The sequence below is a fragment of the Suncus etruscus genome, chromosome 3 (assembly GCF_024139225.1).
Source record: "Suncus etruscus isolate mSunEtr1 chromosome 3, mSunEtr1.pri.cur, whole genome shotgun sequence".
NCBI lineage: Eukaryota > Metazoa > Chordata > Mammalia > Eulipotyphla > Soricidae > Suncus > Suncus etruscus.
Window position 1 is genome coordinate 163,627,897 of NC_064850.1, and position 72,089 is coordinate 163,699,985.

At 41.6% G+C, this 72,089-nt stretch overlaps 1 protein-coding gene, 1 non-coding gene and 1 pseudogene across 2 annotated transcripts; 1 reads left to right on the forward strand and 2 right to left on the reverse strand.

The window, feature by feature from the left end:
* Nucleotides 1–19,442: 19,442 nt before the first annotated feature.
* INO80C (INO80 complex subunit C) lies at nt 19,443–55,563 on the reverse strand. The gene is made up of 6 exons (XM_049769719.1): nt 55,373–55,563; nt 44,484–44,594; nt 43,288–43,399; nt 40,584–40,651; nt 19,938–20,071; nt 19,443–19,754 (listed from the first exon to the last, which is right to left on the reverse strand). The coding sequence occupies exons 1-5, from the start codon at nt 55,526–55,528 to the stop codon at nt 19,940–19,942; spliced, it is 579 nt and encodes a 192-aa protein (XP_049625676.1). The 5' UTR covers nt 55,529–55,563; the 3' UTR covers nt 19,443–19,754; nt 19,938–19,939.
* Nucleotides 53,071–53,173, forward strand: LOC126004800 (U6 spliceosomal RNA). The gene has a single exon (XR_007494050.1). It is a non-coding gene; the product is annotated as a U6 spliceosomal RNA (small nuclear RNA).
* Nucleotides 55,564–68,287: 12,724 nt separating the features above from the next.
* Nucleotides 68,288–68,406, reverse strand: LOC126005416 (uncharacterized; annotated as a pseudogene).
* Nucleotides 68,407–72,089: the final 3,683 nt, after the last annotated feature.

The following is a 72,089-nucleotide window of genomic DNA, read 5'->3' on the forward strand; positions in this document are numbered from 1 at the left end:
TTTTATTGTTGTTGTTGGCTTTTACTGAAATATTTATGAGCACATAAGATATAAAAGGCTCATTGCTGGGTATGATAATGCCAGTGAAAGGTAAATTATATGTGTCTACCCAATCTTCAATCAATAAACTTTGGACTAGAAGTGGGTCACAGTTCTCCAGAGACAGTACCAATCAGATGTATGTTTGTATGTTTATGTGTGTGTATATAGTTATACTTAGAAACATCAATATATGTGTATGCATATGTATGAGAAGGCTTATGAAATTTATTTTAAGGAACTGTAATCCATGCTGGGTTGCAGGGTTAGATAATCTGAAATGTGCAGGGCAGTTTGGTAGACTAACATCCAACGATAAGTTGGTATTGAATCTTGAGGTTGCTGGAGACAGAATCTTCTGCTCTTCAAAGAACTGTCTGTTTCTTTTAAGTTCAGCAACTGATTGAATGAGGACCACTCAAGCTCTGGAGGCTAATTAGACTTACTCAAAACCCATTGGTTAAATGTTACTTTCACCTAAAAGAGTACCCTCACAGAAATATCTAAATTGGGAATAGCTAACTAAATACCTGGCCTATCCAACTTGGCATATAAAATTAAGTTTTAAAGCATACCTCATTTTATTGCATTTCACTTTATTACATTTTGCCGATATTTTACAAAATAAAAGTTTGTGACTCCTTTGCAAGTCTATCACATAATTTTTCTTTTTTGTTTGTTTGTTGTTGTTTTTATTTTTGTTTTAGGCCATATCTTGTGATATTTAGGGCTTACTGCTGACTCTGTGCTCAGGGATTACTCTTGGTAAGGACCACGGGCTACTGGAGATCATGCCTAGGTTGACCACATGCAAGGCAGGCACCTTACCCACTGCACCATCTCTCTGGTCCTTATCACATAATTTTTTTCAAATAGTTCATGCTTACTTGTGCCTCTCTCACTTTTTGGTTATTATTACAATATATTATTTATTTATTTATTTATTTATTTATTTATAATATAAAATCTTTATTTAAGCACCATGATTACAAACATGATTGTAGTTGGGTTTCAGTCAGAAACAGAACATCCCCCTTCACCAGTGCAACATTCCTATCACCAATGTCCCCTCCCTCCTTCCCAACCCCTGCCTGTATTCGAGACAGGCATTCAACATGGAATCTATTATGCTGAATGAAATAAGTCAGGAAGAGAGAGACACAGAATAGTCTCACTCATCTATGGGTTTTAAGAAAAATTAAGGACATAATTGTAATAATGCCCAGAGATAATAAATATGAGGGCCGGAAGGACCGGCTCACAATATGAAACTCATCACAAAGAGTGGTGAGTGCAGTTAGGGAAATAAATACACTAACAACTATCATGACCATCTTAATGAGTGAGAGAGTAGAATATTACAATATTTTAAACTTTTTCATCAGTATTATATTGATTTTGGTGATCTATGTTCATTGATCTTTGGTGTTACTATTGTATTTATTTGAGAATATCGCAAATTATTTTGGTTGGTGGTTTAACTAATCAATGTGGATAATCTGACTTCTCCACTGACAAGCTATTTTCCATATCTCTTCTCTTTATGATTCATTATTCCCTAAACACAACAATAATGAAATATGAACAATTAATAACCTTGCAATGGTCTGTGAATGTTCCAATGAAAGGTCAAATATCTCATTTAACATCAAAAGCAAAAAATAACCATGGTAAGTGAGAAGGGCAGAGTGAAAACTGAGATAGGTTGAAGTCAGGCCTCTTGTGACCAACACTAAACCAAGTAATCAATCAAAAAAACTGTTTTTGAAGGAAATTTAAAGCTACTCTACTGAGGATATAAATGATAAGAAAGTGAAACAATTATCGCTTCAGTGGAGAAAGTTTCAGTGGTTTGGATAAAAAACCAAATCAGTCACAAGATTCTCTTAAGCCTAAACCTAATTCAGAACAGGATTAGGCCCTGATTCTCTTTCCTTCAGTGAAGGTAGAGGAAGTTATGGAAAAAAAATGTTTGAAGCCACTAGAGCTTGGGTTGTGACATAAAGGAAAGAATCTGTTTTCATTGCCTAACAAGAAAAGGTGAAGTAGAAAGTGTTGATGGGGATCCAGTAACAACATCTCCAAAAATATCTAGATAAAATCATCACTAGGACTTTATAGCTTGAGAAAAGCCAATATCTGGGTTCAAAGATGCAAAGGACAAGCTGACTCTGATTAGGCCCCAATGCAGTCAGTGACTATAGCTGAAATCAGTGCTTATTTACTGTTCCTTAAATCCAAAGGCTCTAAGAATCATGGTAAATCTATTCTGTGTTCTAAAAATGGAACAACAAAACTAGGATGACAGCCCATCTGTGTGCAGCATGGTTCACTGACTATTTTAAGGCCACTGATATTTACTGCTCAGAGAAAAGATCTCTTTCATTATAACTCTGCTTAACAACAACACACCTGATCACCAAGAGCTCTGACGGAAAATGGGTAAGTAGATTATGTTGTTTTCATGCCTGAGAACACAACATCTATCCTGTTGCTTCTGGATCTGTTCAACACTCAAATCTTATTTAAGAACTAAGTTCATAAGGCTATAACTACCTTAGACAATGACTCCTCTAATGGGTCTGGAAAGGCTTAATCCAGCTTCCCACGTTTGTCATTCATGAGAGATGATTAAAATTACAGTGTCAACAAAAGATTGGAAGTTGATTTGGTCTTGATGAAAATGATTTTGAGACCTTCAGGTCTTCAATGGATGCAATAGAAAATAACTGCAGATGTGGCAGAAATAACAATAAAACTCAAAATAGAAGTGTAGCCTTAAAATGTGACTAGTTTGTACAATCTCATGATAAAACTTGAACAGAGGAGGAGTTTCTTGTTATAGATGAGTAAAGTAAATGACTTTTTGAGATAGAATCTACTTGGGTGAAGATGCTGTGAAGGTTGCTGAAATGACAACTAAGGCTAAATATGGCATAACTTAGTAGACAAAGCAGCCTTTCAGTATTTTGAGAGAATTAACTCTAACTTGGAAAGAATTTATACTCTGAGCAAAATGCTGTGTGCTACAGAGAAATTTTTGACAGGAAGAGCCACAATGCAGTAAACATCTTATCTTATTTTAAGACGTGGCCACCCAGCCTTCAGCAACTTCTGCAGAGCAACCAACCACTAATAGACAATTAGGTAAGACCAGCAAAAAAGATAACCACTTGCTGAAGACTCAGATGTGGTATAGCATTTTCAGCAATACAGCAATTTTAAATCAAGATAGTATACTATTTTAAGAGAGTTATTTTACATACTTAAACTAAGTCTCTCTGGGGACTCTTTTGTCATTCTTTTAGTTTTTTTTTGTTTTTGTTTTTGTTTTGTTTTTTTTTGCTTTGTTTTTGGGCCACACCCATTGACACTCAGGGGTTACTCCTAGCTATGAGCTCAGAAATTGCTCATGGCTTCGGGGGACCATATGGTATGCCGGGGAATCAAACTGTGGTCTGTCTTATGCTAGCACTTGCAAGGCAGACGCCTTACCTCTAGCACCACTGCTCCGGTCCCTCTTTTGTCATTTTTTATTTCTAAAAATTAGATTGTTTCTGGGTCATGCTCAGTGGTGTTCAGGGCTTTGTGTTCAGGCTCATATTTTATGCCAGGATCCAAACAAGATCAATCACAGGCAAGGCAGGAGCCTTAATCCCTACATTATCTCTTTGTGCACACACCCATATTTTTTAACATGGCAATACGATTTTGTGATTTTATTATTAACTTAGCAACATAATAAATCCACTTTATGACTAAATCTTACTTTTGCAGTTTTTTTCCTCTTGACTTAAATTAAAACATAACTAAGAAAATTAACGAAATAGAACGTTCCTTTTTCAATAAAAGATGAATCTTGGGCCGGAGAAATAGCATGGTGGTAAGGCATTTGCCTTGCATGTGGAAGGACAGTGGTTTGAATCCCATATGGTTGTCCCGTGCCTGCCAGGGGTGATTTCTGAGCATAGAGCTGGGAGTAACCCGAGCACTGCCAGGTGTGACCCGCCCCCCCCCCCAAAAAAAAAGATGAATCTCACAGTTGGCCTAGGACAGTGGTCGGCAACCTGTGGCTCAAGAGCCTCATCCGGCTCTTTACACTTTTAATTTGGCTCTTCTGTGTGCTGGGCAGCCCCTCCAGGAGTCAGGACTCTGCTCCTAGCCTCTGTCAGTGCATGCCCCATGTGCAGCCCCCATGGCCGGCTCCAAGAGTGTAAGATGATACCCAGCATCATCCCCAAACAAAGGTGTTCCCCCAAAGTCATCCTTTCTTAAACCTCTTCCTTTGATATGTAAAAGCCCACTGAAATGTACTTTTGTCTCTCTCTCTTGACCTGAAGCCTCCTGGTAATGGGAATTGGTTTTAATAAAGAAAGAGATGTTCTAGCTTTTTGGGCTCCAGGCAGAGAGTACAAGGTAAAAGGCCATGGACTCCAGGATCATCCTTTCCTGGCTAGTTTGATTTATTATTTCTTTCCTGCTACCCTGCTTCTTCAGACCAGGTTGGGTGGGGTTTAGAAATACAGTGCCTGGAGTGATCTTAAAACACATATTTTATTTTGCACAAGAGTGGGCATCTTCCATGAAGGGATTCTCAACCCAGAGTTTTCTTTTCTGTGGATTCTCATGTTCAGAGTACTCATGATTAAAGCTGTGAGCTAATGCCCTTAAATGCTGTTTTTCATATTGATTATGACTTTCTGCATAATATAAGTGCCAATCAGAACTTTTTTGCAAGAGTGGAAACATTTCAATATCTCCTCAGACACAGCTATCCCAAAATCAGATTCTTTTTTGAACACATCCATCTTATGTCTCACTGTAAAAACTACTTGTGAAAATTCCCTGAAGAGAAATATTAAGTTCATAGAGAAAATGAACAATGTCTGCCAAATACACAAGCTTAGCTACCCATTCCTTGTCCAACTGGGGCTGTACAAAGTCATAGTTCTGCTCTCACAAGAACTGCACTACTTCTTCCCTCTTGCCAACAGGGCGAGAGAGCACCCTTCCCCTGAACAGCCACTACACTTCCTCATGGAGAAGATGCTAGTAGTGGGCATCCATACTCTCACCCATGGTGGTAAATAGCCTGAATTTGATCACAATTGTGAATTTCACAAATTATCTTTACTGTGTCATCTGTCACAGAGTTTAATTCAGCAGGGAGTTTTTTGAATTCAGTCTATCATACAATGAGTGGATACAATGTACGGGTGTGCAACTTCTGTTTATTGTGACTACACAAAAACACTGAGCCATGCACAGTACATCATCTATACATATATCAACACATCAGATTATTATTCTGACTGAAATGAGTCAGAAGGAGAGGTGTAGACACAGATTAATCATTTGTGGCATATAAGAATAATAAATGGCAATATGGTAATAATATCTAGAGAAAATAGGGATGAGGGACAGGAGGACTAGTCCATGATAGGAAGCTTGCCACAAAAAGTGGTTAGGGGGCCGGGAAGGTGGCGCTAGAGGTAAGGTGTCTGCCTTACAAGCGCTAGCCAAGGAATGGACCGCGGTTCGATCCCCCGGCGTCCCATATGGTCCCCCCAAGCCAGGGGCGATTTCTGAGCACATAGCCAGGAATAACCCCTGAGCGTCAAACGGGTGTGGCCCAAAAACCAAAAAAAAAAAAAAAGTGGTGAGATCAGTTAGAATACAGAAAGGTACATTAAGATATTGATAGCTGGAACTTATCACTCTGGATAAGAACTGGATGCTTAAAATGAATAAGTGACATGCATGGTACCCTTTAATCAACAATATTGCAAATCACGGTGTCATAAAGGAAATTTTGCAAACCTCAGTGTCATAAAGGAAAAGAGAGCTAGGGAGTAAAAAGCAAAATGCCTGCCCCTGACATAGGCAGAGGAGGGTGAAGGGGAGGAAACAAGGGACATTGCTGGTGGGGAAAGTGCACTGGTGAAGGGTGGTGTACATTCTATTATTGAAACTCAAGTATGAATAATTTTGTAACAAATATGTTTAAATAAAAAATTATTTTTAAAATGTTTCCGGCGACACTCCTGCCAGAAGATGTGTTGACCCACATACTCTGTGTGTGGTTTCATTATTTTATATTTCAGATTTCGCCACCCATGCAACCCACTCTCACTAAAGTGTATTCACCGAAATCTCACTAATGGATGTAGGACAGAAGCCACCTACAGCAATACCCCTCTTGTTTATTTCTTAAGCCATCAGTCAAGGCAAAAAAATACTCAAAGGGAACTCTGAGGACTCCAAGAGAAATCTTTGTTGTGCCTGTCTGTCTTTGCTGAATACATGAAGCTCTCCTTAGAGGCCAAGGGAGCGCACCCTCAAATAGCTGCAGTCTGAAGCTGCCCAGCGAGTGAGTGAGTAAAGTCTGGCTGTGGGGGTCACCAAGCAGAAAGCTGAGCCCTCTGCCTGCAGATGCTCCACCCTGCTGTGCTTTGATGACTCTGAGGACTCCAAGGGAAATCTTTGCTGTGCCTACTACTTTCCTGAATACCTGAAGCTCTCCTCAGAGGCCTAGGGAGCGCACCCCCAAAAAACTGTCACCTAGTGTCCACAGAAGAGCCCGGCTCTCCACTTCACTTCACGGCCACGCACTCTTTCTAACCAATGAACCCAACCAAAACACGCAGAAAGAAAGCACACTACGAGCGTGACAATGGGAAAACCTTACATGCAAACACCATGCACCGAGAATGAAGACGATAGCTCGGATGACCTAAAAAATCCCAACCATCTGATTGGATTCCAACTCAGATAAGGAATTTAGAATAGAAATACGGAAGATGTTTGTAGAACTCAAAGAAAGCATAGATTGATCTGAACAGAACACAAAGACAGAAATCAGAAAACTCCAAACTAAAATAACAGATCTGAAAATCACGATAGCTCAACTGAAAAACTCAGTGGATGGCCTCACCAGCAGGGTAATAGGAGCTGAGGACAGAATCGGTGTGCTGGAAGATGTGATGCAGAAAAACACATCACAGCAGAAGAAATTGAAAAAGAACCTTAAGACAAACGATTAGGCAATGGAAAAATACTCAAGGAATGTGAACAGATGAAAATAGAAATCTTTGATAAACTCAACAGAAACAACAAAAGAATCATTGGAATCCCAGAGGCCCAGGTAGAAGATCTCCAGGAAGAATCAACTGTCAAAGACATCATCAAAGCGATACTCCCAGAGTTAAAGACCACCTGCAATCCAATCCTGCATACACGAAGAGTACCAGATAAAAGAGACCGGAAGAACAACACCCCAAGACACATCCTTGTTAAAATGACAAATCCCACAGATAGAGATAAAATACTGAAAGCAGCAAGATCAAAAAGGAAAATTACATTCAAAGGAGCACCCCTAAGAGTTACATCAGACATGTCACAAGAAACTCTCAAGGCCAGAAGACAGTGGTGGGATTTTGTGACAAGACTGAATAAAATGAATGCTGCACCGAGAATACTGCACCCTGCCTGACTCACGTTCAGGTTTGAAGGAAGGATAGATAACTTCATGGATAAACAACAGCTCAGAAACTTCATAGATGAAAAATCAGCCTTAAAGGAAAAACTGAAAGGTCTCCTTTAAGACAAAAGAGACCAACAAACACAGCAAACTTATCTACAAAAATGACATTAAATCCTATGACAATCATCTCCCTCAATGTCAATGGACTAAATTCACCAATTAAAAGACACAGAGTGGCAAAATAGGTCAAAAAGATGAATCCAACCTTCTGCTGCCTACAAGAAACACATCTGAATAGTTAGAACAAACATAGACTCAAAATCAAAGGCTGGAGGAAAATCATCCAAGCAAACAACACCCTCAAAAAAGCTGGGGTGGCCATATTAATATCTGATGACACCAACTTTATACTCAGAAAAGTGGTAAGGGACAAAGATGGACACTATGTACTAATCAAGGGATATGTGCAACAGGAAGGAATCTGACTATTAAACATATATATGCATATATGCATAAACATATATATGCACCCAGTGAGAGACCAGCAAATTATCTAATATAATTACTGACAAATCTGAAAGAAGACATCAATAATAACACAATAATTGTGGGAGACCTCAACACGGCCATGTCAACCGTTCATAGGTCAACCAGACTGAAACCCAACAAAAACATACTAGCCCTGAAAAGAGTAATGGAAGAAAGAGGACTAGTGATATATATAGGACACTCCATCCCAAAAAACTTGGATACACATTCTTCTCCAATGTATATGGGTCATTCTCCAGGATAGACTACATGCTGACACATAAAACATACCTCCGTAAAATCAAGAGTATATAAATCTTGAGGCTACCTTTGCTGACCATAAGGCTCTGAAATTAGATGTGAACTACAAAGCCACACAGAAGAAAAACTTTAACAATTGGAAATTAAACACCCTGCTACTGAACAACCAGTGGGTCCAAGATAAAATCAAAGAGGAAATCAAAACTTTCCTGAAAACAAATGATAATGAAGACACAAACTACCAGAATCTATGGGACACAGCAAAAGCGGTCCTGAGAGGAAAATTTATAGCTCTACAAGCACACATCAGGAAGGAAGAAGGGGCATACCTGAATAACTTAATGATGCAGCTCATAAAATTAGAAAATGACCAACAAAAGGAACCAAAAATAGGGAGACAGAAGGAAATAACAAAGCTGAAAGCAGAAATCAATGAAGTGGAAACCAAAAAACAATCTGAAAAAAACAATCTGAAAGCAGAAGTTGGTTCTTTGAAAAAAAATAAACAAGATTGATAGACAATTGGCAAAACTCACAAAGAAAGAGAGAGAGAGAAATCTGATAACCCAAATTAGAAATGAAAAGGGGGAGATCACGACAGATACTGCAGAGATCCAAAGGTTAATCAGAGACTACTTTGAGAAACTTTATGCTACTAAACATGAGAACCTAGAAGAAATGGAAAAATTCTTGGACACTTTTAACCTTCCACAGTTAAGTAAATGCCCCCATTACTATTGGGGAAATTGAAACTGTAATCAAACAGCTGCCCAAAAAGAAAAGCCCAGGCTCAGATGGATTTACTAATGAATTCTTTCAAACCTTTCAAGAGGAGCTATTACCAATCCTAGCCAGGCTCTTCCATTTAATTGAAAAAACAGGAACACTCCCAAACTGCTTTTATGAAGCCAACATCACCTTGATACCAAAACCAGACAGAGATGCTGCCAAAAAAAGAAAATTACAGACCAATATCCCCGATGAATGTAGATGCAATGATATTCAACAAAGTCCTGGCAAATAGGATTCAATGCATCATCAAGAAGATCATACACTACAACCAAGTAGGTTTCATCCCAGACATGCAAGGATGGTTTAACATTCGTAAATCTATCAGCATCATACACAACATGAACAATAAGAAAAATAAAAATCACATGATCATACAAATAGATGCAGAGAAAGTATTTGATAAGGTCCAACACCCATTCTTGATCAAAACTCTCAGCAAGATGGGAATGGAAGCAACCTTTCTCAATCTAGTTGAATCCATCTACCACAAGCCAATGGCAAATATTATCCTCAATTGAGAGAAACTATAAGCCTTTCCTCTAAATTCTGGTACAAGACAAGGCTGTCCGCTCTCATCATCCCTCTTCAACATAGTACTGGAAGTGCTTGCTATAGTGATCAGGCAAGAAAAAGATATCAAGGAAATTCAGATAAAAAAGGAAGAAGTCAAGCTCTCACTGTTTGCAGATAACATGATACTTTACTTAGAAAACCCTAAAGACTACCAAAAAGCTTCTAGAAACAATAGACTCATATAGCAAGGTGGCAGAGTACAAACTGAACACACAGAAATCAATGGCCTTTTTATATACCAATAATGATAGGGAAGAGATGGACATCAAGAAGGCAATCCAATTCACATTAATGCCACACAAACTGAAATATCTTGAAGTCAACTTGACCAAAGATGTGAAGAACCTATACAAAAAAAAACTATAAAGCCATGCTCCAAGAAATAAGAGAGGACACACGGAAATGGAAACACATACCATGCTCGTGGATTGGCAGTATTAACATCATTAAAATGACAATATTCCCCAAAGCATTATACAGATTTAATGCAATCCCCTTAAAAATACCCATGACATTCTTCAAAGAAGTGCATCTGGAACAATAAACACTCTCAAGTAGCTAAAGCACTCCTAGGGAAAAGTAAAATGGGAGGCATTACTTTCCCCAACTTTAAATTGTACAACAAAGCAATAGTTATCAAAACAGCATGGTATTGGAATACAGACAGACCCTCAGGTCAATGGAATAGGCTTGAGTTCTCAGACAATGTTCCCCAGACATACAATCACCTAATTTTTGACAAAGGAGCAGAAATCCTATATGGAGCAGGGAAAACCTCTTCAACAAGTGGTGCTAGCAGAACTGATTAGCCACCTGCAAAAAAAGTGAACACAGACACCCAGTTAACATCATGTATGGAGGTAAAATCCAAATGGATTAAAGATCTTGACATCAGACCTGATACCGTAAGGTATATAGAACAACACGTCGGTAAAACACTCTAGGGCATTGAGACTAAAGGCATCTTTAAGGAGAAAACTGCACTTTCCACACAAGTAGAAGCAGAGATCAACAGATGGGAATACATTAAGCTGAGAAGCTTCTGCCCCTCAAAAGAAATAGTGCCCAGGATACAAGAGCCACCCACCGTGTGGGAGAAACTATTTACCCAATACCCATCAGATAAGGGGCTAATATCCAAAATATACAGGGCACTGACAGAACTTTACAAGAAAAAAATCATCTAATCCCATCTAAAAAATGGGTAGAAGAAATGAGCAGATACTTTGATAAAAAAAGAAATACAAATGGCCAAAAGGCATGAAAAAATGCTCCTCATCACTAATCATCAGGGAGATGCTAATCAAAACAGTGATGAGATACCATCTCACACCACAGATACTGGCACACATCACAAAAAATGAGAACAATCAGTGCTGGTGGGGATGGGGAGAGAAATGAACTCTTATCCACTGCTGGTGGGAATGCCATCTAGTCCAAACTCTGTGGGAAGTGATATGGAGATTTCTCCAAAATCTGGAAATTGAGCTCCCATTCGACCCAGCTATTCTACTTCTAGGGATATACCCTAAGAACACAAGAATACAATAGAAAAACCCCTTCCTCACATGTATATTTATTGCAGCACTATTCACAATAGCCAGGCTATGGAAACAACCAAGATGCCCTTCAACAGCCGAATGGTCAAAGAACCTGTGGTACAAATACACAATGGAATATTATGCAGCCGTCAGGAGAGATGAAGTCATGAAATTTTCCTATACATGGATGTACATGGAATCTATCATGCTCAGTGAAATAATCAGAGGGAGAGAGAGAGAGAGACGCAGAATAGTTTCACTCATCTATGGGTTTTTAGAAAAATAAAAGTCATTTTTGCAACAATCCTCAGAGACAATGAGAGGAGGGCTGGAACTTCCAGCTCACTTCATGAAGCTCACCATAAAGAGTGGTGAGTGCAGTTATAGAAATAACTACACTGAGAACTACCATAATCATGTAAATGAATGAGGGAACTGGAAAGCCTGTCCAGAGTACAGGTGGGGGTGGGGTCGGATGGAGGGAGAATTGGGACATTGGTGGTGGTAATGTTGCACAGGTGAAGGGGGGGTGTTCTTTACGTGACTGAAACCTAATCACAATCATATTTGTAATCAAGATGTTTAAATAAAAAATATTTAAAAAATACTCAAAAAATGTTTCAGGCACTCTATCATAATTCCTTTATGATATGATATCATATGCCTTAACAAGTGTCATTTTTTGTTTTTGTGTGTATTTTAGTTTTAGTTTCTTGCATCACACACTAAAGTGTCAATCGATTTTTTTTCCTTTTAGTGAAATCACTACTTTTCTCTGGAACACTGTTTTTGCTTTTAAAGACTGTAAAAAGGTTTTTCTCTTTTACCTGTTTCATCTCCATATTGAAGGTTTCAAATTTTCAGCACATTTTGGTTATCAAGAGAAAACATTTTGAAATGTTTTGCTTCCTTATTATCAGAAATGAAAGCATTTTTCCTAGAGAAGCGTGTTCACTATCCAGAATTAACAAACGATCAGTGGATTCAAAAACTGTATTTTATGTGGATGTTACTTCACATCTAAATCAGTTTAATCATAAACTACAGGGGAAAGGAAACACAATTTTTTTTGATGTTAGAAGTTATTTTGTTTGAAAACAAATGATCTGTTTTTGCTCAAGATTTTGACAGAGAAACTTTGATTCACTTTCCAAGCCTGTTGAAACATCGCCAAGAAAATAATTCTGATATTGACATTATCTATTTTAAAACAGCAGTTTTACATATAGAGGAAGCTTTTCTCAAGAGGTTTCATGATTTCCGAAATAGCAAAGCGACATTGGCCTTTGTTAAAAAAATCTGGATGCCACTGTAATGGAATTAACTTTTTCTCCCTTTAATATCGACATTGGCAACTTTGAAATGCAATTGCTGGATTTAAAAAGCAAAGAACTGTGGAGCTCGAAATTTGAATGTCTTTTTGCTAATTTAGAAAGTTTGGAGAAACACAAATGTGAACTTAGTTCACAGCAGAAGTGGTCTGCTTTGAAAGGCCTGGAGAAGGAAGATATGTTGATTTTTAACACCTGGAATAGTATTCCTGACTCATATAATCAACTGAAATAGAAAGTGTTTGCTGTTCTTTTCTTGTTTGGGTCTACATATTTATGCAAACAATCATTTTCAAGCATGAATCTTATGAAGAGTAAATTGAGAAACTGTCTCATCCATGAGAACCTGGAATCGTACCTAAAATGAAAAACAAAATACAAACCTGACTTACTCAAACTATCCAAGGAAATGCAAGGCCAATGTTCATATTAGTGTTTGTGACTTTGTCAGTCATTGTCAGGATGTAATTTTCTCTACATTGTAAGGCAAATTTTATGGAATTTAACGTTATCGATAAATAATATCGTTCTAAAGTTTTTGTTTCATTAGTTGTGTTATTTGTATCCGCCCGACCTACATGGATACTTGCATGCAGAATATTCTCAATAAAAACAGTGTACCATCCTATGTATTTTCGATTTTAAAAATGTGGCTCTGGGGGCCGGAGAGATAGCATGGGGGTAAGGCATTTGCCTCTCATGCAGAAGGTCGGTAGTTCAAATTCCGGCATCCCATATGGTCCCCTGAGCCTGCCAGGAGCGATTTCTGAGCATAGAGCCAGGAGTAACTCCTAAGCGCTGCAGGGTGTGACCCAAAAACCAAAAAAAAAAAAAAAAAAATGTGGCTCTCAAAATAAATTTCAATCGTGGTTTTGCCGAGATTTGGCTCAGTTGAAAAAGAAAGAAAAAGAAAAAAAAGGTTGCCTACCACAGGCCTAGGAAATCAGTTTTCTGAGGAGAGGGCTACGTTCAGCCTCCATTTTTCTGGGAAGAGAAACAAGCCTAACAATACCCAGAATCCGACCTCAAATCCCTGCCTCCCTACCCCTCCAACCCACTCCTGCACCAGCCAGTCCTGCCTTCTTGCTTCTCTAGCTCTGTTCAGTGGTACCAAGGCAGAGGGACAGCTATTGGCACTCTGCCTCCATAAACAAACAAAGGCATCAAATTTCAGAGAAAGAGGAAACAGAATGGACACAAATAATAAGGCAATTGTTTCTTTACCAAACCTTCCAAACAGGCAGCAAAAATATCAGAGGAATTAAACAAATATATACTTTGGAGACCCCTCATTTTCAAGGCCTGATATTACCATCGAGGGCACTGTTTCTTTGAAAACACCAGGAATTCTCATCTTTATCTCTAGTGAGCAGCTTCCGCCCCAGCTTGTTATTAGGGGAGATATCAGTCACCAAGGCCTTGGTTGGATCCCTGAAAAAAGGCCTTGTAATAATCCACATTACAAAAGCTCAAGCCTTAGCCTCCTGTGTTCTCACTGGAAAGCTCCCACTCAGGGTCAGAAGGCTGAGGGGAGGTGACTCATCTTCCTGACCCTGCGCAGGAGGGCCCATGTTTGGTGAGCAGCAGGCTGGTGAGCAGTTGGCATCCTGTCAACCAGGAAAGAACAACCTCTTTTGCAGGAAAAGCTTTGTCTATAGCTGACAGCACCTGTGAGCAGAGGCCCCTGAGTCATGGAAGAAAACCAGACTGGATTCAGGGTTTGTGTTTGCAGAGATGCCCCATTTGCTCACCCAGTCCTGTCACCCATACACTTAAACAAGCTGTCCCTTCCTTGCTATTTATTGCTTTAAGTCTGTTACTATAAAAAAAAAAATCAACAATGGCAGCAGAGGGGATGAATATCAAGAATGGCATGAGGCAAACAGGAATTTGAAGATCACTGGTGGCTTCTTGTTACCACTCCCCACTCTTTTTTATTTTTTTTTTGTATCCTCAAGTTCACTCATCAGAACCCTCAGCTGTCCATCCCAGGATTCCCAAACCTCCCCCTCACCCCTTTTCTTCTGGGATTTTAAGATCACTTGTTTACTTTTCTCGTTACTTATTCCTTTCCTTGGTCCATTAAAAAAAAAAAAAAGAATTGAGCAAGCTAATAAAAATACACAGAATAAAAGATGGATGTGACCAAGATAAGCAACAAAGAGGACAAGGAAAATACTGGATGGGGCCAGCAATGAAATGAGTCCATGTAAATGCAGGTCCTGTGATGTTGTTCAGTTACCCCAGTGGGCTGCAAATTTGGATCTAAGAGTCCAAAGAGCTAAAGAAAAGTGGGAAAAAATGAGGCAGAAGGCACACACGGGCAAGCCAGGAAGGAGTTTATCTTGCTAGTGCAGAAGCCAAAGGGAGGTGGGGATCACAGTGCTTGTTTCCGAGCATGTGAAACTACTGGGCTGTACCAAAAGCTCTTCTGACATCTTCTCCTTTGGTCCTGACAAGTATGATGGGTGGACAATATTGTGGTGCTCAAAAGAAAACAAAGACTTTGAGAGCTAGTTGGTAACTTCTCCCTTAGACTGAGATTCAAAATTGGTAGGACGGCTTATGGTCGCACACATGCCTTGCATATATATGAGGCCCGTGGTCAAGCCCGGGCACTGTTTCCCGCCTACCCCTGCCACCCTTTGGTCCAAGATCCCAGCATTGCCTGTGTAGCCCTGGTCACCCTAAAATGCTCAGGCCTGAGCATCAAAACAGAAATGAGATTCAAAGCTCTTAGACTCCACATCAAACCAACACTCCTCCAGCAGATGGGTGGAGTGTAATGGAATAGCAGTGAAGCAGATTGAATAGCAGTGTCACCTCACCTCTTTCGATACAATTCCCCAAATAAATCCCAAAACATAAACTCAATAGCAATTCAGTGAAGTCAATACTTTGAACCAAGACTACTGACCCACAAGCTTAGTTCTCTCGTGACCTTTCTGTGTAGATACATAAATAGTGTGGCTTCTAATAAGTATATCAACAATTAGGTTTCTGACCAGTCACCAGTCATTCTAATGCATCCTCAATCCACTCTAAGGTGATTTATTTATACCCTAGGACAAATCCAAAGTGATGTCTCCTATACCTACCCACCTCTACACACAAACTACTATCATTAAATTCCAGGACCATGAAACACACAGTGAGAAACTTTACTAAAAACACCTGAATGACATCTTTGTCTGCTTTTTCTTATTTTCTTCCAACTCACTCTTTGTGAAATATATTAGCAATTGGGCATTGCCTCTATTCATGAACTTATACCATTCAGGCAAAATTTCTCAAATTTTCAGCATCCACAGCTACCTTCAGCTAATGCATTTCACTAATTTTAGGTAAATTTTTTACCATAATTTGCAATAATTAAAAACAGTATTCTCTGAAATAAATTACCACAGAGAAATCCAAACACACATGAAACTAGAAATGTATGTACCTCTTTATGTACCTCCACTCAACTTCAACAATTATGGAGTTACAGCCAATCTTGTTTCATCACTAATGGCCTACCTCTCTTCAATATTATCCTAATGCAGGCTCTAGATGAATCCACTCCTAAACATTTCAGAATGTATCTCTCAAAAGTTCAAACCCAAATCTTTAACATTTCAAGACTAGAATGACAACTAAAAGAGTGCATGATAGTTCCTAAATATCAAATTTCTAATTGTTTAAAAATTTTTTCTTTCAATAATTTCTTTATTTAAGCACAATGGTCACAAATATGTTCGTAATTGGAGTTGTCAGAAAATGCACACCCCCTTCACCAGTGCAACTTTCTGACCACCAATGTCCCCCATTTCCCTCCTCCCCACTTCCCCTGCCTGTCTTCGAGACAGGCATTCTATTTCTTTCACTCACTACCACTGTCATGATAGTTGTTAGTGTAGTTATTTCTCTAATTGCACTCATCACTCTTTGTGGCAAGCTTCATATCCTGGGCTGGTCCTTCCAGCCCTAATCTCTATTGTCTCTAGGTATTATTATAATACTTTTTAATATTTTTTAATAGAAAGGCCACAGGTGCATGTGATAATTCAACAAATTCAATAAAGGAAACTTGGTTAATAAAAAATAATAAAAAACATTTCCTTTTTGGTGGAGTTAGGATTTATGTAAAACCCCATCATAAAAGACAGAACATTATTTTAAACAACAATGATAATTGTATGGTGAGGTATATCTAACCAGTGCTGTCTATTTTAACATGCGTAATACCTCTAATAATTTTTGTACTCCACCTATTTCTTTCCTTACCCTTCATTTATTTTGGTTTTAGTTAACACCAGCAATTCTCAGCAGTTAATTCTGGCTCACACTCAGAAATTACTTCTGAGTGTTTGAGGGATGATAAGGGATGCCAAGCATTGAACCAGGATCAGACATGTGCAAAGCAAGCGCCTTACCCACTGTTCTATCGTTACAGCCCTCCCTCATCCTTTAAACTAAACTTTACTAAATAATAATAATAATTAATAATAATTTTTTTAGTTTTGGTTTTTGGACCACACTTGGTGATGACACTCAGGGATTACTCTTGGTTATGCACTCAAAAATTGTTCCTGGCTTGGGGGACCATATGGGACACCGGGGGATAGAACGGTGGTCAGTCCTAGGTCAGCCACGTGCAAGGCAAACACCCTACTGATGCACCACTGCTCAGGCCCTAAACTTTACTAAATTCTAACATATAATTATTGGTCTCTGGAAACATCATCAAGTGTTTGATGCCTCTTTCCAGTGGCCACAGACTCAGAAATAAGATTCCTTATTGAAAACACTTTTGGCCCAGTTATAAAATACATTTGAAAATTGGATGAATAAATGCTTTAACTGGAGAGATGGGGCAATCCTCATCCACATGAACTGCCCCCAGCACTTTTCCACCACTACAAAGAATTCTAATCTATGCCCACTAAGATATTACACTCATATTTTTAAAGTGAAGACAAGTATCAGATATTAGGAAAAACTTAACTCAGCATAGATTGGACATCTGTTTGTCTTATAAAAACAATCTGATTACTCAATTTTTTCATCTGAAAGGCTGAGTTTATCCTTTGGATCCTACAGGCTGATGCAAAAATTACAAGGATTTGAAAGTGAATCACCAGTGGACATTCATGATAAATAAAGTTCTCATCCAAAGTTGAGGATGGGCTGAGAAGCACTGGGCCAGGCATGCATAGAAAGGGAAATTTCAGAACAAAATTACCCATGTCCTAAAACTGATAGAACTCATTATTTGAACTGCTCACAGCTTGAAATTTAGTTTGGCTCAGCTTAGACCCCTGATGTTTGTGATGAGAAAAGTGACCTGACCTTCAGAATTCAAAGGTCCCTGGGGGTAAAGAGGCTGGCTTGGGGAGTCCAATAGAAAGCCAGGAAAGAAGGAAATGAGGTGTCCAGAACACGCACTTCCCCTGACTGGGGAAGGCAGTGCTGATCACACCTTTGTAGGTCACAAGAGATCTTGCTCAAATGCAGGTGCCTGAGCCCACTCCCAGCATTAGGTCTAGAGTGTGACATAGGAGCCTGCATTTTCACAGCCTCAGGTGACACAGTCAGGATTCATGGCACTCCCTCCCCTTTAGCAAACCCAAGCCATAGGAATAGAGATCAGGGAGACATATACTGGGACTCAACGCGATCCAGGGGCTGAAGAGTCTAACTAGGGCATGGCCTGTAACTGTCATCAGACATTTCTGTGTATACATCACTGAGGGGGGGGCCCTTCACAGAAAAGAAGTGACCTGCCCCAAGTTCTGTGTAAGAGAAGATAGAAGGAGAGCAGAAAGGACCCTTGATCACTCCATCTCCACTGAAATGAAATGGGTGTTGACAGCTGGCTCAAGTGCAGGAATGAGAATGGCAGTCTGCGAAGTTTCCGGTCCTATTGCAAACTTCCAGGTTACAGTAGGTTTCAAAGTGAGGCCCCTGGAGCACCATCAGTATCACTTGCTAGAAAAACAATTTCTTGGGCACCAGCTCAGATTTACCAGGCAGGACTCTCAAAAGGCTTCCCTATGTCCCAAAAATGTCTCAGGTGGTTCTGACCTGTCTCATGTTGGGGAAGCTTACCCAGAATAGTTCCCCACCTCATAGTTGACAACTTATTTCCAGTTTGTGGATAAAGAAGATATCCCTCAATTCCCTCTTATGCTCACCTAGTTATTAGGATATGCTGAGTGACACAGACAAAAGGCTGTGAGCTTTTGGGCAGTTGCTATCTATTTGGCAGGCTTGCTTTTATTCTTTCTAAGCCTGGAGAAGGGTACAAGGGGAGGTCTGTCCCCTAGAAATGAAGGGTACCTGGATATCTAATATCCCAAAGCAGTGGCAGCTAATCCAGGGTTTGGCATCCTGTCCTCCCAAAGGAAGTAAGAGAACTGGGGCACAGAGAGGCTCAGGACATAAGTCTGTTCTTTTGGTGGGAGGCAGAGGAAAGCAACTTTTCTGGAAGTGGCTTTTATCAATATGGCATCCACTGTACCCAGACAAAGCTTTTCTAGGAAAGAGTCTTGATGCCTGTACCCCACCCTTGTGGAAACTGGGGGTGGCGCTGGCATAAATCCACCTGCTGTAACAGAACTCTTGAGCGGCTCGCTTCACTGTCAGATGTGTGTATTTCTCTCTCTTGGGGAGGAGGATGCAGGGAAGACAGACTGATTTATAGCCTAAGACAGGGCAAGGGCCAGCCCAATGTGACAATATGAATTACTTTGCTCTTTCTTCTTCAGTCCCAGCTTTGAACCTCCTCCAACCATGCTGACCAAAGAGAAAGGTTGGCCTGCTCTGCTGATGGAGTCACTGGCTCAGGAATAGCCCAGCCGTGTTTGAGGACTCACTGCAACCTCTAATCATGTTATGAGACATATTCACAACTTTGAAGCAAAAGTTTGAGGAACCTGTATTAAATTTAAAGCACAATTTTATATTTTCTTGTCACACATCTTGAGGCGCAACTGAAGTATAATTTAATTCAACAGGAAATATCACACTTGGAGGGAAAACACAGAAGGAATTAAAAAAAAGAAAAGAAAACACACAACCCTTAAATTAAAGCCAAACCTTCTTTCCAAGGCAAGCACTGACATTTTCAGATTGACAGCAGGATGAGTTCGTTTCCATAAAATAAAACCAGGAGTCCAATATCTGCCTCTGAGACAGTTTTCGGCATCATCTCCTTTTTTTTTTGTTTTTGTTTTTGTTTTGGGGCCACACCCGGTGGTGCTCAGGGGTTGCTCCTGGCTGTCTGCTCAGAAATAGCTCCTGGCAGGCACGGGGGACCATATGGGACACCTTAGGTCCTGGATTGGCTGCTTGCAAGGCAAACACTGCTGTGCTATCTCTCCGGGCCCATCATCTCCTTTTCTTAAGGCTCAGGGGACGATGCTTGTGGCCTTTCTCAGGGCCAGGTAGCCAGTGACAACGTCTGATGGCAGTCTCCGGATGTAGGAAAACTCTTCAATGGTGCTGAATCGCAGCTTGCTCTGGGGGTCGGTATAGTTGGCCTGAGTGGGAAACAGACAGAGAGGAGAAAGTTGCTGGTTCTGCTGGTGATATTTTAAAATCAAGTTTAAAGGCATTTTTCTATTTCGCTGAGAGTGAAATATATCTTTATTATGTCTTGCTCTGTCACCAAGAACACTAAATAGCTCAATTTGGCTACACCTCATTTATCTTCCTAGGTTTAAGAAATTCTTCAGGGTATGAACAGGAGGAAGAGAAATAACCACATCTGAGACTATTCTTCTCGGTGCCTCGAGAGCTACAACTAACAGACCAAGCGTAATTTATGATCTTCGTCCCTCTCTGCTTCCAAACTACCACCTGTAACAGACAATGTCCCAGATCTTCCCTCAAGACAGGCAGTCACACCTTTGCGGGTACAGGGCATATCCGCTTCTCCCTGTTACCCTACCTGCTCCAAGGGCACATGCTTCTCCCCAAGCCATTAAAATGGCTCATTCATATGGGTTGCACTTGCAGAGTTAGACTGGTCACTCACAACTTTCTTCCATCTGAAGGACTGATTATCCCACAGCAGCATGGGCACAGCAGCATGTGCAATTCTGAGCCTGCTATATGCAACACGTAACCTCTCACTGCCAAGTCCCTGCTCTGTTTCCAATTATGCTGGTTCTGGGTCCCTCCCACCCATCATGCCCGATTCACCCTTTCCACCTACCCAAGCCCACTTTGCTTGGTAATCACCTACTCGTTCCCCAAAACCATCATATAGGAGGTGTTATTTGTGTTCTCAAAGGATGTTAGGATCCCACTCTGACTTTTATGTCATTACAAATTCTCTCTCTCTCTCTCTCTTTCTCTCTCTCTCTTTCTATCTCTCTCTCTTTCTCTCTCTCTCTCTCTCTCTCAGGTAGAAACGTTTATTGGAAAGTTGAGAAGGAAGGGAACTCAGGACTAAGTTTGATTATGTATCTCTTATGTTTATTATCTGTAGAGCTTTGACTAATGCATAGGCCACAGCTCCATGATACAGAAACTCTACAGAAATTCTGCTTAGCTCATCACTAAGTCCTCCTTTCTGCTGCATTGCAGAGCTCACAGGGATCCTTCTGTCAGCGTTTGTATGACAAAGAAGAAAGGCACACACAAACAAATGGGTTATTAAGACCACCAAGAAATTACAACTTGCTTCCCACTGACATAACACAATATTTTTTAAATCTGTTTTCCTTATATACAAGGTAGAGAAAACAATTTACTCATATGCCTCAGGACACAAGGTTTCTCAGATTTTTTTGAGACAGGGTGAATCACTTGAAGCATCTTTAAAAACCATTATAGTCTAGACAGATAATATCTGATTACTTGAGTGTAGACTGTGTGCTCTAAGCAGGGGTCTCAAACTCGCAGCCTGCGAGCCATTTGCGGCCCTCCGGACAACATTTTGTGGCCCTGTCCTAGAGGAATCTTTTTTTGTTTTGTTTGAGTTGTTTGGGTCACACACACCCCCCAATGTTCAAGGCTTACTACTGACTTTGCACTCAAGGATCACCCTGACTTTGCCTCCTGCGGCCTCCAGGTAAATGGAGCTTGAGACCCCTGCTAATGCTTATCATCAGTATGGAGATGGACTCAACGATGCTCTGATTTGACAGGAAGGGGAGACTCAATGAACAGGCAATAAGCTGATAGAACTTAGCCAAAGGTTTCTCATACCCTACAGTAAGGACTCCCTAAGTTATTTAACTTTTGTGTATCAGGAAAATGAGATGATCCCTAAAATCCAATTACATCTCCATTTGAAATTAAACTTTGATATATATGCTTAATCTTGAGCTTGCCTTTTTATGCCAGGTTTCCTTTAATGACAATAGTACAAGGAAAAAGCAGCACCAAATCTTTTTTGTGGGACCCAGCCATGAGGCATGCAGACAAACTTACTGACAGGGAAGGCTGGAGTGCAGGCAAGCACATCTGGCTTTGATCTGCTGGTCTTCATATACTAATTTGCCCCTGCCTGGCACCATTTCTATAACTGCCTCATTCCCAACACACTGCTGCACTGATCCACCCAAGTGGAGTAGATTTATTTATTAATTGCCACTTGCTGCTCAATAAGTAATTTGGACTACAGAGATACTGTAACACTAAAAAAAAAAAAAAGTCACCAACAAAGACTTTCAAACACTGTACCTGACCTAGTAATCTGAATAAAAGGGAAGGCACAAGTGATGCCCAGAACTGAACTGGTCCCCTACACCTGAATGAAATGAAGGTCACCTCCCCACAGGGTGGGAAGCAAAAAGCTTAAGGCCACCCTTGCTGCATGTGACACAGAGTTCACTGCCTCTGCTATTCCTTCTGCCCCACCACCCTGCAAGCACAATACTTTCCATAGCTTTGTTTCCAGAGCTAAACACAGGTGCGACCTGTTCACCTTCCTGCCATGCCAAGCACAGAGGAAGTCATTTGGCTGTCCAGGAACAAGTGGGTCAGTGTAAACATAGCTGGGGCTTACTTTTTAGTTATGCAAATTTAAATTATACAAGTAACAGATGAATAAATTATCCTTTGAAAAAAATAAGATGGCCAGAGCAATAGCACATAATGAAAACATGATGGTTAAGTTCTCCTTTTTGGAAAAATATTTTTGTTTTGGTCACACCTGGTGGCACTCAGGGGTTACTCCTGACTCTGCGCTCAGAAGTCTCTCCTGCCAGGCTCAGGGAACATATGGGATGCCGGGATTCAAACCAGGGTCCATCTTGTATTGGCCATGTGCAAGGCAAATGCCTTACTGCTGTGCTACTATCACTCCAGCCTGGAAAAGTTTTTTTGTTAAGGGCCTTGAATTCCTTTTTGACACCCTCAATTATCCTTGAGGAAACTGCTGCCAGGTTGGTACCCTCCATTTATAACATTTATATATATATATATATATAAATGAGTAGGGCATTTGCTTTATACATTGCTAACCTGGGTTTGATCCCCAGAAATCCATATGGTCCCCAGAGTCCTTCCAGGAGTGATCCTTGGGTGCAAAGCTAGGAGTAAGCCCTGAGCATTGCTGGGTATGGCTTAACACCTCTCCCTACCAAGAATATGTAAATACTAACAGCAGCAATTACCCAAGATTTTTTAAGTTTGCCAATGCTTACTTAGATGGTACCATATGATCATGCTGCCCTGCCATTTGGTAAACAATATATCTAGTATGTTTACCCATATTAAACCACTGAGCTCGCAGAACAGCATGAAAACACTACTGATTAACTTCTATGTTGTTTCCAATATTCTCCTAAAATAAACCATCTCTCATAGCATTTCTTTATGACAGCAATACAAGGAAAACCAGCGACTATTCTTTGTGTATACATACTCTTCCTCTAGGGAACTGCCTAGCTAGAGGGCAGATTTGCTGGGTCATAGGCATTTTGCTTTTTTGTCCAAACAGTGTCAAACAGTTCTCCAATAAAGCTGTACTATTATACATTCCAACTTCAAAACAGCAGTGTAAGAGAGTATCTATGTCGCTAAGATGACAATGTATATAACCAATTTAATTCTCCCCTACTGATTAGTGTTTTTCCTATCAGATTGAATATCTACTTACTGGTCATCTATACTTCTTCCTTCTAACTGCCTATTTATGTACTTTTAGCTGATTCTTCTATGGGATTGTATTTCAATGACTAGGCAGAATGTGTGTGTGTGTGTGTGTGTGTGTGTGTGTGTGTGCATACTCCATATCTATATTTAAATCTGTGTGTGTGTGTGTGCTGTGTGTGTGTGTGCATACTCCATATCTATATTTAAATCTATCTATCTGAACTATCTTAGTACTCAATTTCTTTTTTTCTAATTTTTAAAGTTTTAATTTTATTTCAGACATATAACAAATCAGAACCCATCCTACCACACATGTCACCTCCCTCCACCTATGTTCCCCAAGTGCATCCCATACCACCTTTCCTGCCCCTCAGCCTGCCAGGCCCTAACAGGCCCATTTTAAGTTTAGATTGTTGATGTTTGAATCTCTTGATCCTATTGTTGTTGCCTTTGGCTTGATTATTTAGTTCTGTCCCTTTTAACACTGCCAATGCACCCGAGACAGCTTGGCTCTGGCCCCCATCCTTTCATATTTGTGTTTCTCCTCTTACACTCAGTTTCTTTCCTTTACCTTGCTATACTTGGGGGCCAAAGGTAAATACTCAATTTCTTAAAGGCATATAAATACTGCAGGGGAAAAGGTTTTAGGTTATGTGCTGTGTAAGTAGCTTAAGTACCCCAGATCTGTTTTGCAACAGTTCTGGGAAGCATAAATCCAATAGAGTTTCACTATGCTAACCAGGTTGTCATCCTTCTGTATTCAAGGGGAAATCAATTTCCTTATTCTTTTTTTTTTTTTTTTTTTTTTTTTTTTTTTTTTTTTTAAATTTTTATTTTTAATTATGAGAACAAGGGTGCAAAGTAAGAGGACAAGGTAAAGTTACAGTGGAAGGACAATCACCCATAACATAATTCTCAGAAGTCCCCTTGCTGATATATTAACTTTGAAATTTCAGCCAAAGAACATTAAGATAAATAACACAGAATCCATGTACAATTACTTTGTCCCTCAAGTCCCCAGATTGTAATACATTATAATATTTCTTAACAGTACACAAGGCAATCTAAAGCCATAAAACTTACGTAACTCCTTAAACATTACAGGCATAGTATTTTCTTACATTTCCATATACATGCATATTAGCTTAAGTTAACCTCAAATTTTAAGTGAGTTCTTTTTAAGGATTAGAGTTAAAGGAGCACAGTAAGAATGGTGTTAGAGTGGCAATTGTTGTTTGCATAGGCTCACCAAAATATGAGGAACATGGAAAGAAATAACCTTGGCCTAAGTACAAAGAGACCAGACCCCTGAAGTTTCCTGGCACAAGACCAAGTCTAGGCTCCAAGCAAGCTAGATCGTCCAATCCAATACATTGTCTGTAGTGCCAACACACTTTTATTTTTCACACAGTCTCTGTTGTTGGTATCATGTTTCTGTATTAAAGATCCTGGAATCTGCATATCTTACATTGAAGTCAGGACGTGGAGCATCCTCTCCTTTCACCTCACAATCAAAGGGCAATGCAGGGAGCCCTGTCCTGTAAGCCGGTCGTTGTTGTTGTTAAGTCTTCTCAGTGTTAAGGGAAGTCTCTTTTGAGCAGGTCGAAGTCTGAGCAGTGTAGGTCTTCCATGGTAGAGGATTGCTTCCAAGTGATGTTATAGACCAGCCTGGATGTTTCGTGGATGGCTTTCCTGGTTCAGGGGAGAATGGAATATGCCCTTTCTTCTGACGTCTGTGCCAGGTCGTTATGTCAATGTTCAGGGTGTAAGGTCCCTTTGCACTACAAGGTTTGTGTGTTCTAATCTCTATTAGATAGGATCTTATTTGTATTTATACTATTTTCCCATTTTAATGTGCCTATGCAAATAAGAAGCAATGCCACATGGTGTTATTGGCGCGTATGGGGGCCATAAGAACAATTACAATGATTCCATTGACATGATTCAATCATAAGCATTAAACTGGGGGACTCTTCCACCAAAATTCCTTGTTAAACAGCTCAAAAAGAGAACATAAAAAGTGGTTAGAATCATCACTATATAAGACAACATTTAGTAAGAATTATAGCTGTCAGAGAAAAAACACAAAATATTCTAAAGAAATACGTGTCCATTTTATGTATCTTGAAACAGTTTGGGGTTGTCATACACAATGCACAGCTTTGGACTGTGATTACGATTCTACACTACTGAAGTTAAAAAGAGAAAACTAGATTAGTGATGTTTGAGAAGGGGTTAGAGAGTTAAGGAGTGAAAAAGAGCTTTGTAGGGGTGTGGGAAAGGGGAGAATACAAAATAAACATTCTGTGTACGGAAAACATAACATAAGAATAAGGGATATTCTGAATACATGAAATACATGAAGTACGCGCGGGGGGCGTAAGCCCCCGCGCGGTTCTGTAGTTTTTGGATGCCTAGGGAGGAATTTCTCACCCCCTCCCCCCAAGGCCCGATTAACCAGGCGTGGCCCTGAAGACCCGCCTGGTGTAGGGGGAATCATGCTCTCCTGGACAAAGTGGTCAGCCCAGGGTCCTATGGCTAGCTGTCCTGCCCAGAGCCCCCATCATACCAGTCAAAAGCCCACGAAATCCTGGCATGTGGAGTGTTCTGGTCCCAGCCGAGCCTCTGTGGTTTTTGGATGCCTAGGAAGGATTTCTCACCCCCTCCCCCCAGGGCCCGATTAACCAGGCGTGGCCCTGAAGACCCGCCTGGTGTGGGGGAATCTTGTTCCCCTGGACTAAGTGGTCAGCCCAGGGGTCCTATGGCTAGCTGTCCTGCCCAGAGCCCCCAACATACCAGGCAAACACACCAAGAAATCCTGGCATTCGGAGTGTTCTGGGCCCAGCCAAGGCTCTGCAGTTTTTGGATGCCTAGGGAGGAATTTCTCACCCCCTCCCCCCAAGGCCCGATTAACCAGGCGTGGCCCTGAAGACCCGCCTGGTGTGGGGGGAATCATGCTCTCCTGGACAAAGTGGTCAGCCCAGGGTCCTATGGCTAGCTGTCCTGCCCAGAGCCCCCATCATACCAGTCAAAAGCCCACGAAATCCTGGCATGTGGAGTGTTCTGGTCCCAGCCGAGCCTCTGTGGTTTTTGGATGCCTAGGAAGGATTTCTCACCCCCTCCCCCCAGGGCCCGATTAACCAGGCGTGGCCCTGAAGACCCGCCTGGTGTGGGGGAATCTTGTTCCCCTGGACTAAGTGGTCAGCCCAGGGGTCCTATGGCTAGCTGTCCTGCCCAGAGCCCCCAACATACCAGGCAAACACACCAAGAAATCCTGGCATTCGGAGTGTTCTGGGCCCAGCCAAGGCTCTGCAGTTTTTGGATGCCTAGGGAGGAATTTCTCACCCCCTCCCCCCAAGGCCCGATTAACCAGGCGTGGCCCTGAAGACCCGCCTGGTGTGGGGGGAATCATGCTCTCCTGGACAAAGTGGTCAGCCCAGGGTCCTATGGCTAGCTGTCCTGCCCAGAGCCCCCATCATACCAGTCAAAAGCCCACGAAATCCTGGCATGTGGAGTGTTCTGGTCCCAGCCGAGCCTCTGTGGTTTTTGGATGCCTAGGAAGGATTTCTCACCCCCTCCCCCCAGGGCCCGATTAACCAGGCGTGGCCCTGAAGACCCGCCTGGTGTGGGGGAATCTTGTTCCCCTGGACTAAGTGGTCAGCCCAGGGGTCCTATGGCTAGCTGTCCTGCCCAGAGCCCCCAACATACCAGGCAAACACACCAAGAAATCCTGGCATTCGGAGTGTTCTGGGCCCAGCCAAGGCTCTGCAGTTTTTGGATGCCTAGGGAGGAATTTCTCACCCCCTCCCCCCAAGGCCCGATTAACCAGGCGTGGCCCTGAAGACCCGCCTGGTGTGGGGGGAATCATGCTCTCCTGGACAAAGTGGTCAGCCCAGGGTCCTATGGCTAGCTGTCCTGCCCAGAGCCCCCATCATACCAGTCAAAAGCCCACGAAATCCTGGCATGTGGAGTGTTCTGGTCCCAGCCGAGCCTCTGTGGTTTTTGGATGCCTAGGAAGGATTTCTCACCCCCTCCCCCCAGGGCCCGATTAACCAGGCGTGGCCCTGAAGACCCGCCTGGTGTGGGGGAATCTTGTTCCCCTGGACTAAGTGGTCAGCCCAGGGGTCCTATGGCTAGCTGTCCTGCCCAGAGCCCCCAACATACCAGGCAAACACACCAAGAAATCCTGGCATTCGGAGTGTTCTGGGCCCAGCCAAGGCTCTGCAGTTTTTGGATGCCTAGGGAGGAATTTCTCACCCCCTCCCCCCAAGGCCCGATTAACCAGGCGTGGCCCTGAAGACCCGCCTGGTGTGGGGGGAATCATGCTCTCCTGGACAAAGTGGTCAGCCCAGGGTCCTATGGCTAGCTGTCCTGCCCAGAGCCCCCATCATACCAGTCAAAAGCCCACGAAATCCTGGCATGTGGAGTGTTCTGGTCCCAGCCGAGCCTCTGTGGTTTTTGGATGCCTAGGAAGGATTTCTCACCCCCTCCCCCCAGGGCCCGATTAACCAGGCGTGGCCCTGAAGACCCGCCTGGTGTGGGGGAATCTTGTTCCCCTGGACTAAGTGGTCAGCCCAGGGGTCCTATGGCTAGCTGTCCTGCCCAGAGCCCCCAACATACCAGGCAAACACACCAAGAAATCCTGGCATTCGGAGTGTTCTGGGCCCAGCCAAGGCTCTGCAGTTTTTGGATGCCTAGGGAGGAATTTCTCACCCCCTCCCCCCAAGGCCCGATTAACCAGGCGTGGCCCTGAAGACCCGCCTGGTGTGGGGGGAATCATGCTCTCCTGGACAAAGTGGTCAGCCCAGGGTCCTATGGCTAGCTGTCCTGCCCAGAGCCCCCATCATACCAGTCAAAAGCCCACGAAATCCTGGCATGTGGAGTGTTCTGGTCCCAGCCGAGCCTCTGTGGTTTTTGGATGCCTAGGAAGGATTTCTCACCCCCTCCCCCCAGGGCCCGATTAACCAGGCGTGGCCCTGAAGACCCGCCTGGTGTGGGGGAATCTTGTTCCCCTGGACTAAGTGGTCAGCCCAGGGGTCCTATGGCTAGCTGTCCTGCCCAGAGCCCCCAACATACCAGGCAAACACACCAAGAAATCCTGGCATTCGGAGTGTTCTGGGCCCAGCCAAGGCTCTGCAGTTTTTGGATGCCTAGGGAGGAATTTCTCACCCCCTCCCCCCAAGGCCCGATTAACCAGGCGTGGCCCTGAAGACCCGCCTGGTGTGGGGGGAATCATGCTCTCCTGGACAAAGTGGTCAGCCCAGGGTCCTATGGCTAGCTGTCCTGCCCAGAGCCCCCATCATACCAGTCAAAAGCCCACGAAATCCTGGCATGTGGAGTGTTCTGGTCCCAGCCGAGCCTCTGTGGTTTTTGGATGCCTAGGAAGGATTTCTCACCCCCTCCCCCCAGGGCCCGATTAACCAGGCGTGGCCCTGAAGACCCGCCTGGTGTGGGGGAATCTTGTTCCCCTGGACTAAGTGGTCAGCCCAGGGGTCCTATGGCTAGCTGTCCTGCCCAGAGCCCCCAACATACCAGGCAAACACACCAAGAAATCCTGGCATTCGGAGTGTTCTGGGCCCAGCCAAGGCTCTGCAGTTTTTGGATGCCTAGGGAGGAATTTCTCACCCCCTCCCCCCAAGGCCCGATTAACCAGGCGTGGCCCTGAAGACCCGCCTGGTGTGGGGGGAATCATGCTCTCCTGGACAAAGTGGTCAGCCCAGGGTCCTATGGCTAGCTGTCCTGCCCAGAGCCCCCATCATACCAGTCAAAAGCCCACGAAATCCTGGCATGTGGAGTGTTCTGGTCCCAGCCGAGCCTCTGTGGTTTTTGGATGCCTAGGAAGGATTTCTCACCCCCTCCCCCCAGGGCCCGATTAACCAGGCGTGGCCCTGAAGACCCGCCTGGTGTGGGGGAATCTTGTTCCCCTGGACTAAGTGGTCAGCCCAGGGGTCCTATGGCTAGCTGTCCTGCCCAGAGCCCCCAACATACCAGGCAAACACACCAAGAAATCCTGGCATTCGGAGTGTTCTGGGCCCAGCCAAGGCTCTGCAGTTTTTGGATGCCTAGGGAGGAATTTCTCACCCCCTCCCCCCAAGGCCCGATTAACCAGGCGTGGCCCTGAAGACCCGCCTGGTGTGGGGGGAATCATGCTCTCCTGGACAAAGTGGTCAGCCCAGGGTCCTATGGCTAGCTGTCCTGCCCAGAGCCCCCATCATACCAGTCAAAAGCCCACGAAATCCTGGCATGTGGAGTGTTCTGGTCCCAGCCGAGCCTCTGTGGTTTTTGGATGCCTAGGAAGGATTTCTCACCCCCTCCCCCCAGGGCCCGATTAACCAGGCGTGGCCCTGAAGACCCGCCTGGTGTGGGGGAATCTTGTTCCCCTGGACTAAGTGGTCAGCCCAGGGGTCCTATGGCTAGCTGTCCTGCCCAGAGCCCCCAACATACCAGGCAAACACACCAAGAAATCCTGGCATTCGGAGTGTTCTGGGCCCAGCCAAGGCTCTGCAGTTTTTGGATGCCTAGGGAGGAATTTCTCACCCCCTCCCCCCAAGGCCCGATTAACCAGGCGTGGCCCTGAAGACCCGCCTGGTGTGGGGGGAATCATGCTCTCCTGGACAAAGTGGTCAGCCCAGGGTCCTATGGCTAGCTGTCCTGCCCAGAGCCCCCATCATACCAGTCAAAAGCCCACGAAATCCTGGCATGTGGAGTGTTCTGGTCCCAGCCGAGCCTCTGTGGTTTTTGGATGCCTAGGAAGGATTTCTCACCCCCTCCCCCCAGGGCCCGATTAACCAGGCGTGGCCCTGAAGACCCGCCTGGTGTGGGGGAATCTTGTTCCCCTGGACTAAGTGGTCAGCCCAGGGGTCCTATGGCTAGCTGTCCTGCCCAGAGCCCCCAACATACCAGGCAAACACACCAAGAAATCCTGGCATTCGGAGTGTTCTGGGCCCAGCCAAGGCTCTGCAGTTTTTGGATGCCTAGGGAGGAATTTCTCACCCCCTCCCCCCAAGGCCCGATTAACCAGGCGTGGCCCTGAAGACCCGCCTGGTGTGGGGGGAATCATGCTCTCCTGGACAAAGTGGTCAGCCCAGGGTCCTATGGCTAGCTGTCCTGCCCAGAGCCCCCATCATACCAGTCAAAAGCCCACGAAATCCTGGCATGTGGAGTGTTCTGGTCCCAGCCGAGCCTCTGTGGTTTTTGGATGCCTAGGAAGGATTTCTCACCCCCTCCCCCCAGGGCCCGATTAACCAGGCGTGGCCCTGAAGACCCGCCTGGTGTGGGGGAATCTTGTTCCCCTGGACTAAGTGGTCAGCCCAGGGGTCCTATGGCTAGCTGTCCTGCCCAGAGCCCCCAACATACCAGGCAAACACACCAAGAAATCCTGGCATTCGGAGTGTTCTGGGCCCAGCCAAGGCTCTGCAGTTTTTGGATGCCTAGGGAGGAATTTCTCACCCCCTCCCCCCAAGGCCCGATTAACCAGGCGTGGCCCTGAAGACCCGCCTGGTGTGGGGGGAATCATGCTCTCCTGGACAAAGTGGTCAGCCCAGGGTCCTATGGCTAGCTGTCCTGCCCAGAGCCCCCATCATACCAGTCAAAAGCCCACGAAATCCTGGCATGTGGAGTGTTCTGGTCCCAGCCCTTCCTTATTCTTTTTAGCTTATATTAGCTACTCACAATCCTTTCACATGTAAATGTTGCCTCCTTTCTTCATATTCAAAGCAATATTGCATCTCTATGCACATAAACTTCTTCTATAAGTAGACTTTTGAGTAGCAGAGACACACCTAGCTAGATTAGCAACCTTAAATCTATTAGCAATCAAAACTCCTTTGACATATAACATATTCTAGGTATTAAGATCTAAATATTTTAGGATCATATAAAAATCTTAAAAATTGGTAAAACACTCCTAGACATTAAATCTAAAGGCATCTTCGAGTAGGAAATACCACTGTTCAAACAAGTGGAAGCAGAGATAAACAAGTGGGACTACGTTAAATGAAGCTTCTGTACCTCAAAGCAAACAGTGACTAGGACACAAAACCCACTCACAGAATGTAAGAAACTACAGGTATTCACCCAATGCCTAGCAGATAAGGGGCTAATATCTAAGATATACAAGGTACTGACAGAACTTTACAAGAAAAAAAATCTAACCCCATCAAAAAATGGGGAGAAGAAATGAACGACACTTCCTCAAATGGAAATACAGATGGCCAAAAGGCACATAAAAAAAATGTACCACATCACTATTCATCAGGGAGATGCAAATCAAAACAATGAGGTACCATCTCACACCACAGAGACTGGCACACAACACAAAGAACAAGAACAATCAGTGCTGGCTGGGATGTGGGGAGAAAGGATATCTATTCACTGCTGGTAGGAATGCTGTCTTTATGGCAAACAATAAGGAAACTCCTTAAAATGGAAATTGACCTCCTATATGATCCAGCAATACCACTCCTAGGAATGTACACTTGGAACACAAAAACACAATACAATAATGCCCACTACACTCCTATGTTCATTGCAGTGCTATTTACAATAGCCAGAATCTGGAAACATCCCAGATGCCTGACAACAAATGAGTGGCTAAAGAAACAGTGGTACATCTACACAATGGAATTCTGTGCAGCTGTCAGAAAAACTAAGTCATGAAATTTTCCTATACATGAATGGATCATGAAACCTCTTATGCTAAGTGAAATGAGTCAGAAAAGAGAGAGATGAACACAGAATAGTCTCATCTGTGGGACTAAAAAAAAAACAAAAGACAGTATGGCAATAATTCCCAGAAACAATAGAGATAAGGGCTGGAAGGACTAGCCCATGATATGAAGCTTACCATAAAGAGTGGTGAATTCAGTTAGAGAAATAACTACACTAGCAACTATTATGACAATAATAGTGAGGGAAATGAAATGTCTATCTCAAAGACAGACGGGGTGGAGGACATTGGTGGTGGGAAGGTTGTACTGGTGAAACTGGGTTACTTTTTATGACTGAAACCCAGCTACAAACATGTTTGTAACCATGGTGCCTAAGTAAAGATATTAATTTGGGGGGAGGGTCACACCCAGCAGTGCTTGGGGTTACTCCTGGCTCTGAGATCAGAAATCGCCCAGGCAGGCTCAAGCAACCATATAGGATGCTAGGAATCAAACCACCATCTCCTGGATTGGCTGCATGCAAGACAAATGCCTTACCACTGTGCTATCTCTCCGGCCCCCTAAAGATATTATTATTTTAAAAAATGATTTAAAAAATCTTAAAAATTAATAAAACTACAAAATACTTTCTGGGTCATAGCAAAATAAAACAGAAATCAGTAATAGGATATATTGAAATCTTCAATATGTATTTAATAGTTGAAAATAGCCTAGTGATTAAAAAGTAGAGAAGCCAATAAAAATAAAAAGCAAAATGGGGCCAGAGAGATAGTATGGAGGCTAAGGCACTTGTTTGGCTTACTACTGACCTCAGTTTAAATCTCAGTTACCACATACAGTCCCCTAAGTACAGTCAGGGATCATTCCTAGGTAGAGACCTAGGTATAGCCCCAGGTGTGGCCTGGAAATAAAAGGGAAAAAAAAAAAAAAAAAAAACTGAAGCTGTACTCAACAGAGAATCTATAGCATCAAATGCTATAGAAAGGAAGTGATGAACTCAAATAACCTAAGCTTGCACGAAGTAAATAGAGCAAAAAAATTTTTTTGTTTTTGGGCCACACCCGGTGATGCTCAGGGGTTACTCCTGACTACGTGCTCAGAAATTGCTCCTGGATTGGGGGACCATATGGGTTGCCTGGGGATCAAACCGTGGTCCATCCTAGGTTAGTGCGTGCAAGGCAAATGTCCTACCGCCTGCACCACCGATTTGGCCCCAGATAGAGCAAATTTGATTAAAGCAAGCATAAGGATGGGCTGGAGCAATAGTGCAGCAGTAAGGCATTTGCCTTGCACACGGCTGACCCAGGATGGACCTAGGCTTGATCCCCAGTGTCTTATATGGTCCCCCAAGCCAGGAACAAATCCTGAGCATCATCAGGTATGGCCCAAATCCACTGCCCAAACCAAAAAAAAAGTAAGCAGAAGGAAAAAAAATCACAAAGATTAGCACATAAAACATGAAACTGAAGCTAAAGAAACAGCCCAATAAGTTTGAACATATACTTTGAGCCCCAGATTTGATGCGTGGCAGCATACGGTCCTTTGAGCACTGGCAGAAGTGATCTCCAAGCACTAAGAAGAATAATGCCAGAGTAACTGTGTAATCCAAAAACCAAAAATAAAAAAAGAAAAAGAAAAAAAATTGGGGCTGAAGATATAGAACAGTGATAGGGTGTTTGCCTTGAATGTGGGAGACCTGAGTTCAGTCCCTAATACTCCAGATGGTCCCAGATGCACCACCAGAAACAGAGCCAAGAATAAGTCCTGAGCACTGTTGGGTGTGGCCCCAAATAAATAAACAAAAGCAGAAAAATAATAAAGAAAAATCAATCAAATCGAAAGCTTTCTCTTTGAAAAGAAGAATAATATTGGAAAATATAACAATAATAAATTTATAATAATAAATAATAAAAGTATTAGAAAACCCTTGGCTTAGTACAGGGATTAAGGTGGCTACCTTGCAAATGCTGACCCCAGCTGATTTCCTGCATCGATATGTCCTACTTTACCCCAGCACAGAGCAAGGAGCAGCCCCTAAGCTCTGCCAAGAGTGGCCCAAAAAGGGGAAAAGATTAATTTTAATACATTACTACTATCATACAGAGAATACTACTAAAATAAAATAGCTCTCTGCTTAGAAATTCAACAGCTTCAAATAAAACACATTAATTCCTAGAAAGACACAAATGACCAAAACTCAATCAAGAAGTAATTCCTAGAAAGACACAAATGACCAAAACTCAATCAAGAAGAAATAGATAACATAAGTTATTCTGTATCACTAAAAGAAATGGACTGTATTTTAAACTTTCAAAAACAAAAAACCATCTCTTGGTCTAGATAGTGTCACTAGAGAATTTCTCCAAATATTTATAAGCAAAGGGTCCCAGCCTATCTTATGAACTAGCATTACATTATTGTCCAAGCCAGACATTATATTTTAATAAACAGAAAAGAAAATTGAAAATCCAAACCTATGATTACAAATATAAAGTCTACAAAAAATACTAGAAAATCAAATCCAGCAACAAAAAAGTATAACATAACCCTGTGGGGTTCATTCTACATGCAGTGATGACTAATCATCTAAATTCACTCAATAGAATTTCCCGTTTTAATAGCAAAGAAGAAATTTCATATGACCATCTCAATTTGGCATCATCAAGACATCTATGGAAAAAACTCCCTTGATCTGATAAAGGGCATGTAGCAAATCTAGAGCAAATATCACACTTAAAGTTGAGAGACTGAGTGTTTAATCACTAAAATCTGGAACAAGAAAATAATATGTCAGCAATTCTATTCACCAAATAAGATATAGAATGAAAAAAAATTAAAACTAGTCAGTAGAACTGTCTTATGTAGAAAATCCCAAGGAATGTGCAAAGTAACTCCTAAAACTAAAAAGAGAGTAGTAAGCAGGGCCACAATTCAATACACTAAAATTAATTGTAAATTATATACTGAAAATAAAAAATAGGAAGTTGGAAATTAACAGAGCAATATACATAAGAGCTAAAAAAAAAAGTAAAAAACAGAGGCAAACATCTAACAAAGCATGTGCTGTAGTCACAGGCTTAAAATTACAAAATAGTAATGAAAGAAATAAGGAATTGAAGCAAATGAAGAGAAATATTGTGATGATTAGAACACACATCAATGTTATGAATCTCAACTTCAACATAAAGCTATCAAGAAAAATCTAGCAAACATCAATAAAATGTTTCTAAAAAATTGAAAGACAAAGTAACTTTTTTCCTATCAATATCTTTATTTAAACATCTTGATTATAAATATGATTATAGTTGTGTTTCAGTCATGTAAAAAACAAAAGAAAAAAAGAATAGCAAGGGCCGAAGCGGTAGCAGAGTGGTAGGTTGTTTGCCTTGCACATAGCCGATCCGGGACAGAGCAGGGTTTGATTTCCAGCAATCCATATGGTCCCCTGAGTCTGTCAGGAGCGGTTTTTGAGCTCAGAGCCAGGAGTAATCCCTGAGCACTGCTGGGTGTGGCCCAACAACAACAACAACTAACTCAATAAACAAACAAACAAACAAACAAATAAATAAATAGAGTAGCAAGTAAAGTTAAATCAACAAATTTACCACTGTGCTATCGCTCTGGCTCCACTTACATTATTTTAATGGGAATTATGAGATTGCTTCTGGCATGTCCCTAAAGGTTGGGGTAGATTGAGAACCCCTGCCCAAGACTGAGTGGAGGAGTTGAGAGGCACAGAGAAGGAGGGGAGTCCGTGAGTATGGCAAATATCCCATACATGTTCACTGAGGGCCTGAGATGAGTTGGCAGTGAAGCAGGACAGGCAGCAGTGGCAAAAAACACCCAGTGGACTGGATAAATGTCCTTGGTGAGCCCATGTAGCCCACGGACAGTAGTCTGAGGACCCCTTGCACACAGCCAACCTGGGTTTGAACCTTGGTATCCCTTACAGTGGTCTCCAGAAAACCACTATGAGTTGGGAGTAGGAAGGGAGAGATGGTGGGAGGAAGAGAGGGTAGGAAGAAGGAAGGAAGGAAGGAAGGAAGGAAGGAAGGAAGGAAGGAAGGAAGGAAGGAAGGAAGGAAGGAAGGAAGGAAGGAAGGAAGGAAGGAAGGAAGGAAGGAAGAGGGAGGGAGGGAGGGAGGGCTGACGTAGTAAAAAAAGAAAAAAGAAAAAGAAAGACAAAGTAACCCCAATAATCAAAAACATTCTGAAAAATAAGTTACCTGACTTCAAGACTTAATACTGTCTTAATACTACTGCAGTCAAGAGATTGTGGCATTGTAAAAACAAAAAGCAAAAACCCACATATATCAATGGTATAAGAACAAAATCCAGAAATAGAACCACAGTTCAGTTGACTTCCTTTTTGACAAACATGCAGACAAATCAATGGAGGATGATACTGGTTCACTAGACATTTACATGCACAAGATGAACCTCAACACTTACACTTCATATACACTTCATATCTCATATAAAATAAACTCAAAAGAGGACCAGAGCAATAGCTCCAAATGCTGTATGTAGCATGTGCTTGATCAAAGGTTAAAGTCTCATTTCCCGAACCACAGGGTCCCCTGAGTATGGGTGGAAAGTGAGCCACTGGAAGTGGCCCCTCAGCACTGCTGGGTTAACCCCAAATGATTCCCAAATTACCCAAAACACTCAAAATGGATCAAAGACTAAACACTTTATAACTATAATCTACTTATATATTGATATTTTGAACTTTATTTCAACTGAAGGGCATGCTTTGTAAAGGACATTGTTAAAAGAAAAAGAAAAGGGGCCGAAGAGATAGCACAGCAGGAGAGCATTTGCCTTGTATGCGATTCCCAGCATCCTATATGGTCCCCAAACCCGCCAGGGGCAATTTCTGAGTGCAGAACTAGGAGTAACCCCTGAGCACTGCTGGGTGTGGCCCAAAAATCAATCAATTAGTAAATAAATAAAGTTAAAAAAAGAAAGCAAGAAAAAGAAAAGCCATGAAATAAGAGAAAATACTGTAAATTACATTTCTATCACTAAACTTATATTTGAAATATATAAAAAGACTGAATAATATAAAGATAATCTAATTTTTAAATGGTCAAAAGAATTGAAAAGACACTTGTCCAAAGAAACACAAGACAACAATGAAGTTTGACATAATCGATCATTATAGAAGTACCAATGCCATATGAACTATGAAATATTCAGCAAAATAGGGAAATATCAACCTACTTAATACCTATGAAAATACTTCTCAAAAGAGAAAAATAGAAATAATAATATGAATAGAAATAATATTAAAGGCTGACAAGGAAGTAGAGAAATAAAACTTATCTCACTGCCAGTGCCATTGGAAAATGGAATAGCATATTTACGTGGTGTTTTAAATTCCTTACATAGCTCAAGATATTTTCACCCTATGGCCCAGCAATCTCATTCTAAGGTATTTACCCAAATGAGTTAAGAACTTATGTTCAAACAAAAACTTATGAAAGGAAAGGTTTATAGCAGAGCTTTATCACACTCAACCAAAACTGGTAATGACCCAGATTTCCTTCTACAGGAGAATGGATAAACAAACTGTGACAAATTATAAAATGGAACACTATATTAACTGCAAAGAGAAGCAACTATTGATTCATAAATAGCAAAAAAAATCTTGAATGCATTTTTCTAAGTGTAGGTCTCTAAAAGCTACATATTGAGCAATTCTATTTATACCACATTCTGTAAACTATAGGGGAAAAAAACTGATCTGTAATTATTAGGGGCTTGAGGTGGGATAGCATATAAAATTGCCAAAAAAGGGAATTTTTAGGGTAATTGATTGGTTCTTTATAGTACTGTGGTGGTAAGACACACAACTATAGATTTTGAAAAACCCACGAAATTATTCATCAAAGAATGAACTTTACCACAGGCAAATGCTAAAAAGAAAAACTACCCAGGGAACAAAGGAATCGAGAATGGATTGCTGACTGTGACAAAGGAGATAAAACATTATAAATGCACGAAGGAAGTAAAGAAAAAATGAAGCGACACAAGTATTTTTTTTTTATTTTAATTGTTTTGGTTTTTGGGCCACTGGTGACACTCAGGGGGTTACTCCTGGCTATGTGCTCAAAAATAGCTCCTAGCTTGGGGGACCATATGGGATGCCGGGGAATTGAAACGTGGTCTGTCCTAGGTTAGCGTGGTCAAGGCAAATTTGTGTCACTGCTCTGGCCCTTTTATAGACTCTTTTCTCTTTATTATATAGACTCTTTTATTTTTATAGACTCTTTTCTCGAAGGAGATGTAAACTAACTCATGAATGATTCTGGCCCACACAGCAGAAAGGTGGCCATCTTGTGAGGAGAGGGTGGGCCAACCCCTGTGCCTGCTGCCTCCAGCACCCAGAATCACTGTTTCCCCCATGGCCCTGCCTCATCAAGGACCCATTGCAATTCCCTTCGAAGACATCAATCTGACCAAACTTCAGGTATGCTGGTTTGGGGGCTGGTATCACCAGGGCTTTTGGGAGAAAGCCCATTTCTGGAAGAAGAGTCCATGCCCCTAAAAGTCTTATTATCTGAAATAGTGCTTTGAATTTCTGGACAACTTCATTTGTTTGATGCTGGCTTCATAGAGGAATACACCAATTTAACAGAATGGACAACTAACAACAAAAGCTTACTAAACATTCGCCATTGTATTGATGATTTCATTGTCATCAATAAAGAAACAATGGAGAAACAATAATTTTTACAAATGTGCTTGCTATTGTACTTTTTTCTTTTTTCTCTCTTTTTTTTTTTAACTTTCTCCTGTTTTTTTTCTTTTTCTATTTTTTTCCAATAACTTTGCTTTTACTTATCTGGAAACAAATGTATTATGATCAACTCATCAATTATGTAATGTATTTTCTTTAAATAAATTTTTTAAAATAAAAAATTAAATTATAAATTTTCTTTTATATGGGCTAGACTCAATAGCACTCTCTTCCAAGGTCCTATGGACCACTCCTCATGACTCGGGCTCTAATTGCATAGGCCTGATGAATTCAGTGCTAAGGTGATGTGGGACTGACTGCCTGCAGCACTGGGAGCATCAGGGCCATACACAGTGACATCGAGAGAGTGGTGTCAGGAATGAACTTGGGGACCCTACTTCTTAAACCATCTCACAGGCCCTACATTTTATAGAGCTTTTACCACCTCTTCTATAGTAGTTCAGTATCACTATACTTAAGAGTCTATATAAAAAATATTGTGGCAAACTGTAAGATAGCGTGTGCTTCCTGGAGGGAAAACCAAAATACACAACTAATTTGGAGAGTATAATTAGCATTACTTTAAAAAAATATAAGAACTTAAATTTTCTCAATGTAAAACTTGATACTTTTGTATATCAATTTGTGACAGTAGTTGGGGACATAAATTTTCATAAAGTTATAAAGCATCTGAAGGGGGTTTTGAGTTTTACAAAGTCATATAAAGGGTATATATGAATCATAAAAAGAGTATATATTAGTTTTAAAAAGTGAAGTGACTCATTGTCTCTAAGATATGAGAAAAGGCCCATCTCAGGGCCAGAGTGATAGCACAGGAGGCAGGGTATTTGTCTTGCATGCATTTGACCTGGGTTCAATCCACAGCATTCCATCTGGTCCCCGAGCCTGCCAGGCATTCAGGTTCACATCCTCAGTACCCAGTTTTGCTAGTAATTTTGAAACTACTCCCCTGAAGCACTTTGGAGCTCATTATGGTAAGCAGTTAGGAGGTCAGAGGACCAGATCCACAGAGAATCCGAGAGATGAGTTAGTTGAACTCAGGGGTTTCATAAAATGTTTCACTGGGAAGAAGTTTTAATGCTTAAAATTAAGTTTCAAAATCACTACCTTTACTATTGTATCATTTTTTAATACCCCCCATAGTATCATTTTAGAGAAATTTTTAAAAAATGTTTAAAGTAGATCTCTAAAATTCAGAAAAATTTCAACAGTAAGAAAGAGCCCTTTATATTATCTCATATGGTTGGCAAGCAAAGGATAGGGAAATGAAACATGGACTAACCAATCAACTTGCTGGAGCAATCTTCCCTCCAAAATCCCGACATGGACATCTATCCATGTAGCAGCCATGTTATAGAACAAATGCTGGAAAGTGACAGCAGAAATCCACCTTACACAGGCTCTAGGAAGGACTGTTGGTGACAGACATTCCACACTATCCTAAACATTCATTACTGAGAATGTTTTTCTCAAGTCTATGTTAGAAGACAGAGAAGCAGTTATACTCACAAGAAGACCTGAAACATCAGAATACTTCTTGGCTGGTTTAAAGGATGGTGGAGCATCAATACTGAAGTCTGGGGAGAAAAAAAGAAAAGTACAGAATTAATTTGGCTTTAAAACATTCAAAAGCCTTCACCCCTTTTCTGAAATTCTGACTGATAACACTTCTGAAATATTACTTAGTGGTTAAGTACCAAGAAATCTCTAGAAAAATGATGTTCAGGTCTTGGATTAAAAGGAAGCTCCATGGGGCCAGAGAGATAGCATGGAGGTAAGGCCTTGCATGCAGTGGTTCCAATCCCGGCATCCCATAAGGTCCCCAAGCCTGCCAGGAGCGATTTTTGAGTGTAAAGCCAGGAATAACCCCTAAATGCTGCTGGGTGTGACCCCCCCCCCCAAAAAAAAGGAAGCTCCAGATCTAGCTCTGCCCTGTCCCGCAGGCACTCTGCCTCTGCAGAACCACCAATTTAACTCTTAACTCTTGAGTTCATGCAGCTTGGTCTGATCCTTTGACTGATCATGATGAGATATTAAACAGCCAATTAATTGCATCTCAGCACCTGGTTATAAGAATGCCCACACCCAGAACTGACTGGTTCATTTGTCACCATCTGAGTCACCAGTAAAAGGTATACAGAGGAAAAGAAAATGGTGAGAACTCTGAATCTTTCCTTTCCAAAGAAGCTGAACAGAACATAAGAATATTTTACTTATTTGTAAATACTGCAGCATAAAGCATTTACTCTGAAAAACACTAGCTTTGAAAGTAAAATGGAGTTGGCCTTTTAAGTTTTCATATGCCCTCCATAAGGCAATCTTGTTTTGGAAACTAAACTGAAGAGTAAATTTTTACATGACCAGTTGAAGCAATAATACAGCAGTTGCCTTGCACAACTGACCTAGGTTCAATCTCCACATCCCATATGGTCCCCTCCCCCAAGTACCTCCAGGAAAACTTTCTGTGGAGCCACTGGCTCTGCATTACAAGGTGCAGACCAAAAAACAAACAACATAAAAAGAAGTGTTTAACTGAGGGGCTGGAGTGAAAGTGCAGCAAATACGGTGTTTGCCTTGTATATGACTGACCTGGGTTCAATCCCTAGCAACACATATGGTCTGTTGAGCCCCACCAAGAGTGGTCCCCGAGTACAAAGTCAGAAGTAAGCCCTGAACACCACTGGGTGTGGCTGCAAAATCAAAACAAATAAGCAAAATTTATCTGAGCTGGGGGATGTGGTAAAGCACATATATAGCAAGTATAATGCCCTGAATTCAATCCCTGGCACAACACACTCTTGCTAAGTGTGCACCCAAGCACTATAATAAAGAGGTCAGGAAGGGCCAAACAGACAGCATAGTGATAGGGCGTTTGCTTTTAAGTGCTGCCGACCTGGGAAGGACCCAATTGGATTCCCGGCATCCCATATGGTCCTTCAGCCTGCCAGTGGTGATTTCTGAGTGCAGAGCCAGGAGTAACCCCTGGGTATGGCCCCAAACCAATCAATCAATCAAGTTAAAAAAAAAAGAGCTCAGGGACCAGAGTGATAGTATTGTGGGAAGGATATTTGTCTTGCATGAGGTTGACATGGGTTTGATCCCTGGAATCCCATATGAAGCCCTGAATCTATCAGGAGTAATTCTTGAGCACAGATCCAGAAGTAAGCCCTGAGCATTGCTGGGTGTGGGACAAAAACCCCCACCAACAAAGAAACAAAACACCAAATAAAAAAACAAAAAGGGGTATGAATATAACCCAAGAGGTAGAGTATATGCCTAGAATGTCTAGATTCTGAGTTAAATCCCTAGCACTGCCACCCCTGTCTCTTCCCAGTCTCTCCGTGTAAAGCTCTGGTGATTCCCTAGCATGGCTAGGTGAGATGACATCAGGCATGGTCCCAAAGCCCTCGCTAGCTCTGTCAAAGTGACCCCTACTTAAAAGGGAGGTAGAGAGACAGTATAGCTGGCATGGCACTAGCCTTGGATGCTGCTGATTCAAGTCAGATTCCCAGCAGCCCAAGTGGGTCCCATGAGTAGTGCCAGGAATGATCCCTGAGCCAAGAGTAAGCCCCGAATACAGCTGTGACTCCCAAAGCAAAAATGTTGATCTAACAGAAATATTAATATTTCTCTGTATAAAAATGTTAACAGTGACAGTGGCTGGCAGGATAGTACAGTGGGTAGGGCACTTGCCTTACCCTTGCATGTGGCCAACCCAAGTTTGCTCCCTGGCATCTATATGGTCCCATATGGGACCCCTTGAGTCGTGTCGGAGAGATAGCATGGAGATAGGGTGTTTGCCTTGCATGCAGAAAGATGGTGGTTCGAATTCCGGCATCCCATAAGGTCCCCGGAGCCTGCCAGGGGCAATTTCTGAGTGCAGAACCAGGAGGAACCCCTGAGCGCTGCCGGGTGTGACCCAAAAACCAAAAAAAAAAAAAAAAAAAGAGTGACCCCTGAGCAATGCTGGGTATGGCCAAAAATAAAACAAAAAGAAGTTGACTATGACAGTAAAAACCCCTCATCTATGACAACACAAGCAAACTCAATACAGATACACTTCCTAGGAATATATGCATAAATCCCCCATATTGATGCTACTATAAAATTCCCAAGCTAAAAATTCTTTCCTATCATAAAGCAAACATAATAAAATAATGTAGGTTTATTATAAGAAGGTTCTTGGATTGAATGTTATAAACACAGAGCTCACAGTTAGGATCGTTCAGTTGCCATGGCAATGCCCTTTCAGAAGCAAGGATTTGTTTCAGGTTCTTCCAGGTTCTATTCTTCTTGCCAGCTACTGCACCACCATGGCCAGAGTGCTTGAATTGAAAGCATGGATTAGAAGGAACAAAAATCAGTGAAGACAGCCACTTCAGAAGTTGACATTTATTCTTACTCATAACTGTAAGATACCACTTACTATGTCAGCAATCATTTGCACTCCTGACTTTTAAAGTATTACACATTTTAACTTCCCTATAAAAATAACAAAAGCTTTTGTATTGTCAAACCCTGAGTTAGCTGGTAATAAAGCAGAAATAAAAGCCTATTTTTAGATGAACATAAAATATACTCTTGACTGAATCTACCATTGTAGAACACTCATGAATTTCCCATAACTTTTAAGTAAATTTACTATAAAGTTAGATTTTAACTCATGACCTTATCATTAAACACCCTTTGTAAAGTACCAATGATCCTAGAAAAGCCATCAAAGTCTCAATCTTATCATGGCATGATAAGCCTTCTAGAAAATGTTTTATCTTTCTGTCCTATGAAGATGACAAAATAGAAAACAATACCAAAATCTGTCTCAGGCATTGGTAGTACTAAACTAGGCATTTTCAAGACTAATAAATGAAAAATAATCTTTTTATGGTATAGCCTGAATTGGTATAATTTATTCTTTCTTAAAGAGTGACCCCTGAGCAATGCTGGGTATGGCCAAAAATAAAACAAAAAGAAGTTGACTATGACAGTAAAAACCCCTCATCTATGACAACACAAGCAAACTCAATACAGATACACTTCCTAGGAATATATGCATAAATCCCAAAACAAAAGGAAGAAAGAACAGCTTAATTTCTACTTTATAGCACCATATCTTTGATATACTTAAACTAATAAGAAACCTTCCTTTTTAGTTATTTCAAATCTCATCTAAAACATAAGCAAGCCCAATTAAAAGGAAAAGGGAATGTGCACCATAGAAAGGACCTGCCCTCCAAGTAAGCATGCCATTTAAACCAAAATCCTTGGCAACTGGCTTACTGGGAGATCCATAGGGAGGCCTCTGCAGCTGCCAACAGCACGAGAAGGCTTGAAGTAGATTTTATGAAGAAATAGCAAGGTCTGAGGTTTTTTTTTTTTTTTTTTTTATCATAAAATACCTGAGATGCTTACCACAAAGTTAGGGTCCTTAAATGGTAATGGTTTTGCAGCTTTTTCCATAGGTCCTGTGCCAAAATCAGAGGCCACCATTTTATTTTCATTCATGGCTTCCATGCTGATTCCCTTAAAACATAGGAAGAAATGCCTGAAGTTAGTTTGTTTCCTAACTCAGCTCTCAACACAAGACAGGATTCTCTAGAACATAGAGGGAAGGCAGTACTTGAACAAGAGGTACAAGTCAGAGGACAGTTGCTAGATGGACTAGGCATAGCATCTGTAGTGCAGAAGCCACAGGTGAGCTAGCCAGGTTCCCAACTGTCAAGCCTCCCAACAACCAACTTCACCCCATGTACGAGCACAGGGATAGCTGTCCTACCCATGCTGGCTCACTTAGCCCTGGAAATCAGTTTACAGGAAGCAGAACTGAGACTCTGCGGGGGCAGATTCAAGGCCATATGATGATATATATTTGGCTTGAAACAGAGATCAAGACAAACCTAAAGCCCCCATCATCTACATGACACATTGTATTTCTGCTGATTTTCTGTTTTGTTTTTTGGCCACACACAGTGACGCTCAGGGATTACTTCTGGCTATGCACTCAGAAATTGCTCTTGGGGGCCCGGAGAGATAGCACAGCGGCGTTTGCCTTGCAAGCAGCCGATCCAGGACCAAAGGTGGTTGGTTCGAATCCCGGTGTCCCATATGGTCCCCCGTGCCTGCCAGGAGCTATTTCTGAGCAGAGAGCCAGGAGTAACCCCTGAGCAACGCCGGGTGTGGCCCCCAAAAAACAAAAATAAAACAAAACAAAAAAAAAACCCTCCCAAAAAAAAAGAAATTGCTCTTGGGCTTGGGCGACCATATGGGACACCAGGGATTGAACCCAGGTCTGTTCTTGGGTCAGCCACATGCAAGGCTGCTGCGCTATCGCTCCGGCCCTGTATTCCTGCTCATTTTTTGAAACTGTGTCTTTAAACATAGAGACAAAAAGACCCAGAACCGTTAAGGGTACTATCAGGAGGGAAACCCCAGCTAGGGCTGATATTCACAGAGGCAAAATAGTCAAGCACAACCTGAAGAATAAAAATGAAGGAAGAGGAAAATACAGGGTCTTGGGTGAACTGGCAGGAGCGAGAGTGCCCAATCAAGCTAATATGTGAAAAACAAAAAAATCTTTAAATTAAATAATCACAAAGTAAAAATGAATCAAAGACAGTACAACTTGTGAGTAGTACTAAAATTTCCAGTCTTCCCAGACTACAATAAAAATTCTTAATTGATACATATAATTTATATACAGTGGAGTGCACAGATGTTAAATGTAAGCCTCATGAATTTGCCAAATGTTTACACTTATGTAACCCATGTCTTTATTAAGATAGAAAACATTTCTCTCATCCCTGAAAGTTCCCTCATATCCTTTTCCAAGTTAATACTTTCCACCTAGAACAGGAACACCCACTGTTTTAACTTTAACATTGCCACGTTTCCAGGGTCTAGAACTGAACTGCCTGGGATCAGACGGCATATGCTGTTATGTTTGGTTCCTATAGTTTGTGAGGCTTCTCCACATTGCTGCGTCAATCAGTGGCTTGTTTGACTCAATTTGTACACTCTCAGCAGAGTAGTATTCACTCTACTGATATATCACAATTTGTTTTTCCAATTTCCTGTTGGCAGACATGTGGGTGTTCTCAGTCTTTAGTTAATATTAAAAAAGCTGCCGTTAACATTCTGTGCAAGTCTTTATGTGAGCATGTGTTTTTAATTCTCTTGGGTAAATAGGAATAGAAGGGTTGGGCCAAATATATGTTTAATGATAAGAAACGAAAATAAATTTTCTTAAATGGCTATACCCAGACACTACTAGAAGCAATGTGCAAGAATTCTAATGGTAAGTGCTGGAGAGACAGCATAGGCGGTAAAGTGATTGTCTTGTATACAGCCCATCCTGGTTTGAATCCTAGCACTGCATAGTCTCTTGAGCACTGAGACTTATTCCTGACCACAGAGCTTAGACTATCCCCAGATCATTGCAGGGTGTGGATCAACCCCTTCCTCAAAAAAGAGTTCTTATTTAATATATGTATTTTACTGTCTCTCTCCATATAGCATATTAGGGGTGGCAGGGAAGAGGAGTAAAAGGCAGAGGAATCACTCTATCTGCTACAATGATTCTCTAAAGGGTGTCTTCTCAAACATCTTCTCAGACTCTCTCCCAGGCCTGGAATTTTTCTTTCCTATTCACATCAACGTTTTGTGTAGATTATCCACCATCACCACCACACCCACTACCACCACCACTACCAGCACCATCTAAAACTCCTTTATTCATAGTCTTTCACAAATCTTTTGGCCAACACCTAGCTCAAATGTTAATTCTCTAGCAATTAAGAGGTCTCCCATTTCTCATTCATTTTTCACCATCTATATGCAAGATATAAGGCTCCTCTTGCCCCTGTCCCCACTGTCATCCTACCAAAGCCCATTCTCTTATCTAGTAACTTGTTCAGCCCTTGCTTCAGAGGAAACTGTAGTATATACTCTGCTCACTCCATTCTACAAAGCAGTCACTGATGCACCTTAAAATACTAGCTTAGGAGCCTGTAGCAATTGCACAGCAGATTGGGCGTTTAGTTTGCCTTGCAAACTGAACCATGTTCGATCCCTGGCATCCCATATGATCTTCCAAGGTTGTCAGGAGTAATTTCTGAGTGCAGTGCCAGGAGTTAACCCAGAGCACTGCTGGGTGTGACTCCAAACCCAAAAACAAACAAAATGCAAGATTGGATCAGAGCTATTAGCTCAATAGTCTGAGTGCATGCTTCACCTATGAGTGAAGTATGATCTCTGAACTTGATCCCTGAGCACATCTAGAAGTGATCCCTGAGTAGAGAGCCAGGAGAAGCCCCTGTGTACTGCTGCATATGGCTCCTAAACCAAAAAATAAACAAAACAAAATTGCAAGATTCATGTCACTCCCACTTCCAATTAGTTGGCAGTTCCCCCAGAGGGCTGCCCTTGAGGTTAGAAATATATCCTGGTCATTTCTCCAGTTTTGTCTCTTGCCTCTTTCCTGTATTTTGTATTTCTGGTGTAAAATGCAAGTCCGATTCTATATAGAAAAAACAGTTACCAACTTCTCCATTTTCAGTTATCCTTTACTAAAACAATTTTCACCAGAATAAATCCATGCCAGTTTTAATTTTACCACAATGATTTGATTGAGCATTTTGTGCATAACTTTACTGCCCTTGTGATTTTTCTTTCATGGTCACAACAGTTCTGCCAGGTATGTATGTCCTTGGAGACTCATTTGATGAGGAAAATTTGATTCTCCCATCACATTTAATCAATAGCCAATGTCACCTTGTGTGTAAGGTTTTAGCTAGTTGTGAACATTATTTTGTGTAGTCCACTAGTAAGAAATACAGATTACAACTTGAACATATGATGTATAGTTTACATTAAAAAGTTAATCGAAAAATAGCAGCTTAGTAAATTAAGACAATAGAAGAGACAAAGAGAGGTAAATGAATGAAGAACAGGTAGTTTCAAGAATGAGCATGAGTCAAAATATCCTATGTTAATAAATGGCTCAGTTTTCTCATACCTAACCAAGTTCCTAGCACTAAGTAATAACAATTATGACTATGCTTGGTTTCCTACAAGCACAGATGAACAGGGTGGGCAGGATGGGGAGGTGGAGAAAAAGGACAAAATGGTTAAATTTCTGAGTAGTATTTTTGTAGGGTTTTGATTATTCTTTGTTTGGGGGATACATTTGACTACGCTCAGGCTTTACTCCTGGCTCTGTGCTTAGGGATCATTTCCGGTAGGTTTGGGGGACCATATATGGTCTCAGCCATATGTAAGGTAAATGCCTTACCTGTTGTACTATTCTCCAGCCCCAGGTTTTATTTATTTTTTTGAATCTTGATAAAACCTTGCTAACGTACTACTCCTACTTCTACTACAACGACGACAACTACTACTACTACTATTACCAAGGATAGGCAGCTATGCAGAGAAAATTGTAAAGATAGGATATAAAGTCTTTCCCCAGTGCACACTTAGCATTAAACTGACAATAAATGTGCAAGAGCACCCCAGAATCTACAGAGGAAGGCATAGCGAGCTGTTGGTTACCATCTCTTTCAAGCAGTGGGAAATTCTGAACCCTCTGATGGAGAGCGCCTGGGACGTGGAAGAAAGCAGCCATTCTCCAGAGGAATCTCTTAACAATTAGTAAGCATGCACTATAGTGAGGAACAGGCCAGGATGATGGGTGTGGATTGTTAGGAGACTGAGATTTATGATGATCCAAATGAAGTGAGAAAGATGGAGAAAATAATTCCTAAGAATTACCTAACCAGTGTCATGTCAGAACAGAAAAACCAAAAGTAATGGGAATGGTTCAAGAAAAACAGGCAGAATGCAAAGGTTTCCTGGGGCCAGATACACTTATGTTTTAACTGTGTTAATTTTTCAAAAAGAAAATGACTACTTACATAATGTTTCCATCTGGGAGAATAAACAAACTGCTAAAGCAGTAACAAGGGGCATTAATGGAAAACAAAACATCAGACTCAAAGGCCTCCACTAGTTGTTAGGAACCTTGCACAGAACATGGTCAGCCCAGGGGGGCCTATCCCAAGGATGGTCTGCTTGTTTTCCTTCCTTACCAGACCTGCTGAGAGACTGTATTTCTCTCTAGCCTTGCCTCATTCCTGGCAGGGAAGCTCAAAGTCACCATCTCTCTGCACAGTGAAACACTGAGAAGGAATACAGGGCAATGTTTTTAATCCTGACAGTGACCACCTCCCAGCTTTGTTTCCTTCCTGTGGCCCCCATCCTACTGGTTAGCCCCCAAGTCTCTATTTACAGGCTTTCACCTTCGGCCTCCTTGAAATTTCCAGTTATAGCTCCCAGCTGAGAATATGGCTTCCAGCTGAGAAACAGTACTTTTAGACTTTAGCTGTTTGTTTGCAGGCACTAGGGACACCCAAGAGAGCACTTAAAGGCAGAAATTTCTTCCTGAAATTCTGGCAGGTGGCACTGCCTTTAGACTACTAAGAAAAACAGGTACCTCAGCAAGTCTGTGTGGGTTGAAGGGTCTGGGAGCATTGCTAATGGCAAGGATAAGTTACTGAACAGATTCGTCAGCTGAGCAGAAGGGGAAATGGTAGGCAGAGAGGAGAAAGTTAGTCTACATTTCCACTTAGGGTAGCAAATTAAAATCAAGAGAGAAATGCAGGGGCCGGAGCAATAGCGCAGTGGTAGGGTGTTTGCTTTGCACGTGGCTGATCCAGGACAGAAATGAGTTTGATCCCTGGCGTCCCATATGGTCCCCCAAGCCAGGAGTGATTTCTGAGTAACCCCTGAGCGTCACTGGGTGTGACCCCAAAAAAACAAATATATACATATATATAAAAGATATACAATATACAATTTTCATACTATGAAGACACTACTAATACTAAAGACTTTGAGGATGAGCAGTACCACCTGGAGACTTAAATCCCAAAAGAAAGAAAAGAAAAATATTTCTACATAGGCACTAATCTGCCTCCTCTTTGCAGAACTAAAAGAGCTGATAGAAGTTTCAGGGAAAAGAAACCTGGCCTGTTCTCAAAACACAGACCAGCCAGTACTGTAACTGGAGTTAGCCAGGCCTGAGGTCTCCTGGCCCTGGTATGCCCCCAACTGTAGAACCAAATATATCACTTCATCTCTCCAGATAGCAGCCTGCAGAACTCTTGACTTGATCAAGCTATGGACAACTTGGGACATTCTGCCTATGGTTATTTAGGAGGGAGACACATATTCTTCCTCTTCTTAAAAAAAAAAAAAATCAAATGTTCATTTACAAATGCTGACTTACCCCCAAACCTGTCAGGTTACCAGAAGTAGAAAATATGTGAGTTGCAACCTAAATATTCAATTAAGTGACAGGAACATTTAATTCTGTAATATACCGTACATATAGAAAGGTTTGTAAAAAACTGTAAAAGAATATAGACTCTGCCTGGGTGTGAATTATGATTCTACCACCAGTGAGTTGCATGACTTTAGGAAAGTTACTTTACCTCTCTGTTCCTGACTTTTGTTTTTGTTTTTTTTTTTTGTTTTGGTTTTGTTTTGGTTTTTGGGCCACACCCGGCATTGCTCAGGGGTTACTCCTGGCTGTCTGCTCAGAAATAGCTCCTGGCAGGCACGGGAGACCATATGGGACACCGGGATTCTAACCAACCACCCTTGGTCCTGGATCGGCTGCTTGCAAGGCAAATGCCGCTCTGCTATCTCTCCGGGCCCTGTTCCTTTCTTTTTATCTGTGAAATGAGGAGCATAATACTTCATAATTGTTATGAAAAGTAAGTGAAATAGTGCTTAGAAAGAGCTAGGAAGGGGGCCTGTTACCAAAAATGATCAATAAGTATAAATTTTTGTTAATAATTACTTCACTTCAACACAGTGTATCTGTTCTCCAGCCCAGGTTAACACTAATCATTTTAAAAGCATAACCAGAATGAATGGGGGATGAAAATTTACAAACAACATTATCATTGATCAGTAACCAGTAACACTGAAAATATAAATGTACACACATAACTCTAATTTGAAAATAATCCACACAATTTACCAAGTATACTTAGTAATAATTTCTGATAAACTAAAGATCTTGAAATAAAATTAATTGAATACTAATAAACCACTTAACATTATGTCTCAAGATTGACATAAAAGCAATTTCAAGAGATATTTTGCTCAGAACACTTCTAGATAAACAGTATTTATTTCAATTCCTAAGGATCTCAAGGATAAAGCTCTTTAAATTTTATCTATGGGGTGGGGGGAGAGACAGTAGAACAGGTAAGGCTTTTGACTTGCATGTAACTGACCTCGGTTCTAACCCCAGTAACCCATACTGTCCCCAAGTTCTGCTACTAGAGTGATACTCATGGCAGAGCCAGAAGTAAATTCTGAACACCACTGGATTTGACCTAAAAACAAACCAAAATAAATAAAAACAAGCACAATCATGAGGATTACTCTGTGCAAAGTTTTCAGGTTGTGATTAAGGTATCAGATCAGTGTACCTTAAGAGATAATCCAGATGGGCATGACCTAATCAATCTGGATCCAGATGTCAAGGACAAGAAGTCTGAGGATAAGAAGTTTGAAGGATAAGAGGGATCTCACATGAGAAATCTCTACTCTTAACTGGTTGTAAGACAGAAAGGCCATGTGACAAAATGTGAACATGGCTAAGAAGCTGCAGAGACAGGCGCTTCAGTTCTACAGCTAGACAGAACTGAATTCATCTAAGAACTTTAATGAGTCTAAAAAGAGATTTCCATCAAAGCCTTCAAATAAGAATTAAGCCCAACCAACACTTTGATTTCAACTTTGTAATACCTTGCCTGGGCAGACAACCAAGCCAGTGACTAGTGCCAAGCCTTCTGACATACAGAACCATGAGTTAATAGTTATTACTTAAGCCATTAAGTTTGTGGTAATCTATTATGACAGCAATATATAACACACAACATATGAGAGACCATTGTCTCACTCTCTCCTGTAAGATTACTGGGAGGGATGAGCAATTGTTTTAAGAATACTGGAGACAAAACACATATGATACAATAAATTCTTGTTGACTGAAATGAACTGAAGTAGAACAGAAAGGCTGAGTAAAGAACACAGATAAGGGTCACTCCAAGAAGATTCCGGGCGGACCTTGGGGCAACACTTTTATTATCTGGATATGCTGTGAAATGGAACTAAGAATGGAAAGCTAGTATGAGAAGTAAAACAATCCAAGACTCCTTGTGAAAGCAGAGATCAAGTATTTTTCTATGTTATAAAATGCTGAAGATAGGAGTAGGGTAACTGATTGATTATCCATCCAATTAGTTAAACAAAGCCTGGAAAGCATTTTTTGTTCTTTCAGTTTTTGGGCCACACTTGACAATGTACAGGGGTTACTCCTGGCTCTGCACTCAGGAATCACACCTGACTGGTATGTGGGGGACTGATTACGTGGGAATAGAACCCCAGATAGTTGTATGCAAGGCAAGTGCTCTCTCCACTGTACTATAGCTCTGCATCCTGCAGAATGCATTTTTAAAAAGAACTATTCCAAAGAATGGCCTACTTTTTCCAACTGAAGCGTTTGTTGTGGCTAGGCTACTAAGATGGAGAAGATCCAGGGAAAGTGTGAGAGTACTAACCCTGCCTGGCAGCCGTTAGGACTTCTGTTCAAGAGGGTTATTGGAATTTCTAGCAACCCAACATAAATTGTTTACTCTCTAAAGCTCCTTGTTAAGGAGACGGTCAATGCTAACCTTAGAGTAAAAATACAAACATTCCTCCAACCACAGATTGACTACAGTTGTCTGTTATAGCACAGCTGTGTGTCAAAATCCACATGCTGTGAATAGGACTCAGTGCACATGCCTGGTAGAGAAATATATATTCCTCTATATTCTTCAATGAAAAATATATAAAATCATAACTTTTGTAACTTTTTGGAAAAAAAATAATTTATGCAGGGGAAGACTGGCATTTCAAAGAGACATTAAAATGTACAAGAGTCGTGCTTGCTTCGGCAGCACATATACTAAAATTGGAACGATGCAGAGATTAGCATGGCCCCGCGCAAGGATGACACACAAATTCGTGAAGCGTTCCATATTTAAAAAGAAAAAAGAATGTACAACAGTCACATGAAATGGCAATTGGTATCAATTGTTATCAGAGAAATGAACATTAAAACGAGGGACTGACCACCTACTGAACGGCCCACCAAGTATTGGTAAGAATATAAAACTACAGAATTCCCCTGGTTAACTGGTGAAAATATACAATTTGGCAACTACTGTAGCAAATAGTGATCACTGAATTTTAACTGAGTGAAAGGGGCATCCACTTCCTTCCATTCCTTTCCATTTGCCCAAGAAATGGAAGCATTGACCCTGACAGACTTATATAAGAATATTGAGCAACTTACACATAAAAGCCAAAAATTATCAATTAATAAGAGTCTACCAATTGTGGTGTATATAAATACTGTACCAGGTTTTATGACCAGTAATATGATTAACTCTCTCTCTCTCAAAAAAAAAATACTATTTCACAGAAAAACCCAAACACAAATGAATAGTCTGGAACATTCCATTTATGTTATGGTCCAAAACACAAAGTCAATTTCAGAATATGTCAACTTTAGTCAAATGTCATTACAGTGATTTCCAGGGCTGGAGCCATCGTACACCTAGTAGGGCTCTTGCCTTGTATGCAGACTTCCCAGGTTCAAATCCTGACATCCTATACGGTCCTCAAAGCATCATCAAGAGTAATTCCTCCACCCACCACCACCACCACACCACCACCCCAGCACCACCACCACAACCACCACCACCCCACATCAAAACCACCACCCCAATTAAAAAAAAAAAAAAAAGAGTAATTCCTGAGCATAGAGAGCCAAGAGTAACCTCTGAGCATAGTCAGGCGTGCCCCGCCCCGGGAAATTTTTTGGGATTCCTGGAACTGCTAACTTTATCGAGTTGGTGACCACGCAGATATAGATCTTACACGTGCCAAGCCTTATTATTAAGGCTTATTAAGACTTAACACATTTCACTGTTGTAAATACTGTTTGTACAGTATTTATATATACCACAATTGGTAGACTTTTAATTATTGATAAATTTTTGGCTTTTATGGGTAAGTCGCTCAATATTCTTATATAAGTCTGTCTAGGTCAATGCTTTCATTTCTTGGGCAAATGGAAAGGAATGGAAGGAAGTGTAACATCTTAAGAGCCAAAAGGCAATGTTCAACGAAGTACTTAGGAGAGGAAAAAGAAAACCTCTACCAAGCTCCCTAGGAAGCACTGCTGGTATCTCCACGTTCTGGGCTGAGCGAAGGTGCTGGAGCCAGCAGAGTACCAAGGAACAACTTAATGCCCCAAAAGAACGCTGCCAAGTCGGGAGGCAACCGAAGCTCTCCTCTCCTCCTGGAGCCTATGTCCAGGCTCTGCGCCACGGTTGGCGACCGGGAGGTCCCGAACTTTTGGATCCAACCCCACGAGGGAGGCAAGATCAGGTCCACTTGGGGCCTAGGAAACTGCACTTTTCCTGGGGATGAGGGAGACCCTCGTGCTCGACACAAGGCCGGGCTCTTCCGCGGAGTTGATGTGGGCGCTCCGCACCTCACACACTCGCCACAAGTTCGTGTAAGATCCAGTCAAAGAAGATGAGGACAGCGGGTGAAAGCTGCCGAGCTTCTGCTTGGCTGAAATTGGGAGAAGTTCTCTCTCTAGACTAGAGTCTACCAGTGGTCCTCAAACTATGGCCCGCGGGCCACATATTGTATTTGTATCTGTTTTGTTTCTTCATTGCAAAATAAGATCTAAGCAGTGTGCATAAGAATTCGTTCCTAAGTTTTGTTTTTACTAGAGTCAGACCCTCCAATGGTCTGAGGGACAGTGAACTGGCCCCCTGTTGAAAAAGTTGGAGGACCCCTGGAGTCTCTAGACTAAAAGCAACTTAAATGGTGAGGTTCTGGCGCTCAACGACCACGTCCTCACCTCGTCTGCTCTCCTCGGGCCGGGCCTAAGCCCACTGAGCCAAACTGAGCCCCCCCAAATGATCCCAAATTTAGCCCAAAAGGTTCCAGGACTAGGCCAACGCCAGCAACGGCTTCCTCGCCACGCCCCCTACGCCCTTACGCAAGCGCCTAGGCCACGACCCCGCCGTATACGTGCCCCTAAGCCCCGCCCCTGCGCCATACGTGACTGCCTAGGCCCCGCCCCGCGCCGCGGGCTCCGCGCGTGCGCCGTGGCTCCTCCTCGCGGCTCTGCGCAGGCGCGGACGAAGCGAGCCGCCGCGTACCTGTGCCAGGCTCGACGCGGCCACTTTCTTCTTCTTACTGGCGCTGTGGCCCCCCGAGCTGCCGCCGTTGTGAGAAGGGCTGGCCGGCCTCTTCTTGCTGTTCCGGGATACGCCCGGGGTGGACGTGGCGGCCACGAGGGGAATTTGAGCCGCCATTCCGGCCCCGCTTCTGGCTTCCCCGCCCCCCTCTGTCGAAAGGGCCCTGCCACTTCCGGGTCGCTTTTACTTCCGCTTGGGACCGGAAACCCGGCCTGGACTCGCGAGTCCCCGGCCAGATCCAAAAGGCGGAGCTCGGAGCCATCCGATCTGTCCTGCAGGAGCGGGGTGGCTGAGCAAGGCGGGAGTCCCTCCATTCAGGGGACGGAAGGACAATGCAGACCGTGCTTGGAAAGCCCAGAGCTGGGGGACTCCTAGAATGGCTCGCTTTCTCCCTGTGACTCCATTCGTTAAAATAAGTCAAAAGGCCACCTTCTGGGGTGGGCAAACAGTTGGGCCACAGCCTGCCGTTCTGGTTCTGGCGGCTGCTATGTTGGTCTCCCCTGACAGTTGGTCACTTGTTTTTATTCTTTTTTTTAATAAATGTATTTAAACACCTTGATTACAAACATGATTGTGGTTGGGTTCCAGTCATGTAAAGAACACCCTCCTTCACCGGTGCAACCGTTGGTCAACTTTGGATATTTAACTAGCTTTCCTCCTAACCTCCACTGCGAAAAATACTTTCCTATTGGAAGTATCAGTATTCTTAATAGATGATCGTAACCTTACTATCCTGTTAGACACTCTTCCCCCATCCGGCCCTACTACTCCAGATGAATGCAGAGAATATTCGAAGAGAAAAAGAATCAGGTGCAAAACTGAGCTATTTTTATGTCATGTCTCGTACATGTTTAATACACGATTTGGTTATTGTTTCAATGTCTCCTGAAAGTGAACATTTTAACCACCTTCGACCAGGGAAAAACATTTATCCCCTCCTGCCTGTCCCTAAGGGAAGATCTTTATCTGGAATTAATTTTTGCTAGTAAACTTGACCCACCCTCTTTCTGTTGGAAAGCTTTTCTTTGACTGTGTACATTTCTCAGCGCACCCCTTCAAGATGCTAGACGGGATATTTCCTGGTTCATGAATATTTTACTGAGTTGAGTTTTGTTTAACAAGACCAAGAGAGTGAAAGTTTAACTTCAGGTTACCGTCAGTTCTATAAATGTACTAAAATCTCTCTAGGTATGGAGAGTATTATGCTGAGCAAAATGAATCAGAGGTAGAGGGATAGACATAGAATGATCACATTCATTCGTGGGATATAAAAAATAGAGTATGGTAATACTATTGAGAGACAATACAGATGAGGGTCAGAAGAACCAGTCCGTGGTAGGAAGTTTGCTACAAATAGTGGTAGGGACCAAAAAATAAAATATCTAGGAGCTTTGGTGAAACATTTGCCCACCACTGTCAACATCAATTTGTTTGCTACAGACTACTCTACACTCTTATAACATAAGCTGCCCTATTTATAATTGGCTATTTAATGAGGGGGTGATCCTCAATATTTTTTCACCCTTTCCCTCGATTCCAGTACCTTGCAAGTCACTGAATCAGCAGGGCCAAAGAGATGGGACACCTGTTTGATCCCTGGCACCAGTTCCATTCCTGGCCTGAAATATTCCTTAATGCAATGATCCCAAGACCAAAACAAAAACAACTTATTTTTTTACATTATTGTGAAAATATTGTATTATGTAAATATTTGGAAATAAAATAATGAATGGAATTCTGCAGTAAATAGTGGAAGCTACCTACTGTTTTCTAATACAGGGAAAGTAGCATAGTTGAATCTGACTATTTGAAGGAAATAGGTTGCAGAATCTCTCATAGCTGAGAAAACTAGCAATCAGTAATGTTCATTTCTCTTTAGTAGAATGTAACAGAATGTAAATAATTCCTCCCATGCCACAATGTCAACACTTAAGTTCGTCTTCCTCATTCTCAGATACTGATTGCAAAAAACTAAGTTGTTTTTTTTTTTTTTTTGTTTTTTTTTTTGGTTCACACCCAGCGATGCTCAGGGGTTACTCCTGGCTATCTGCTTAGAAATAGCTCCTGGCAGGCACAGGGGACCATATGGGACACCGGGATTCGAACCAACCACCTTTGGTCCTGGATTGGCTGCTTGCAAGGCAAACACCACTGTGCTATCTCTCCAGGCCCTGCAAAAAACTAAGTTTTAAGCCTGTTACCTGGACCTACCCTCACTCAGTCTCCATTGGAGTTAGTCATGCTTCCATTCATTTCTCTTCACTAGTGAATACATCAACCCTTAACTGAATCTGTTTGGTTTTTGGTGGGGCCACATCTGGCTGTGTTCAGAGCTTATTCCTGACTCTGTACTCAGATAGCACTACTGATGGGTTCAGGAGACCAGATAGGGGTGTTGGAAATCATCCTGGGTTGGCCATTATTTTATCAGCCTTCTTCAACTAAATATGAAGTCCATATTTTCCTAATCTTCCTGGAGCCAAGGCTGATCTTTACAATAACTCTTTGAATAAGCTACTTAAATCATAAATCTCATCTTACCACTTTCTTATATTTTTTTATTATAAGAATTTATTCAAAAGACAAAATTAATTAACATAATGAGGTAAACTAACATAACATAATATAGTGACATAACATAACATATAATATAATTGATATAATAATACATGTAAGTCAAAAAAAGTTTCTAATTAAAAAAATTTTTTTCCATAATGGCTTACATATCTTTCACAGTAGTATTTTAGATACATATTAACATTGGGTCAGGGGAATACTCATCACCAACTATGTCCTCCCCCCATTCCAGTTCCCTTTCTATAACCCATATACCCCACAATCACCCCGCGGGCTGCTAGAGTAGGTGGACCCCTCTTTGTCTGGCTTACTATTAGTGATCACATATCTGTTTGGTCCTGGAACCCTCATTTCCTCTTCTATTTAAGAGGCAGAGCTAGAAAAATCGAGGTATGTGGTTTTGTTTGAAGGCAAGAAAAGCAATAGAATGGGGTACAAAATAAGAGGAAAAAATAAGAGAAAAAAAAAGAAGTCAAAAGTCAAATACGCTGAAAATGGGCTGAGTCTCTCTAGAGGCTTCCAACCTCAGTTTGAGGGGATGTGAAAAAGGTAATTAAAATACCACAACAATACCGAAAAAATTATCGAATTAAATAACCAGTGAGCACTACAGCAATAAAGATAGGCACCACACAATAGTCTCGATTCTGAAATCAACTCATGTTCGAGTGCAAAAAGAAAGGGAAAGACAAGACAAAATAAAATAATATTGGAGACATCAACCGTAATCTCCACACCAAAATAAAGACGTCAAAAACATCGATCAATCGATAAATAAACATGTGAAAAAATGATTGTTTTGTGCTTTTTTTTTTCTCTCCTTTTCTTTATCCCCCTGCATAGGCACAGTAACTATTGGGGTTATTGTAGAGGGAACTTTCTTATATTCTTAAAGGCCCTTTTAACAATTACCAGGGTCGTTAAGTATCAGGTGCCAATGATAGCCACACCTTATGGATATCACCAAACGATGACCAAAAGAGCAGTGTGAGAGATACCTGGGAATATCTTTATAAGGGGAAAAACTTTGGCTGGTGAGAAATCTGTTATGTATCTCTTTTGACAGTGCCAATTACTGCACATGTTCTAATCACATGCTAAAGTCATCACCAATAATTACTCTCACGTGCTGAAGCAGGTCTATGCCTTTCCTAGGTTTTCTCAGTTATCCCTGAGAACTTTTAAGGGCTTGTTTCACCTCTGCTTGACCCAAGCTCTCACACACTTCCTTTCTGGCCTCCTCACTAGCACCTGCTGCTTCCATGTCCCTCATGAATGCCATACATCCTTTGGCAATGTTAACAAAGAACAGCTGTACTTGTAAAACTGTCCCATATTGTTCGAAGCATAAAGCACCTACTTTATTGACTCAGATCTCAGGAAGCACAGTGACTATGGCATTATACTGCTAGCTGGATGGAAGGAAGTATCCAACTTATGGTCACAGTGTGAGGGTGACAGCCATCACTCACTGTATGAACAGCAGCTGCTCCTGCAAATATAGGACTCCTCATTGGGAAGAAGTCTTGAAACTACAGTCAAAATTCTCAAAATCTCCCAACTGAGGTCACCAGAAGAGAATGAATCATGTACAGAGTATTTGAATCTATAGGGAAGTACAGTGCAGCATAAGTGACTACACAGGAGAAGCTGATGGTGCCCCCCACTGATAGCCAGAGACTGACAGAGTGCAAGAGCAGCTCTTGGTGATAGTGGAAAAAAGTTTTTTGTTTGTTTTTGGGCTACATCCATCATTGACTGATGCATATAGAAATCACTCCTTGCAGGTTCGGTGGACCAGAGAGGATGCCAGAGATCAAACCCAAGGCAACTCTACCCGATGTACTGTCTTTCGAGCCCTTGTTTCCTTCTTTCTGTCCTCTGCATCATTCCTACCAGTCCTACCATTTGCTCTTGTGGTCTTGTACTTTGGGCCCCATTTACATGGTTTTCACCTGCGCCCTCTTCCAATATCCTGGGAATCCACAAGGTACTAGATACTGCTTTAGAACATAGGTTCCCAAACTTGATTAGCTTCCACTGACTTTTCAGAAAAAATTTCTGTGTCCCCTAGCTGCCAGTTGTATCTGAGGCTATTATCACCCTCTGAATCATTGCAACTCCCAAGTGGTATAGTCAAAGTTGGGGAAAACTGATCTTGAAGGAGGGAGCCTGGGCCAGTCGTGTATACCATGATCAAAGTCCACAGAGTTCCTGAAGCAGACACACCACCATTTGACAGAAGATTCGGAAGTCTCCAATACCAAGGACATATTGTAGAAGTGGATATGCTTCTATTGCTAGAGGACTTGACCAGAAGAGGACTCACCTGGTTACTTGGTCTGAGTCCTCAGAAGATATCGGATGAAGAGGATAAATAGAGGGCAGGGCATTCCATTTCCCCTGGCAGCAGTGAGGTGTGGCAGGGAAAGTGGAGACCTGTTTTGGGATGAAGTTGCAGTAAGTAGTGACTTCTATCTCTTAGACCAGATTTTCTTGGTGACAGAGAAATGATATCATTAGGAAGAGGGAGAAGGCAAAGGAAAATTTGGGGAAGTTAGTGTTTAATGAATAGGGCAGAGAAGAATATGTAAGGCACTCTGGTGGTGCCAAAGTTCTGCAATGTGCACTTGAACAGATCAAGCATTACTCAGCTCCAGGGTGCACTTTTTATGTGAACTGCATTGAGTGGCAACCCCTTCAGCTAGGCTTTCTCTTGTAAATCCTACCTGTCATCCTCAATCTCATGGCATCTCCACTCTAAAATTTAACCTCCAAGTAAGCTAAATCTGCAAAACCTCACTAAGAGAAAATTGTGTTAGGCCCCCTTTGCTTGCTGGAATTATATCTTAAATTATGCATGTTATAGGGGCCAGAGAGATAGCATGGAGGTAGTGCATTTGCTTTGAAAGCACAAGAACGGTGGTTCGAATCCTGGCATCTCATATGGTCCCCCGTGCCTGCCAGGGGTGATTTCTGAGCATAGAGCCAGGAGTAACCCCTGAGTGCTGTTGGGTGTGGCCCCCCAAAATTATGCATGTTATATAAACACTAATTTAAAATTACAGATATGTCTCTAAAAGCCTGATGTGGTTCTCCAAATAGTGGAATACCTCTCTTTATTTCTGATAGCCAGAATCAGATGTCCAGGCTGATATTTTCCTCGTCTTTGTTTCCCATCTGAGACAGCACCACTGAACACTAGTCTTTTCCTCTCTCTTTCCAGAAGTCCCATCCATTGCTCAAGATGAAATATTATTTTTAAGATGAAATATTATTTTAACACTTACTCTATGCATACCATAGAGGGGGAAAAACAACTGTAATTACTATAATTCTCTCATCTGTGAGATTCTGTCCTGAGTTTGCTCTCTCTAAACCTCAAATTTGCTAATCTCCAGGTGTGATAACACCTGCTTTCTTAAAACTGTCAGCACTGCTAGGTGTGACACCTATTTTTTAAAAATTGCTTTGGGCACAGTTGTTATAGAATGAAATAGATATATGGAGGCTAATTTTTTTGTTTTGCTTTTGGATCACACCTGGTTGTGCTCAGGGATTATGCTTGGCTCTGTGCTCAGGGATCATTCCTAGTAGGACTCTGAACTATATGGATGTCAGGGATGTAACTTAGATCTGCTTACAGGAAAAATGGCCTAACCCTCTACCTACTGTATTGTCACTTTGTCCCTGGGATGCTCATATTTTAAGCAAAAAAGAAATACTCTAAATAATAAGAAATTGAAACTTCCAGAGTGCCATTCACTCTGATTTAGCTACCCTCACAGCTGTTCCAGCCCTAGGTGGGGAACCAAGCAAACCAGCTTTAAGAATATGTTCAGTTTTGGAGACACAGGGCAGCTCCAGAAGAAGTGCATAGCCAGCCAGGGAGGGAGTGAAGGACAGAGTTACACACCTTCTTCCCCAGAAGGACAGAGGTGGAGGATTAGGAATCAGAGGTAGATGGGGATCTGTGGGACACAGAAGTCCATACCAACCCCTGGTCTTGCTGATGAGGATCTCTATTGGCATTCTTTGGAAGAAAAAAATTGACTGTGTATTTTAGAAATTCACTCATGCTATAAAACTACTACTGTGGCACACTGTGACAAACACATCTCCTTTGCTTTATATATATAAACTCATCAAGCACTTGACTGCTGAATGAGTTCCAAATCCAGCTGCCTTACCCCCTGAAACACACACACACACACACACACAAACACACACACACACACACACACACACACACACACACACACACACCAGCTTAGCTGTAATAATGATGTGCTGTAGGACTTCAGGCCCAATCTTTGAACCTGTGTGTGGAGTTACTTCTGGCATCCTCCTTACCCCATGTTCGTTTCTGCAATTCCCTCATTCTGTTGTGAGGCTCTTTCTGAAGTATTCTCTGTTTGGCATAAGGCTCTGTGGTTTATTTTTTCCAGATTGGTGAACCACCAGTGTGAATTAAACATTTTAACATTTTTATATAACTGGTGTGTAGTCTTTCATTTTCTTTTGATTTGATTTAGTTTTGGAGTGATACCTGCTTTGCTAAGGACTTACTCTTGGCTCCGGGACAGGGATCACTAATGATGAGACATATGTGATTGGCAGTGAATTCCAGATAAGTGCTGCAAGGCAAATCATCATATTCACCCCCCATACTATTTTTTCAACCCTAGAGTTGCATAACATCACTTCTGGCATAGCTATGTGATTAATACATTTTCTGTGTTTAATATATCATAAAGTGGCAGATTTCTAAGGGTGTTAGAAGTATGTCTAAAATTAACACAGATGCTCATGAGTGAGACCCTGATGCAGACAAGATAGATGACCAGGGACTGTGGACCTCAGTATGTGAACTTTGGGAAATTCAGTTTGTTCAGTTGATCAAAGACGTTTTTTGGTTTTGTTTTCTTTGGGGGCCGCACCTAGAACTGCAGGACTTATGTTCTGTGTTCATGGATCACTCCTGGTCAGGCTCAGGTGATAGGGATATTATGGGGTGATAGGAATTGAACCTGGATTGGCCATCACATGCAAGGCAAGCATCCAACTTGCTGCACTATTACTTTGGACTCTCAAGAACTTATTTTTAATTCTTATAACCTTTGGAAACAGTTTCTTACCTGATATGAATTGTTCAGTTTGGTCTAGTAAAAGTTTTTAGGATAAACATTTTTATTAAAGCATAACACACAAAAATCTCAAAAATTATAAAGCATAGTCAGTGATTTTTTTTTTACAGAGTTAAGACTTAGTTATTCAAGTTAAGATAAAACATTATTGGGGCTGGTGAGGTGGCGCTAGAGGTAAGGTGTCTGCCTTGCAAGCGCTAGCCAAGGAAGGACCGCGGTTAGATCCCCCAGCATCCCATATGGTCCCGGCATCCCATATGGTCCCCCCAAGCCAGGGGCGATTTCTGAACGCTTAGCCAGGAGTAACCCCTGAGCATCAAATGGGTGTGGCCTAACCCCCCCCAAAGATACAACATTATTGGCTCTTGAAAATTCCTTATTTTATGCCCAGTGCCTATATCTTCTACTTTCTACAAGTTACCACTATTCTTAATTTCAAAACCAGCGATTGCTGCTGAATATTTTATAAATGCAGCATACACATTTTTTTTCTTTTGTGAGTATCTTCTTTGGTGGGATTCATTTTTATTTTGAAGACTGCCATTCTCACAGTGCTAAGGGGATAAAGTAGCAACCACAGAAAATACTCAGCTTAATCAGTGATGCAATGTTCTGGTCTGTAGTGCCCATGACTACTAGGGACGCATTTGTTGGTACTGTGTAGAGGAGGGATATTGAGCTGGGAATTGAACTAAGGGTCTTTTACATGGTAGACATATTTTTTTTTACTGTTTAAGCAATATCTCCAACCCAGCGCTTCAGCTTTGTGTTATGTAGCAGTGCTTCATTTTCATTGTTTTATAGTTTTTACCCATAAGAATGTACCACAATTTATCTATCCTCCTTATGGACATTTAGCTGCTTTGTTAAATTAAACTGCTCTAAATATATATATAAATTTTATATATTATATGTAAATTTATATATTATATATAATGTTTATAAATTTTATATTATTTATAATTTGGTTTGGGGCTGTGCTTAGGACTTATTCCTGACTCTGTGCTTAGGAATCACTCTTGATGGTGCTCAGGGGGCTCATATGCAGTGCTGGGAATTAAACCTAAGTTGGTCCCATGCAAGGCAAGCACCCTACCCACAGTACTAACTCTCCAGCCCACACATATATCTTTTATTCAGCCCACACATTTAAACATATTTATGTTGTGTTAGCCCAAGTTTGGAATTGCTGGGTCATAGTTTTGGATTAATAGACACCTCCAAACATTTTTGCTAAGTGATCATACAAATGTGCCTTTTCATCATCAGCAAATGAGACTTTCAATTATTAAAGACTAGAAGGAATTGTTTTATTGAACTTTATAATGAATAGTTATGTTTGCCAAATAATTCTCACTGGCAAGAGGAAAGGCAGGTCAATATGACAGAAAGCACGGAGGTGAATATTCAAACAATGCATGCAATTGTTCTGGACCATTAAATTATTTATGAAGCAGTGCTGCTCTGTAATACTGCATCCATAAAAATCTTGACTTTTTGTGATTTTTATGAGAAATTCTTTATTCACTATATGTTTTTGGCATCTCTCTGTCTAGATCCAACTCTGGATACACTGTAAACAACAGATATATGCATGTGTGCCATAGACGTGCTTCAAATGCAGAGACTGAATTGGAGCAAAGACAGTATATCCAAGCTGCAGGTCTTGGGATAGGCAAGTAGGAAATAAGCAAAAGAAAAGTGCAGGAACAGTGTTGGTCTCAGAGTGGTACCAACAGTTTCCTTTGCTCCAGACAGCAAAGCTGAGCTGGCATAAATATAGGAGTCCAGATATAAACAGATGGAAGTATATTAAGCTGAGAACCTTCTGCACCTCAAAGGAAATTGTGCCCAGGATACAAGAGCCACCCACTGAGTGGGAGAAACTATTCACCCAAAACCCATCAGATAAGGGGCTAATATCCAAAATATACAAGGCACTGACAGAACTTTACAAGAAAAAAACACCTAACCCCATAAAAAAAATGGGGAGAAGAAATGAACAGACACTTTGTCAAAGAAGAAATACAAATGGCCAAAAGACACATGAAAAAATGTTCCACATCACTAATCATCAGGGAGATGCAAATCAAAACAATTATGAAGTACCATCTCACACCATAGAGACTGGCACACATCACAAAGAGCAAAAATAATGCTGGTGGGGATATGGAAAGAAAGAAACTCTTATTCACTGCTGGTGGGAATGCCCTCTAGTCCAGCCTTTATGAAAAACAATATAGAGCAGGGGCCTCAAACTCAATTTACCTGGGGGCTGCAGGAGGCAAAGTCAGGGTGATCCTTGAGTGCAAAGTCAGTAGTAAGCCTTGAACATTGCGGGGTGTGACTCAAACAACTAAAAAAAAAAAAACCAAAACCAAGATTCCTCTAGGGCAGGGCCACAAAATGTTGTACAGAGGGCCGCAAATTTGAGACCCCCTGATATAGAGATTCCTCAAAAATCTGGAAATTGAGCTCCCATATGATCCAGCTATACCACTCCTAGGGATATACCCTAGAAACACAAAAATACAATTAAAAAAACCTTTCCTCACACCTATATTCATTGCAGCGCTATTTACAATAGCCAGACTCTGGAAACAACCAATGCCCTTCAACAGATGAATGGCTAAATGTATATGTGGTACATATACACAATTGAATATTATGCAACTGTCAGGAGAGATGAAATTTTCCTATACGTGAATGTACATGGAATCTTTATGCTGAGTGAAATAAATCAGAGGGAGAGAGATAGACACAGAATAATCTCACTTATTTATTTAAAAAAAATTGATGGCATTATTGTAATAAGGCCAGAGACATTAGCGTTTAAAGGCCGGAAGGACTGGCTCACAGTATGAAGCTCACCACAAAGAGGGGTGAATGCTTGTTAGGGAAATAACTACACTAACAACTAGCAAGACAATGTTAATGAGTGAGAGAAGTAGAATGCCTGTCTTGAATTCAGGCAAGGGTGGAGGAGGAGTGTGGGGGGCATTGGTGGTGGGAAGGTTGCACTGGTGAAGGGGGGTGTTCTCTTTATGACTAAAACCTAACTATAATTATGCTTGTAATTATGGTGCTTAAATAAAGATTTTATAAATAAAAAAAATATAGGCATCCAGAAGGTACCAAAAACAAAGCCATGCATAGGTGCTATCAGTGCTATCATATACCACCTGCTCTCAACACATCCTTTCCTCCCTTATGCCCAGACAGTTTAGGCAGCATCACTTGTGCCTGATTCTTGCCTGGAATGTTCTTAATCTGATCCTGACCTGGAGCACAAGGCAGTGAAAAATGTGGCCAGAACTCAGTTCCTCACTAAAATAGTCTTGATGAATGAGGATATGACATTTTCATCTGTTGAGCAAAGAGAACCCCAAACCCAAAATGGGTTCAGATAAGGAACCACCAAGGCATGGTTATTGACGATAGTAAAGGAGACAATTGCTTGCTTTTCATCTTTCCTAGATATTTTAACAACTAAAAATCATGGGCCAAGGAGATAAAATAGTAAATAATGCACTTTTCTGGTACACAGCTAACCCTGGTTTGCTCCCTGGTAACCCATATGGTCCTCTGGACTTCATCAGAAATTACTTCTGACTGCAAAGCCAGAATTAAGCCCTGAGTACCACTAGGTATGACCTCCAAACAGAAACAAACAAGACCCAAAAGAGCATCAAAAATACTTACTCTTCCTTAGGTAACTAAAGCTCCCAGGACCCATACCTTACATCTTTCTCTCCCCCAAAGGATATGTTTATTTCACTTTCAGAAACGACACATCTTCCCAAATCATGCAAGGTATGAAGGAGGACTGACTAATCAAGTGGTAAAGGTTTCAAGCTCCCATAGATCCATTATCAGGAGCAACTATCTAACAGGACAAGTATTTGTTCACAACCCTGGAATGTCATGGTTCATGACTCTTCAAAGATGTAAACGCATTCTTCTCTCCTTCAGAGGTCTCCAATGGTATGCATTTTGAAAGCGATGAAAATCCACTTTCCCAAACCTTGCCAGTAATACTAACATTACTATCATACCTAGTGTCATCTTCCTTATCCCCCAATCTCACTGCTCCCCTGTCCAGATGGCTGGACCATCTGGCTTTTGTATCACCGAGACCTCCTTGCCAGTGAGGGGTCCACTGTGAAACTCCCACATCTGCTCTTCCCCTTTCCTGCCTCACTTTTCCCCTCAGTACAGCCTCTGATAAGTCTGCTTAATTTTCTTCTGTTTCCTTCATTCTCTACATCTCCCCCAGGGCAAACAGTGTGAGAGGGGGGATTGAATGCAGACTGATATGGGTAGAAGCCTCAAACTCCTGAACCCTTTGTTCATCCTGCTCTTGCCTTGGGACTCTTTTCAGAGATCTACATTAGCAGAAAAGGTCCTATTGTCACCATTCCTATGTCTCAGTGTAGGATATTTCTAATATCACTTTGAACAGGAGTCTTTAGGGCAATGAAGAGTTCTCAAAGCTCATCCAAAGAAACAGAGTAGTAAAGAGGAGATCCACTAATAGATTTGATCCAGTATCTTGTCTCTTATTCTCAAGAGCCATCATGCCCACCATATCCCCACAAGGGAAGATATACCATCCAAACTGGCTGCCAATACAGTGTAGCTGGTTTGACCTTGGTCCTGCCATGACACATAAGGTGCAGAGTCACTTCTTTAGCTAAATGGCAAATCCCTCCTACTCTGTATCTTGTTCTTTATATTCCAGACACTCAGGCCTACCTGTCTGCCTTCTCAGCAGGTCACATTATCTCTCAACATTCAACATGAATGTGGCAAACCAGAATTTGAGATGACCCTTTTTCACATACAAGTGCTTCTGTGTCTATATAGTGTCTATTCTATCTCCACTAAGAGCTTGCTCTCTAAATTATCCCATCTCTTAGGAAACTGACATTAAAGAGAACTAGAAATAGAATGCAATAATGCTTTCCTTCCCCAAGAAAGAGAATATGTTAAAGCCACACAGCTACATGGTGGCCAACCTGGTTCGTTGACCAGCAACTCATCTGACTTTAGGTAAGATGCCAAAGAACTGCTGAGGTGTTTTTCCTGGAGGGCCTATCTCACATCAACGTAAGCCTCTCAAATCTTTTCTCCTTTTATTTTATTTTTTTTAAGCCTACAGCACCCAGTATTCCCAGGCGGCCTCCCATCCAAGTACTAACCAGGCCCGACCCTACTTAGTTTCCCAGATCAAATGAGATCTGGCGCATTCAGGGTGGTGTGGCCATAGACTTTTTCTCCTTTTTTTTTCCCTTGCTAATTATACTGACCAGAATTTCCAGTGTAATGTTGACATATAGGAGAAATAAAAATATTCTTAATAAAAAATTCCATATCTTAGCAACAAGCATTCATCTTTGGCCACTAACTAGGACATTGGCTGTGGGTTTTCATAAACGTCATTCTTCAGATCGACAAATTTCCTTGTATTCTTCATTTGATGAAAATTTTTATCAGGAAGTCAGGTAGAATTTTGTCAGAGTTTGTTCTGTATATTTTTTTCTTTTAGTCTTTGTATGTAGTCAATTAGATTGAATTTCTTTTCATGTTGTCTACAATTAAAAAAATGTAGTGTTGTTTTGTTTTGGAGACATACCTGACAGTACTAAGAACTTACTCTTGGGGGCCGGAGAGATAGCATGGAGGTAAGGCGTTTGCCTTTCATGCAGGAGGTCATCGGTTCGAATCCCGGCATCCCATATGGTCCCCTGTGCCTGCCAGGAGCAATTTCTGAGCCTGGAGCCAGGAATAACCCCTGAGCACTGCCGGGTGTGACCCAAAAACCACAAAAAAAAAAAAAAAAAAAAAAAGAACTTACTCTTGTGTATGTGCTCAAGATTCACTCTTGCCAGAGTTTGGGGACCATATGTGGTACCAGATATAAAGCCACGGTCTACTCTGTACAAGACAAGGGCCTTAACCCCTTTTTGACACTAAATTTTGTTATGGTTTAGAAAGTATGGTTACATTAGTATTGATATTTATATTATTTTTGTTTATTTGTTTGTTTGTGTGCCATACATGGCAGTGTGTAGGGGCTACTCCTGGCTCTGCACTCAGAATTCACTCCTGGCAGACACAGGGGACCATATTTAATGTCAGGGATCAAACCTGGGTTAGGTGTGTGCAAGGCAAATGACCTACTGCTGTGCTATTACTCTGGCCCATGGTATTTATAGTTCTGATGTACCAGTTTACTTCACCACCACCAAAGTACATAAGACCCTCCACCCAATCCTTATGTTACTTCTCATCTGCTTTTTTCCCCCATTTCTCTCTGACTGCTTTAGATTATGTGGTTTTTGAATGTTTAATCTATCCTGAATTTCTAGGGGGTAGATCCCTCTTGATTTCAATGTCATTTCCTTTTTATTATATTTTTGAACTTTACTTGATAAATTATGTATCTAAATGTTGATATCTCTGTTCAATAGAAATATTAGTATGGTGTTCTCTTCTTGTGGGGTCTTTGTTTTGGTGTGAGGGTAACACTGATCTCATAGATTAAATTTGAAGTTATTTCCTCTTTCTCAATTTGTGGGGATTGTGTATTGTTTGTTTTATTTGTAAATGTTTGGTTGAGTTCACCAATGAAACTGTCTCTGGTTGTCCTGTAGCTCTTTAGCTGTAATTTTTTTCTTTTTAAATCCAGGAAAAGTCAGCTGACAAGACCAGGTGTTCTTGTTAGCGTCAGCTTTTTTTTTTTGCCAGCTGTAAGCAGCAGATATTATTATTATTGTTTATTCTCCTGCCAGTTTCCGAGGAAACTAACAGGGGCTGGAGCGGTGGTGCAGGGCATAAGGCGTCTGCCTTGCGCGAGCTAGCCTAGGACGAACAGTGGTTCGATCCCCCCACGTCCCATATGGTCCCCCAAGCCAAGAGCGATTTCTGAACGCATAGCCAGGAGTAACTCCTGAGCGTCACCGAGTGTGGCCGAAAAACAAAACAAGACAAACAAACAAACAAACACAAAACCAAGGAAACTAACAAACTAACTAAACAAAGCACCTGTGGAGCTGAATTCACAATAGTTTCTTATTGGGCCCAGAGAGTTCAGAAACCAGTGGCGTCTGTGAATTCAAGAATCTTGTCAGTAGCTTGATGATGTTTTCAGGTCTCACTCTTCCACCAGCCTCCCTCTGTCAGGACCCTTGATCAAGCTAGATGATTTATATTTCTCACTCTGCTCCAAGGTCCCACTGCTTTTATCCCTCATCCAGAATACCCTGTCCCTCCATCATTCCAGACCCAGCTGGTGTTGATCCCAACTTCCTGAGAACCTGTCAATGCCATGTAGAGGCTGTCTCTAAATTCCTGTCACCCTGACAGCTAGCACTCCTCAAGTAAACCCTTCGTTAAAGTGTGCCTTGTGCTATTTTCTTCCTGTATTTTGTACATATGTGTCTCTCTCAATTAGAAATGACTTGGCTTATATTGCCTCAAAACAACTGAATGTGAGATGGACTGACTTTAGAGCACATGACATAAGAATTTCTCATTTCATGGTGCCTGACCATTCAATTATCTCTCTGCTACAAAATAAATGACAAGAACAATGTCCTGTCATAGACACCTTTCTCTAAAAAATGATTGCTTATGTTAAATATTGGATCTAGGTACTTACTAAACTTGTCTTTTTGTTTGTTTATTTCTTTTCATCTCTTCCCTTAGTTGCTGTTGCTGTTACACACACATTTGGTTTTATTCACACACCTAGCAAAAGATCTTTCCATGAGTCACACACTGTAGCCTTGGTACTCGCACACATGTTTAACAGGGGTTATGCTCACTACACTCTGGTGCTCCTCCTACACATTCTGACTGTAGTACTCATAGGAGTTACTGATGCAGAACTCAGGCTGTGGCAAATGGCTGAATGCTGGAGATATAACACTGTTATGGTTCTAGGGAAATCAGATAGCAGAGTTGCAGGGACCAAATGGATAGTGCAAATGGATAACACCAGGAAGCAAACATACAGTCTTAACACTTGCAAGGAGGGTGACCTTTATCAGTGAGTCATCCATATTTGTTTTTTTTCTTTTCTTTGATCTTTTTTATTATTTTTATAGGGGCCCTATCTAGCGGTGGTTGGGAGCCTCAAGGCTCTATGGTGCTTAGGAAGCATGTGGTGCAAAAGATCGAACTCGGATTCTCTCATATGCCAGGTGTGTTCCCCCACTCTCTATCTGACCTCTGCCCGGTTTTCTTGTTGACAAAATAATTGACCTGTTTTAGAAATTTACTTGTTATAGTCTGGATCATTTTTTTTACAATAGTGTTGATGCTTATGTTTGGATGTACACAGTAACCTCACCTCTGAGCCACCAATATTTCCCTTATGTTATTACTAGTCTGCCTCCTCATTCCCTGCATCCCTATACTTTTCTTTCTTTGGCACTGTCACTTTTGTAATCTAGAAACAAGGGTTTGTCCTTCATTTGATGCCTTCCCTACCCTCCTTATTTTGGTTTTTGGGCCATACCTGGAGGTGCTTAAGGGTTACTCTGGGCTCTGCACTCAGAAATTACTCCTGGCAGACTAGGGGGGCCATATGGGATATATTACCAACTGTACTATTGCTCTGGCCCTCATTACCCCCTTTTTTCTTGTTAGCATAGATAATTGAGAACATTTGATATTTGTTCTTTGCCCTCTGATTTAATTCATTTAACACAATACACTCGAATTCTATTCAGGTGTGGCAAACTGCATGATTTATCCTTTTCTATAGTTGAGTAGTATTATATTGTATACATAGACCTCCACTTCTTTATCTATTTGTGGGATGTTGAACATCTGGGTTGTTTCCATACTCTGGCTACTGTACTAAGCTCTTCAGTGAACATAGGTATGCATATATCTTTTAAAATCAATGTTTTAGGGGGGATACTGGAGAGATAGTTTAGCTAGTA

Coding starts and splice junctions, on each gene's coding strand:
- INO80C (XM_049769719.1), bottom strand. CDS start 55,528: ATGGCGGCTCAAATTCCCCTCGTGGCCGCCACGTCCACCCCGGGCGTA. Junction 44,595..55,372: donor CCGCGTCGAGCCTGGCACAG/GTACGCGGCGGC, acceptor CTATGTTTTAAG/GGAATCAGCATGGAAGCCAT. Junction 40,652..43,287: donor GCAACTGAACGATCCTAACT/GTGAGCTCTGTG, acceptor TTTTCTCCCCAG/ACTTCAGTATTGATGCTCCA.